Source organism: Heptranchias perlo, chromosome 2, assembly GCF_035084215.1.
Source record: "Heptranchias perlo isolate sHepPer1 chromosome 2, sHepPer1.hap1, whole genome shotgun sequence".
NCBI classification, from domain to species: domain Eukaryota; kingdom Metazoa; phylum Chordata; class Chondrichthyes; order Hexanchiformes; family Hexanchidae; genus Heptranchias; species Heptranchias perlo.
The window spans coordinates 66,415,310-66,487,398 of record NC_090326.1 but is presented as its reverse complement, the minus strand read 5'-3'; the positions used below and the strand labels follow the sequence as shown (position 1 = coordinate 66,487,398).

Genomic DNA, 72,089 nt, shown 5'->3' with positions numbered 1-72,089 from the left:
CAAGCCTGCCGAAACTTGGGTCCTGCCTGCGCAGGGGTCATTGGGCGCAGGGTAATAGCGCATCATCTACCCATGCCCAAAAACGGATCATATCCAATTTTTTTTCCCCCCTTGCTGTTAGTAATTTAAATTAGGAATTTATTTTTAAGTACTCCATAACAAACAGATGAGGAGACAAACAATAGGAAGTGGTGGTTTGTAGCAAAATAAACCACAGGTGATGTTGGGAAGTATGTAAACTGTAAATCTGGGAACAAAAAGTGGCTCACTTACTTTATGGTACTAGGAATTGGTTTATTTTGGCCTAATCCAGCAATCACAAGTCATTTATCTGAATTATACTGCAAGTTATATTGTGGGGAAAAAAGGATTGTATGTGAAACAGTAGCAATACTCATGACTCATAGTGACTTGCAAGGATGAAGGAAAGGATCCAAGTTTTCATCTGGGAATCTATTATTTGAGCATTTACTGATGTTTAATTTGGATTGATTATATAAATCAAGATTTTGCCACCCTTTTGCACATATTCTCAAACTGTGTAAAATCTGTCTTTATAAACCACTCATCATATCTTACTTTTTTTCTATTATTCTAATTACTTAATAGAGGAGCTGATACTTTAATAAGAAGAACTGCTTTGTTGGTCCCAATAAGGTTGCAATAATGAAGCTTCATTGAAGTGCTGCTTGTCTCTAAAATTAAATTTGTAGCAGCAGACAATGTTATCTATACAAGAATATCATATAAATGCACAAACATGTATGTACACACATACACATATGTAACCATACAAGTATACACAAGCAAAGCACACAAACACACATTCAAGCAAGGACACACACACATATCTACACACACAATGTGCATCCGAATACATATACAGGCACACACACACACAGACAAAAAACTCAAAATCCTAGTTAAAGATCATCCACAAACCAGCTAAAGGGACAATGCAGTACTCATTCCACCCCTTTAAAGAGGATTGTGGATCTCCAGGTCTTCTCATTTATCCTGGAGTGATCCAAGGCCAGGCAGCAATCACAGAATTTCCTTCTCTTGGAAAAATAACAACTGCAAATAAACCTCCAGGTCACCAAGGTATGTGGTATAATTGGTACAGTATGTTTAAAATATGTACCATTTCATCATTCTAACTAACGCAAGCAAGTTACAACCTCAAGGGAAGCACAATACAACATAATATCATCACTCATTTAGTTGATTCAAGTTTGGAATGCAATGAATTAAACTTATGATTAAAATATTCCCTTTTGTAGTGCTTTTTAAAATGTCATTATAATTTATTTCAGTGTAGTACTCACTTTCTGCTGTTCTTTTCAAAATATCTGTGGAACTATTTCACAAAGGATCTGACAGATGACAGTCCAGCATGTTGGTGTGTTAATGGGGCTGTTTTCATTGGACAGAAAAGATTACGGGGTGATTTGATAGTGGTGTTTAAAATTATGAAGGGATGGGACAGATTAGATAGAAATAGAGATGGAAATAGCGATTAATAGGTAGAGACTGTTTCCAGTGATTGATGGGTTCTAGAGCAAGGGGACAGAGATATAAGATTAATTATAAGAGATTTAGGATAGAAAGTGGAGCAACTCTTTACACAGGTGGTTGTGAGGCTGTGAATTCACTACCAGAGTTAATGATTGAAGCAGAGTAAATGTCGACATTTAAGTGGTTGAAGGAAAGGGGAATGGGAACAGAGTGGGCACAGTAGTTAGAACTACTGCTCATGTGGAAGGTAAACACCAACACCAACTGGTTGGGCTGAATGGCTTGTTACTGTGTTGTAAGTTCCATGTAATTTGATGTAACTTGATGTAATGCACGGAGACACTGTGGGGTAAGATGTGGGGGTCCACCATCCATTCCCCACACAGTGACTTTCTGACCTCAGTTGACATCATCCTACTGAGATGCTGAGTGAAAATGATACATGCCCCTGAGGTGGGGGAAAAATTGAAAGATCAAATTCTACCTTCTTGTGCTGAAGTAGCCTCAGCACGGAAAAAGAGATTGATACAAAAGGAAGCAAGAAAAATGACATTAAAATGGGAAAAAGAAATTGAAATTTTATAATTAGTGCAATATTTTTCCTGAAAAAAGTCTTTCAGTTAGCTGAGCTTTATTAAGTCGCCATGTGCAATGGTCTATTTTGAAGAATTCCTCAGAAGCTTGCATTGTCACTTAGAATAACTTGAACAATCAGTGTCCTGAAATGCATAACAAACCATCTCATAACATCTTTGAAGGAGATCAGGTCCTTAAGTCAAACACACAGAATCCCAGTCTGAGCACGTCTATCGGTTTCAGTCTGAACCCCACAGGCAGGGGTTGCAGCTGGCTGGAGTGAGTTACTGTGGCAAATTAAAACAGCAAACAAGCGTCTACATTGTACAGCCTCTGAGAGAAGGGTGGAGAGTGGGGTGGGGTGGGGAGGAAAGGAAAAAAAAACATATGTGATCAATTTTCATGGTCAGGTGATATTGGAGCAGGCCAGTGTACGATAGAAAACAAAACCTCATGGTTGTATGAAAATGATCACTCCTCAGCCCATAGACTGGTGCATACTTTCCTTTAAACTTGTATTATTTTCAGATGATCATGTCTGATCTCTGGTAATGGGAATGTGTTCAAGTGCTTGCTTTTTAATAAGTGTTACCCTTTACTTCAAACAATGACATGTGATAGGGTCAGAGGTGAAACTGCTTTTCTCCCCCCCCCCCCCCACCTCCGTTCAAGTGTAGCACACTGTAGAGTGTTCTGAAACCTATCCTGAACGTAGAATTACTGTGCCAGTTAATTTATAGCAATGCAAGTAGCAGCAGGACAGGAACTGCTGTAACTACAAAGCCTCGGATTGCCAGTTTTAGGGAACTGTGCATTATTCATTTAAAGAAAAGTTAACCCATTTCCCATCTGTTTTTGTAGATTGGTAAATATTGTCAGTTTTTTTTTTCAGAAAAAAAGGATTATAAAAGAGACTTAATCCTTTCTTCCTGCACTTTTTTGTAAAGATCATAGATCTAATTTCACCTTCAGTCATTTCCCTACCAGGGCAAATCAATTTGGGAATAACTGAATTGAAGTTGTGCATTAAACTAGTATCCGTAAAATATTGTAAGATGAAACGATAGGTTTACGATTAATAATGAACAGACTGTAAATGTTTATACAAACACACCTGCAGGTTATATGTTACACAATGCCAAAAGGTTAGATTGTGTTTCCATTTCTTTTTGATCTAAGCAAAGAATTTCCGATTGGGCAACTGCTGAGTGTTCTATGGTTCGGATGTAATAGAAATCGATTGATTCTGTGCATTTAGTAATCAAGCTACTAACCTGCTTGACATGGTAAAATATCTCCAATCTATCAGCAACAAAATGTTCAAAGAAAGTTGTAGCTATATAATATAAGCTGTCTAGTGGTTTATGGTAGATCACCATCCCCTTCAGTCTATGATGGAACGTTCCATTGGCACTACAGGGCATTCTTGAATATTTACTGCCTTTTAGCAATCTTGCTTGTGTTTAGTAAAATCAGAAGCCTTGGGGGTAATTTTAATCCCCAAGAATGGCTGGGCTGGGGGCAGGTGGGTAATAAAAATAGTTGAATTCTTCAATGGGACCGCATCCCGGTTCCCACTTCCGGGTTTAACCCAAGGGCGCGACCTGTCCCCACTTAATGCCAGCGGACCGATACTTAAAGGGGCAATATACCTCATTGCGATAGTTGAGGCACTTAATTTTTTGTGTCTTAGCAATGTAAAATGAATTTAACCGTACCTGTTCGGGTTTCCCATTGCTTCCGCTTCACGTCAGGTGAAAGCAGGCGGGAAGGGCCGGATCCATGAGGTGAGCGCCTTTATTGCACTGCTTGTAGCCCAGGAGGAGCAGGAGTACTTCATCCAGGCCTAACAAGCTCATCTGGCCGATCGGACCCTTGCAATCAGCCGACCCCCCCAACCCCCGATGGTGGACCCCGCCCATTGATGGACCCCCCCCCGATGGTGGACCCTGCCGATGGTGGACCCCCCAGATGGCGGATCCTGCCCGATAATGGACTGGTGGCCCTACCTGATGGTGGACCCTCCAATGGTGGACTCTTCCGGATGGTGGACCCCCCCGATAGTGGACCCCCCACGATCTTCTCCAAGGCCCACCCGATGTCATCCACCACCTCCCCCACCCTCGATTTCTTCCATGGCCCACGATCTCTCTCTCCCTCCCTCCTCTCTGATTTGCAGCTCCTTACCCGCCTGACAGGCAGCCAGTCTGTCAATCAAAGTTGCCTGGGCTGTACCTTGTTTGAGGGAAATTTCAGTGTACTATAATCAACAGGGGGGAGGTGGGGGGTGAAATTCAACTTTGGAGGGAGCACAAAACAGGCAGTAGTGGATTGGCCGCCTGTTACACACCCTGTCCGATTTTCCCTTCCATTGAAGTCAGTGGGCCCAAAATAATTTTTAGGCCTCGTGAAAAACTGGGTAGGATGGTTCTATGGTCTTCCAAAATCAGTTAGACAGTGGAGAGGGTTGGGGGGGGTGGTGGGGGTGCGGAAACTGGTGAGAGGTCCTTTTTTGACCACAGTTTTTGAATCTTGCCTAGAATTAGGGCCTGTGATCATGAAAGAAATGCTTCTTCGCTCTGTAATCCTGATAGTCTTGTGACTTATGTTGACCTTTGACTTCGAGTTCATCGATCTCATGGTCTTGTGGAACTATCTTTATTTTGTGCCTAATTTCATAACAACATAAGAAATAGGAGCAGGAGTAGGCCATACTGCCCCTCGAGCCTGCTCTGCCATTCAGTAAGATCATGGCTGATCTTCGACCTCAACTCCACTTTCCCTGCCGATCCCCGTATCCCTTGATTCCCTTAAGTCCAAAAATCTATCTATCTCAGCCTTGAATATACTCAATGACTGAACATCCACAGCCCTCTGGGGTAGAGAATTCCAAAGATTCACAACCCTCTGAGTGAAGAAATTTCTCCTCATCTTGGTCCTAAATGGCCGACCCCTTATCCTGAGACTATGACCCCTAGTTCTAGACTCTCCAGCCAGGGGAAACAGCCTCTTAGCATCTACCCTGTCAAGCTCCCTCCGAATTTTATATGTTTCAGTGAGATCACCTCTCATTCTTCCAAACCCCAGAGAATATGGGCCCATTCTACTCAATCTCCCCTCATTTCCTGATGTTAAAGCATATCCTCATATGTGGAGCATATCCTCATATTTTGAGCATGGTAAAGCGATGTATTATCATTTCCTTACTGGTTATTAAGGTGCTGAACCATTACCATTCCAGTAACTGTAGGCAGGCTACCTGCAATGTGTTATCAATGAGAAGCATTGCAATCCCCTATGTCTGGGTTTGTCCCATGATATTGTGAAACTATCCAACCTGCTGGTTGATGAGGTTTACCCAACAGACCTGAAAACTAGCTGTGCAGGTTTGTGTGCTACCTGAATACATACTTTTTTATTACTATCCTCTGGCTTCATTTTGGAGACTTTTTTCCACTGGGGAACTTTCAGGTTTATCTGTTGAATTTTGACCATCGACGTTTAGCTGTGGCAAGAAACCATGGGATAGAAATTGATCCTGGGCAGTAGTGCAAAATGAGCGATAGAGAATCCATTGGAAAACAAAATCGGGCGGAGTGTAAAACTGGCTGCCGACTCGCTAGCGTCTATTTTACATGATCACCCAATGGGCTCAGCAGATGAACCAGCAAAAAAAGAGGAACAACTGGTTCACTAATTCCCTTAATGGAAAAGAAAGCTGCCATCCTTACCCGGGTCTGGCCTACATGTGATTCTAGTCCCACACCAATGTTTGACTCTTAATTGCTCTCTGGAGTGGTCTAGCAAGCCACTCAGTTATATCAAACAGCTACCAGCGGTCCAAGAAGAAAGCCCACCACCACTTTCTCAGGGCAACTAGGGATGGGCAAGAAATGCTGGCCTTGCCAGCGATGCCCACATCCCAAAAATGTATGAATTTTAAAAAAACTAGCAAAAAGCTGTTAAATTTGGTTCATAGAACTCCATACAGTTATACAATAGCAATGCATTCATGATTTTTAGGAAATAGTACAAGGGTAACAGTAGTGTAATTAGTCTTCAAGAGCCTATTTGAAGCCAGTTAGTTGATTTTACTTCTGCGTAGTATGAACGCTATGCTGTAGAGATTCAGAAGCAAAGATTGTGTCCAAAAACCTCTGAAGGACAAACCAGTTAACCTAAACATGATCTTAACCTCAGTGCATACGTCCCAACTTTAAAAAAAAAACATCAGGAAGTTAAGTTAGTAGTTTCAGGAAGAATTGCAAATCCATCAGAAAGGTATTGCTGACTCTTATTTCAGAGCACGCAGCATTGTTTTGTGATAAAATAGTAAACACCCAACAGTAACACCACTATGTGAAATTGATACACCAGCACATGGGAATACATTGCAGTATTTATTGAACATTAAATGCAACGTGTAGCACACAATATATTTTCTATTCCATGTATAATCAAAACTAAACAATTTATCTGTAATACAATTAATGTCATTTATCTGATATTTTATGAAAATATGAAAGTTATACAGTGTGTGAGAATGACAGTTATACATAGTGTGAGAGCTAGTTGTGGCTCTCGCTGGTAGCTGGTGAATGTGGAGGGAATGGTGGCTTACCCTGATGTAGGCTACATTGCCTCTGCGAGGCTTTGTTGCAGCAGTGGCAAGTTGTCAGGAGTTGCCATACAGAGATGCCAAAGGAAGATTGGATCTCAGCACAAACTACTTGGACTAAGTTTTATTTATATTAAGTCATTTGCCACCTAAATTTGAACATTGGTAAGTGCAAACAGATGCATTTTTGTTTAAAACCATTTAATTTAATCTGTACACATTCTGACTTTGGAATATTTCTGTTTTATTTATAAGTGCATGTATGCTCGTAGTGGAACAGTATTTTGGCCAAACGAAACAGACTAGGGATAGCTCAGGAGAATTTTTCAGCACAACAGCAGCCAGGAGACTGAGACGAATCACCAAAGGCTCTCAGATAGCTCGAGAGTTTGGATGGTATCACTCAGAGGTATTCTTCCATCAAATGGAATGCCTGTGGTCTGAAAAAAGTGTTAAAATTCTTTAAAAATTAATTTTCTGGATGTGGGCGTCACTGGCAAGGCTGGCATTTAATGCCCATCTTTAGTTAAGAAGGTGATGATGGGCCTTCTTCTTAAACCACTGCAGTCCGTGCGTTGAATGTGCTGCTACAGTGCTGTTAGGTAGGGAGTTCCAAGATTTTGACCCAGCGACAATGAAGGAATGGCGATATATTTGGAAGTAAGAATAAGGAAAGGAAAAACACCTCAAATGGTTAGATTTTAAACGGAATAGGTAAGCAGTGGGACCTAGGTGTACAAACACACAACATTAAAGGTGACAGCACAAGTAGATAAGGCCTTAAAAAAGACTAACATAATCCTTGGTTTTATATCTAGCCGCACAGAACACAAAAGCAAGGAAGTAATGTTGAACTTTTACAAATCTTAGTTACATCATAGTTGGAGATTAAGGGTCGATTTCCCCCTGGCTACCTGGGCACGGCCAGGTGTACAGTTTATAGAAAGGATATAAAAATAAAGGAAAATGTGCAGTGTACACCCCCATTAGGATGTTACCACGGATGAAGGGTCACAGTTATGACAAGAGTTAGGGCTTGTTTCATCAGAGCTGTGAAGATTAATGGGGTAGAAATTGCTCAGAGCATTGAACCAACACTCTTCGCCGCTCCACAAATTTATACTAACCTGCAAACTTACCGCAGTCTTTTTGTCGACCACTTCCTCTAATAGGAAGCGGGGAAGAGTCCAGCGTCGGTTCAGGTGGAGCGAGGACCCTGGGAGAAGAGAGAAGAGCGATCTCTTCCCTCGACCAATCAGATCGCAGCATTTTTGACACGCTGCGTTCACCGAGCATTAAACCAGGAAGTGAAAGGTACAACATTTTAAATCAATGTAAAATCAGTTACAGACAGTGAAAAAAGAGAGGGTAAGAGGGAATTGCATTAAATAAAAGAGACAGAAGGGAAAAGTAAAAAACAAAATTTTTAAAAAAAAATTAATTTTTAAAACAAAAACTTTTAATGACCAAAACAATTAAAATAAGGAGTAATATGAAACTCCACATTTTTAAAAGTAAATTTTTAGTTGTTTGGCAGTCATTAAGGCTAACAGCTCTTTTAAAACTTAGTTTAGACTTGTATTTTTAAGCGTACCTGTTTGGTGACGTAATTAGTTACTTTCCAGCTGGGCAGATAAGCAAGTTTGCACTTTTTCAATGATTTCTCTGATTGCAGCGGGCCATGGCCCTTTAATTCGAAGCTGTCATATCGCCGACGAACCACTAAGAGCAAATTCTGGATTTCCGTGTTTCACTGTGCATGTGCAAACGCCGGAACTTGCTCCTTCAATTCGCTACTAACAGCGGAGAGCGCTATTGAGCTCGCCGTTATTTCGTGAGCGATTTCTGCCCCAATATTATGAAGGGTTATTTTAAGGTAGAGATAGGTGCCTGGAACTTCTGGAGGAGTTCTCCCAGTCTTCCACTGTAACTTCAGCAGAACCCCTGGAGAAACGAGTAAAAATTGCCGTGCAACACCATTTCTCCAGGGTTTCCGTCAATCTCCTGTCAAAGTTACAGTCGAAGATCGGGAATTTCACCCCCAGACTGTTTCCACTGGTTTGTGTCATAGTAATGAGAGGACACGTTTTTAAGATAATCATAAAAAGAATTAAAGGGAAGATAAAACTACATTAGGTGGCTGATGTGGAGAAAAACACTGGCACAGGCTTGATGGGTCAAATGTTATGATCCAGTTTCTGTTCTAGGTGGAAAGAAAAAGTAGATCTATACTTTGGAAATAGGAACCAAAATCGCTGGAAGTAGACAACAGGTCCATCGACAAGTGAAAAGAGAAAAAATGTCTGTCAGCTTGGCTCATTTGATAGCCACTGAGTCAGAAGATAGTGGGTTTATGAAATGTTAAACTAAGGTACCACTGCTTGTTCTGCTGGTTCATGTAGGTGTTGAGTAGCCCATGTCACTATTTGAAGCAGAACAGGGAGTTCACTTGGTGTCCTCGCCAACATTCTGCCTTCAACCACCATCAACAAAAGTCAATTAATTAGTCATTCATGTTGGTTTGTGTAGTATTGCTGTGTGTAAAATGTCTGCTACATTTGCCTACGCAGAAGTCACTGCAGTTCAATGTAATTGTACGAAAAGTGCTTTGAAATGTTTCTTTTCTTTTTTAAAGGTAAATATATTGTGTAGAACTGAACTAAAAAAAAAGACTGTCAAGCAGATTTCACTGCTACTTCGCCATGTGTTGAACAGAATAGGAGAGAATTTCCTGGGTCTGTGCCCATGGGCACTGGATCATCTGGGCACAGCGAATATCAAAAAATATGTTGGGTCAGAACGCATGCCACAATGAAATCTGCCTGATTTTCCTCCCTTAATTTAAATGGAAAGAAAGTTGGACAGGTTCCTTTACAGGTGTGCAATATGAGCTGTGCCCAGGGAATCCAGTGCCCCCGGGCACTGCACAGGATAATGGCCGCTAACAGTTTGTTTGACTTTTAATTGTACGAGAGATTTTTTTGCTGGGGCGAGCATTACACACCTTGTATATCTTGTCAGCAAATATATCCATTCTGTCCTTATTCAAATCAAATATTAGGAGCAGGTAAGTCATATGTTCAGCATTAGATAAACATCTCCGTCAGTTGGTGCTAAATGTACTGAAAACAGCTCCTTTCCTCATATATAACGGTTGCACTATTTTTACATCCCCACAAACGGGATGGAACACAAGTGTAAATTTATTGTTATATTTTGACTGTCAAATAAATGACCAGCAGTTAGATGTAATAAATATATCTACACATGACTCAGACCATGGTTATCTCACAACTTTGTTGACGGTGAGTGATGTGTTGAACCTGATTTTATCTTTAGCTGTGACATGTCACCTGATAATTTGATCAATACTGAGAAAAAATTTGGAGAAAATATTAGGGAGGAATTCCCTTTTAAACGGGCAAGTCAACTCTAAGCCATTCAGAACAGCTCACGAATGAAGTTTTGGTTTAAATATTTCCATTTCCCCGATTCAGCTGAATCGCAATGGTTGGCAAAATGGTTGAAGATAGCTGATTAGACCATTTCTGCAAGGTTTCTGCTGATCTTCTGCAGGATTTGCGATGGGAGATCAGGAGAACCATACATTCACCCCAAGGTTGATTCAGTTGGTTGATGGCACAGTAATGAGAGGGCACAAATTTTAGATAATCATAAAAGGAATTAAAGACCAGATTAGAAAAACATTCTTTGCACCGAAGGTGATTAGATGTGGAATTCTTGGTTACAAACCATTGTTGAAACAGACTATATAAATTCCTTATAAAGAAAATTAGATAGATGTTTTACAAAGAGGAATATTAAAGGGTATAAGGAGTGAGCAGGGGAGTGGGACTAGATGAGGTGGCCAATGTGGAGAAACAAACACTGGTACAGACTTGATGAGCCAAATGGCCTGTTTTTGGGATGTAACATTCAATGATTATATGATCCAGTTTTTGTTCTAGGCAGAAAGAAAAAGTAGATCTATACATTGGAAATAGAAACCTAAAATGCTTGAAGTAGACAACAAGTCCATCGACAAGTGAAAAGAGAAAAAATGTCTGTCAGCTTGGTTCATTTGATAGCCACTGAGTCAGAAGATAGTGGGTTTATGAAATGTTAAACTAAGGTACCACTGCTTGTTCTGCTGGTTCATGTAGGTGTTGAGTAGCCCATGTCACTATTTGAAGCAGAACAGGGAGTTCACTTGGTGTCCTCGCCAACATTCTGCCTTCAACCACCATCACCAAAAGTCAATTAATTAGTCATTCATGTTGGTTTGTGTAGTATTGCTGTGTGTAAAATGTCTGCTACATTTGCCTACGCAGAAGTCACTGCAGTTCAATGTGAATGTTTCCTTTCTTTTTCAAACATAAATAATTTGGGTAGAACTGACCTAAAAAAGACTAACATACAGATTTCATTGCTACTCGGGCATGTGTTGAATAGAATAGGGGAAAGTTTCCTGGGGCTGTGCCCAGGGCACTGGATCACCTGGGCACAGCGAATATTAGAAAATCGGGTGGGTCGGAACACACTCCTACAACGAAATCCGCCCGATTTTCCTCTATTAATTTAAATGGAAAGAAAGTTGGACAGATTCCTTTACAGGTGTGCGCTCCTGATATGTGCATTTCCTGACCCAGGAAAATTGTCCGTAATTGCTTGTTTGACTTTTAATGGTACTAGAGTTTTTTTTTGCTGGGGGGAGCATTATGCATTTTGTACATCTTGTCGGCAAATACTTCAATTCTGTCCCTATTCAATTCAAATATTAAGTGCAAATAAGTCATTTGGTCGCATTACATATACATTACCTTGAGGTGGTCCTAAATGTACTGAAAATAACTCATATAGAATGGTTGCACAATTTTTTACATCTCAACAATTGGGATAGAATACAAGTGTAGATTTGTTGTTATATTTTGACATGTAGAATAAATAACCAGCAGTTAGATGTGATAAATATATCTACACATGATTCAGACCATGGTTATCTCACAACTTTGTTGACGGTGAGTGATGTGTTGAACCTTATTTTATCTTTAGCCGTGACATGTCACCTGATAATTTGATCAATACTGAGAAAAAATTTGGAGAAAATATTAGGAAGGAATTCCCTTTTAAACAGGCAAGTCAACTCTAAGCCATTCAGAACAGCTCACGAATGAAGTTTTGGTTTAAATATTTCAATTTTCCCCTGATTTCAACCCCCAAAAATTATTACTGCCCCATCAAGGCAGTTGATCTTTTACATGTTTTCTTTTGGTGAGGAGAGCGCATGAATGTGGCCCAGGCTCTCCTTATGACTGGCAATGCCGTGCCGCCTTGTCCTCAGCCAGTGGGAGGTGTACTTAGTGCAAAAGGAACTCTGCAATAAGTGTCAGTTTGGAGAAGTGTGAAACACAGACCTACCGGATATTGCTGTTTTAGCAAATGGCATTGGATGGGCATTATTTATGAAATGCACTGGATTATCAGACAGCTTGAGAGGTAACATTTCTATCATTGCTTATACCAGCCTTTTAAGTACGTTTCAAACCTTGTGTGAATGCGCTTCCTCTGGCAGCATATAATGGAGGTCAAAGAGTGCTTTTGGCATTTCCCTGACCCATAGCGACCTCTGCTTTATACATCCTGTCAGCTGAAAATAACCAAACCGAGGAGTTTGCATTTTCATTTTGGGAGAAGCTCTCATGAATGAGCTAAAATATGTTGATGTCACAGAGGTTCAGTGAAAGGCAGCGAAAGAACTCGAGCATCGTTGTGGAAAATATCAAATAGGCAATAGACCCCTAGCTGGGTGAATGTAGAAAAAAACAACAGTAGGTTCACACTGAGGTCCTGTCAAGATACTGGAAGCATTCAGCCTCTTCCAGCAGCTAAGTGGTTGCTTTATCAATGATCCGATTTCACATTTATTTGAATTATTGTGATGATAATGTAAATACCCAGGAAAATGACTCATTGTATGCTTTAGAAGTAAATGAATATTTCTTCATGCTTTGAATGGTAATTGTTGGGCATTGACTATACCAAAGCAGCCTATAGGATACTAAATATCCTATTCAGAAATCTCATGGGATCCTTTCTTGTAACAAGTTCCAAAGGGCCTACTAAGTGTTATAACCCTAGAAATTACTGCTGCCTCTATTAGTGGATGCACTTGTATCATGTTCCCCTGTCCACTATTTTAACTGAGGTGTTAATCCATTGACTGAGGAATGTTAAAGAAATGCACTACACTTTCGTCTGCTAATATCACTAACAATAATTTCTAGGCTATAGGGTTCAACTACCTGTCAACTAACTGGCACGCCATGTTCACTGAAGAGCTCTCTCTGTCAGCGTGACCTTAAAGGGTAATCTTTTGACTGCTGGCAGGGAGCCTCACCCAACAGAAATGCATATTGGAAATTCGGAAGCATGCCACATGTGATTTTCTGATGTTTAATGGCCAGAAATCATGCACAGCATATGCACAAATTTCGGCTCGGCTCCCGGCAGCTGAGGCTCAATTTTGTGAACAGTCTAAATTAATTGGCTCTCCCTACAGCTCAGCTAACGAGGGCAACCAGTCATGTTTGTGATGTTCCCACTGTCGAACAGCCTGTTGACATTTACTGTCTAGGCCAGGAGTATCTACTAACTTTCTGTCAAAGGCCACAATCCTGAACAGTGATTTGCTCATGCATTTGGTACTCTCACAGAGAGATTAGTTTCATCTTTTGTAAACACTGTAGGCTGATTTTAACTTGGGACACGGTCAACGGCTTCAGGCTCAGGTGGATGGGGATTCTGCTGCACCGCACTTCACTGGCAGAGCAGCCCCAGTGGAATTTCCTGGCCGTTATCCTTTAATGTTATTCTTCCAGTATCTTGTCCAAGTAGCCGTGCTTCATGTGTAAGCCTAGACAATGAGAGCTACTCAACCCTGGGAAAACAGACTATTGGCAAAGTACGCTGTGCTTTCAGACAGTAGCATGTATTCTTCTGATTAGTGGCTCCGAATCACCTTCTAGGCTTATCCAAAGCGGCAGTCCCCATTAAAGTGCCTGTAGCTTCTCCAGAATACAGACAGGTTCCCCCGATCAGTGATGTCATCAGAGTGGCCTTGGAGGGAAGATCTATAATGGTGGGTTGGTCTCTGATGGGCAGGAAATTTGACTTTTTTAAAAAAAGGTAATGCATATTGTCATAATTGTATTTTTTTCACGTGGACATTAGTGGAGAGCTGCAGTTTAATCAAAAACTTCTCCCCTTAAACATTCCTTTCCTTTAAAATTATTAGGAATACATAGAACAGAGAAAGTTAAAGGGAGATTTGATAGAGAGTTCAAAATCATGAACGGTTTTGATAGATTAAATAAGGAGAAACTGTTTCCAGTGGCAGAAGGGCCAGTAACCAGAGGACACAGATTTAAGATAATTGACAGAAGAGCCAGAGGCGACACGAGGAAACATTTCTTTACGCAGCGAATTGTAATGATCTGGAATGCGCTGCCTGAAAGGATGGTGGAAGCAGATTCAATAGCCAATTTCAAAAGGGAATTGGATAAATGCTTGAAGGGAAAAAATTTACAGGGCTATAGGGAAAGAGCAGGGGAGTGGGACTAATTGGATAGCTCTTTCAAAGAGCCGACACAGGCACGATGGGCCGAATGGCCTCCTCCTGTGCTGTACCTACTATGATATTATGATACATTGTAAGTGAACCTACCAGACTTAGAGCCATCCATTGTTTGGGTGTCCTGCTCTACAAGAATCTTGAATATGGTGCCTCTGCCTTTCAGCAGTTGTAAAGATTTTTTTTTGAGTTTGCAGCTTGGTGATATTTCTCCATTGTTCATTCAGTCAAACAACCCGATTAAGATCATCAACATTTTTTTTTAACTTTCTTCTATGTGGGATATTATATTGACTTTTTTTGGCAATCAGTCTGTGCCCAGGCTTTTCAATGTGTGAATTGATAGTGAAGTGATAGGACTATTGCAGGAGATCTTGTAATCTCTGCTTAATGTTTTAAAAATTCTTTCAGTACCACTTCAGATACATGGAGGTGTGGCTTTCTAGTCATACCATTTGTGCTTTGCAACGAGTAGATCCAAAGCTAGTCTCATTAACAAAGGCCAAGTGGGTCATTTACAATTGTTAAGATGGTGGGTTAGCATCATTTTATCTAACCACCACTTAGTTTGAGAGTGTCCAAGCATTTTGTCTTTGTGGACCACATAGGTGCATACGATGGAGCCGCAGGGGCCACATGTAAAGTTCATTAATTTGCTATACATCTCAAGTTGCTGACACTAATAGATTTTGGTGTTCTGATTTAGTGGGCAATAGTGCTAAGAACACACCTTTCCAAACTTCAAGCCCACAAAATTCAAACAAGGCAACCGCTGGATAAGAAATATAAACGCTTATAGGACTGAGTTGCCTGGGCTTCAACAACAACAAACAATCAACAACAAAAAATATAGAACCTTTAATGCAGAAAAATGTCCTGAAGCGGTTCACAGAGGCATACTCAGATAAAAAAAGCATGCAGATGAGGAAGGTGAGGCGGGGTGGGGGGGGGGGGTGGGGGTTGGGGGGGAGGAGCCAAGGATATATCCTTGGGGAACTCCAGAGGTAACAGTGCAGTGGTGGGAAGAGAAGGCATTGCTGGATTGGATAGATAGTATTGGAACAAAGTGAGGGCAGTTCCTCTGAGCTGGACAATGGAGGAGAGGGATTGGAGCAGGATGGTGTGATCGACCATGGCAAAGACTGCAGAGAAGTCGAGGAGGATGAAAAAGCTTAGTGCACAATGGTCACAGCCACAAAGGATGTCATTTACAACTTTGCATTTTCAATGCTGCGGGAGGGACAGAAAGCTGATTGGAGAGATTCAAGGGCTTGTTTGGAAGGGCTCAGGATTGCAAGATGCCCATTGGGTACAGTTTGGACACCCCTGCCTTAAACTACTTCGGTAGTACTTAATTTTGTGAAAGTGGAGATGATACTAAGCTAATTATCACAAAACTAAATATTCAATATTTGCACATAATTATCTCCAAAAGTGCTTTACCAATCACACATAAGATGTGACACTCTTATTAAAAATGCTTATTTTTGGTGAAAAACACATTTTCCGCTGTATTAATAAAACTGGACCAGGTTACTGCTCTCAAATACATCAAGGAATACTTTTTAAATGAAAGAAAATGAAAGAAACAATTCCGTTCTATTACGCTGCCCGTAAATTTCATATTTCAGTTATGTGACACAGCATGTGTTTTAGACTTCTGCCCGCCTGCCCGAAGCCGTTGTCAGGAGGCCCAATCCATCCTTCGGGGTTGGGCCTCACTTAAATGCCACCGGCACTCTGGATCCTCATAAAAATTTTTAAAAATTTCTTCAGCTGTTTTTTGAGCAGCCTTAAGTGATCCCTTTAAGGTTCAACCGTTCACTCCTGGTTTAAATGGGCAGAACATGCATGGTGCATATTCCACCCATTTGTACCTGACAATTGCAATCGGTGTCCTACAATGGACAGGCAGACAGGCTATTTGTCCATTTACAGGCCCGCCTGAAAATTGCATCAGGCAGGTCTTGGGCGTCAATGGCACAGCCAAGGTACCCCCCAACCCCGATTTTCAATTGCTGGCTGCCCTTTTTTCAGCTCAGAAATGGGCGGCCAACTGTCGAAAATTGCACTCCCCCATCAATTTATTCTAAAAAGCTGCTGGCCAGACCTATGACTCAATTTTGCAATGGTGGCGGGTTGGCAGCGGGGGGTGAAGGTGCATGTGGCAAACCGGAATTTAAAAAATTTACTGTTTCCGACGTGATCGCAATGTAATTGATGGTGATTAAAGGGTTTCACGCCCGGCAACCCCTGATTGACAGGCTGGTTGCCGACAGGCGCTGCAGCACCGGGGGAGGGGGGGAGAGTGGAAGATCAGGGGGGGGAGGGGAAGATCGGGGGGGGGGGGAGAGTGGAAGATCGGGGGGGGCTGGAGAGTGGAAGATCGGGGGGGGGGAGAGTGGAAGATCGGGGGGGGGAGAGTGGAAGATCGGGGAGGGGAGAGGGGAAGATCGGGGGGGGGAGAGGGGAAGATCGGGGGGGGAAGAAGGGAAGATCGGGGGTGGGAGAGAGGAAGATCGGGTGGGGGGAGGGGAAGATTGAGGGGAAAGGGAAAGATCGGGGGTACATGGGGGGGAAGAGGGGGAGATCGGGGGGACATGGGGGGGAAGAGGGGGAGATTGGAAAGGGAGACATTGGGGCTGAGAGGGACATCGGAGAGGGAGACATTGGACATCGCAGCATGGTGGAAAGGTAGGTTGATTTTGTGTTTTAACTTTGTGCAATGGTTTTTTATTTAATTTATTTAGTTTATTTTTGCCTGATCCGGCCCTTCACGTGTGAATCAGAAGCCGTGGGAAAGCCGCCCAGGTAACTTAAAAATCGTTCTAACTATCTAATATGTGACAAGTAAAGTGCCTTAAGTACCTCAATGAGGTACATTTGGTTCTTCAACTATCATTCCGCCTGCAACTAAAGCCGGCAGGACTTCCGGATTCAGGATGCCTGCGTGCACACAGGTGCGTCTGTGGGAAACTCGGAAGTCGGTGGGTTGGAGCCGGCTTCTGAACCCCCTCTGCATTTTTGCAATTTTCGCAGCCGCCCAGCCCCAATGCATCCGCAATTTAAGTTTAAAATTGAGCCCACAGTTACTAAAACTATTGTATCCGCCCTAACAAATCAGGAGCATCTTCTACTTTTGGAAGGTGGGTCATAGCTCCTTGTGGAAAAACATCTGGAATGCTTTGGTAGTTCCTTCCTGACATCAAGGCTGGAATTGGAAACACACTTTTGCCTCCAGCATGTTCAAACTCCACTGCATGGTACTCTTTTATTTAAGACCCTAAAAGTACCTTTTTTTAAAGTTTCTGAAACACAAATCTGTTTTTCCCACAACGCAGTGGTTGTCAAACATATTTTGAAGGGAAAAAAAAAGCAGAGTATGAGAAAATATAGCAGAGGCACATGGAATATGCTGCTATTTATAAACTTGTCTGAGTGGAGTGGAAAATTCAAATCTTGTGCTGTTTTTGGATGTGATGCAGAAACGTCGCTGCCACTCTCGAAGGGATAATTAGCAACTGTATTTTTCAGGCAAGTAAAGAAGCAGGTAGTAAAATTAAATTGAATGTGCTTTACAATAAAGAATGAGTTTGAGCTGGAGCTGCTGCACTGTTACCTGTCAGTTATGTTTGTGTCTTGTACCTGACATTTATGCTGCTCTTAAATCAGGTCAACCAGTTATTAATTTTAAATCATCCAATGCTATAAACTGTTTTGATGGGCTTTTTGTAACATTGCAGTTAAAAGATACTTAAAAAAATTTCTTTTACTTTCTTCCTTTCATTTTTAGATTTTTTTCTCTTCTTCCTCTATGCAAGATTCCCCGACTGAGAGAGGGAGCAGCCCTTGGCCTTTGTCTCTCTGTAACTGGTAGGAAGTGTGTGAAAGGGATTGATTTTCCCTCTGATTTATTTTTTGTCCTTTCCCCCCTCCCTCATGGGGAAGCGCCTCACCTCCATGTGGCGCCTATTGTGATGCCTTGGCTATGACTGTCAGGATTTGACTCACGAACTCATGTACAACCCATTTGATACACCAACGTGCTCTGGCAACATTACATCTAGTTTTACATGTAGCGAGGTGACATGGCTTTTCCTTTTGATCGTGCATTCTGGGAAGAATTCTGTAATTGTAGCCAGCTTGTGCTCTGAGACTGTGTTTACACATAAAGATTTTCAGAGAATTTTGGCTCATAAATAAAATGGATGTTTATGATTTAATGAGGAAAACTCCTGTGGAAAGTTTCATAGTGAAGCTATAGTTTTGTAGTACAGCTGGAAAACACAAGCTGGTGACACTGATGTCATTCTTCCCAGAATGCAGTGCAGCCCGCAAGACCTTTTTAAAAAAATGTCTACATTGCAGCGCCTTACACTACCCTTGCTTTGAGAAAGTTTGTTTTTGCATTTGTTTGTTGCTAATCCTTTTTATCAAAAGTGTTGAATTGAGAAGCAGATAATACAGTTACTTAACTTGAACTTTGAGTGCAGAATTAAAGGACTTGGATATAGAATTTACAAGCGTCAAGTAGGATTTAAGAGTCGTCTCCAAACCCCCCCCCACCCCCCAAAGAGTATTGGATGTTTGGAATAGACGTCCATTAATGTGATTGACAGGTTTAAAAATCCAATGTCAAGTCTTTTCAGTTAGTCAGTGAACCAATCTCAATCAGACAGCTGCCTGTGTTTCAAAAAAAGGTGTCGTCCTAGCAAAGGTAAACTAGGCCAGATTGTGGCTACAGCAAGCAAACCTGAGAGAAGGTGAGTTGCAAAATTGTTATTTTTATGTTTGGAGGAGCGCAGAGAAATAGACATTTCACCGTATTATACTGTTTACTAGTTGTTTACCTATCTTATGCAAATAAACCCACTAGTTGGTTCTCAAAAAATTGGATGAATATCTGCTCAGGAATTAGATTGAAGGTTGTAAAGGATAGAGATCAAAAGCAAAATACTGCGGATGCTGGAAATCTGAAATAAAAACAGAAAATGCTGGAAATACTCAGCAAGTCAGGCAGCATCTGTGGAGAAAGAAACAGAGTTAATAGGCCCGATTTTAGCAGGCCTGCGGGTTTCGGGTGCGTGGCCTCCGCGCCCGGTGAAATTAGTGGGTTGCCCGCGCGATCGTAGCAGGCAATCCACTAATTGGATTCACTTACCTGCTCCTCCGGGGTCCGCGCTGCTGATCTGCGCGTCAGGCGGGCTGCGCATGCGCAGTACGATCTGTCAGCTGGAGGCTCTCTAGTTAAAGGGGCAGTCCTCCACTGACAGATGCTGCAACCAATGGAACAAATTACAGCATGGAGCAGCCCAGGGGGAAGGCTGCTCCCAGTTTAATGATGCCTCACCCCAGGTATCATCAGATGGGGTGAGGAGGAGGGGGAGGACAGAGATCTTCCACCCGGCGGGCGGGAGGAAGCGGCCTGCCTCTGCCACCAAGAAGACCTGGCTCGAGGTGGCAGAGGGGGTCACCTGCGCCACCAACATATCGCCCACCTGCATACAGTGAAGGAGGCGCTCCAATGACCGCAGTAGGTCAGCCACAGTGAGAACACGTAGTCTTTCCCCTACACTCCGTCTGCCACAACACTGCCCCCACCCCACATCTCCTTCGGCACCGCCAACACTACTCTGTCACATCACCCCTCATACCCACTCAAACCCCATCCTCATCTTACCTGCACCTACTCACCTCGCCAGTACTCACCCCGCCACTACCACTCAACCCAATCCTCATACAATCTCATGGCTCTATCCCATACTCACCCTCTCGTGCATCTCCCTCACGGCCAGCCTCACTCAACCTGCCACCACCTGTGCTGCAGCCACAGGGCATGCATCACATATGTGCAGTAGGCAGCTTAAGGCAAACGTGTCGTGAGCATGAAGGGGATGCACAAGGGTGTCTGAGGGTTTGCCATGGGTGTTACCTATATTGAATTTCAGAGCAACAAACATCACACATTATATTGGCACCACCACTGCCATGTCTCCGCGAATCCTGTCTGTTGTGTCCAATAATGCCCGCTCCTGGGTATCACTATGAGGACCCACCACTGATGCCACCCATTGTGTTACTGCAGAGTAGGTGCAGGTGTATTTGCAGGGCTCTTCCGCGCAGACGACTGAGAGACATCGGCGGTGTACCCGGCTGCACCCTGGAAGGATGCGGAGGAGAAGTTGTGGAGGGCAGTGGTGACTTTGGCAGCGACAGGTAAGCAGATGGTGCTGGGGCCAGCCAGGAGCAGCTCGGCATGAAAGAGCCTGCAGATCTCCACGACTACATGTCGAGTGAATCTGCGCCTCCGTGTGCACTGCTGCTCGTAGAGGTCCGGGGAGCTGCGCCTCGGTCTGTGGACCCTGTGGCGAGGGTAGTGCCCTCTGCGACGCATCTCTCTCTGCGGTTGCCCTCCCTCCTGCTGTGCAGGTGGGCGTGCAACAGCACCGTGTTGGGGGGCTCCACGTCTCTGCGGCGGACGGCTTGGACTGCGAGGCTGCTGGGGCTGGTCATGCTGTTCGTCCTCCGAGGGTGTCCACGCACCACCCATCTGGCAGGTGTTGGTCTGAGGGGTTGTGCAGGGTAGGTGGGTGTTTCCTCGGACTGGGGCTGCGGTTTCGCGTCGGTCTGTCCTCTGGCTTGGCGGGGGGTGGTGGGGGGCAGGGGTTGCCCTATGTGACGCGGTGGCCTCCTGCGTGGGTGAGGGCTCTCCCCCTCCCCCCACCCCCGTGGAGTGCACCTTGGCAGCTACCACAGGCTGCTGGCTGCAACACGCCTGGTTGGAGGGAGACTGTTTCCCCCAGTGTGTGAAACACTCTGCGTTGAAGGTAAAATCCCACACTTCCTGTTTTGACAGCTGATTCAGCTCATTTAATGACCTCAACAAGCAAGGTAAGTACTCTCAAGTGGAACCCCGCTGGCTTTAATTGCCTGCGGGATTCCCACCAGTGGGGGCCGCGCACGCAGCCCCGCACGTCATCGGGGAACCCGGAAGTGGTCGGGATCGTGGCGTGATCCGGTCACGTGACTGGATATCGGGATTTTTGGGGCCCCCCCTGCTGGAAACCCACAGGAAACCCGACGGTAAAATCGAGCCCAATGTTTCAGGTCGATGACCTTTCGTCAGAACAGGCGATAGAGATAATTGGCTGCTGTGTGGAATGTGATGTTTCTAAACTGCTCAGTCTATGCAAATGTCATACCACAGAAGGCAACTGGCTGGGATGAGTGACTGGATGGGTGATTTGGAGTTTTGCTTGATTTACCTTTGGAGGAGGGGTAAGCCTTGCAGAGCCTTTCCTCAGGTAATTACATGGGTTAGGGAGACTCCATGATCTAGAGAAGAAGGCTTAATGGACCAAATGTCTTCGTAAGTTCTAATGACTACGTTGTAAACAAAATTAGAAATGTTGGCCCCGATATTTATGGGGAGGCGGGGAGGCAGTGGGGTCACGTGTCAGCAGCCGGGAAACCTGGAAATACCGGGAAGGCGGAGGCCCTGCCAAATTTAACGGCAGGATCTCAATAGAATTTTTGTACTCTGTTTCCTGCCCGGCAGCCGGTCAGATTGAGAGGCTGCCCACTGCCGGGCAGGAAAACCTGCTGTAGAAGGCAACGCCGGGAGCCACTGGGGATGGTTCTTGGCAACTGGAGAAGTTCGGGGGTTGGTGGAGGGAACTCAGAACGTAGCAATGAGGAGGGAAGTAGGGAGGGAGACATCGCTGCGGGGGAGACACCGCTGGGGAAGTGGAGAGATCGCTGGGGGGTGGGGGGGTTTTGGCTGATCGCGGGCAGGGAGAGATGACGGGGGTGGGAGGGTTGGCCGATTGCAGTGAGGGAGAGATCGTGGGGGGGTCTGAAGATCTTGGGGGAGGGGTGGTGGTGGTGTCAGCCGATCGTGGGGATGGAGGAGATTGTGGTAGATTTGTGGTCTGGGTGAAGCATTCCTTCTCCTCCCGCCTCATAAGCAGTGCCGGAAAAGCACTTACCTGCTGGAATTGGCAGTTCCCGCCTCCCTTTAGCTTTCCCTGGGAAACCTGGCCAGCAGCTGTTAAATCTAAATGGCTGCCAAAATTTGAGGAATGTAGCTTCGTTAACATATTTAAATTACTGACCCGCCTCTTGAGAGCAGGTTACTCGCCCACCCCCCACAACCTGCTGCCATTAAACCGTAAATAGGCGCATTCGCAGTGGGTTGGGTTCAGGTTTCACATATTTAGCAATTTAATGCCCCCCCCCGACCCTCTCCTGCCTGTTGTGGGGGGGTTAAAATTCCCCCAATGGAACGCCCTTCGTGAAAAAAATTGGAAGAATCCTAAGCTAGATTTCTCCATAATACATTAACACCTGATTCAGGACATGGTGACGGAGGATATACTTTTTATACCATGACTAAACTATTAAAATACATTTTCTTTCTTTATAATAAAAAAGCACCTCCTCCTTTTAATCATTGAGAGGGAAAATGTACTTTGATTCTTTCGAATGTCAACTCTACGTTCCATGAGAGAGAGGTACCAGGTGTCCTAGAAGACCCAAACACCTTGAGATTTAGGTGAAAAATCAATTAAAATCATTCATATACTTTAAAGGTGGATGTTTGTTTTCTCAAGATGCCTATAATGATTTGACCACTTTACAACTAGATTTCAGCTGTAACAAGCTGAAAGCATGTTAAAAGATACAGTGAGGATTGTATAGTTCTGATTGCAGTGCTAACGTTAACAGGAAGGGCTTACTAGAGGGAATGAGCTACTGCATACTTACAATTTTTTTATTGATACAGGTAGAGAGGTTTATGATCCAGAACATGATACCGTGTGGATGTATAATAGTTTTCTATTAAAATTGCAAACTATTAACAGCAGCTTGCAGATGTAAAGAGACATAGATTTATGGTACTTTTGTGTACTGAAATCCTGTGAATGTAGTCAAGGTAAAAATTTAGTGTTATTGTATCTGTGGACTCAAAGATTGAAATGTTAGATGCAGTTAGCTGAAGAGTTATCACATTTGAGTAAATGGTTTTCACTAACTTGAGTTCACTGAGCAATAGGCTTCAAGGACTGACATCAGCAGGCAATGTAACGGAGACTATTGGCTGTTAATGCCAAAAAGTACAGTCTATAATTCTTCTAAGTTGTTGTGCCCATTGAGTGAAATTAGTAATCCAGTAAATCCGTCTGAAATCCTTTCCCTATCTCTGCCGTCTCTGGAGGCTGTCTTTGGATTCATACCCGACCAGAATCAAAATCCTGCACGTTTGTTTTCCAAAAGAGTTCATGTAATACTCGTATAGTTTCATTAGCCAGTACAGAACGTGAACACTACTGTATGTGCATGGTAATAGGAGAAGGCTTTGATGAAACAGGGCTGTACTGTGGAACAGCACAGCACTCAGATTAAGGGTTTTTCTGGGATTTTGGAGGTTGCCACTGTGAGGAGGGACTAAGTAGAGACTGAGACCTCTCATGTGAGAATAAGAAAGCTTTTATTTGATTAAAGTGACAAAAATATATGTCCCCATGCACATTCTTCTCTGTTACAGTTGCCAAATACTACTGCGGGAGAATTTAGTGTACGTTATAAAAGAAACTTGAAAAAAAGTGTTAAAACGTGGAACAACTGTTAGTTGTTATTCTGCTTCATGAATTATCCAATGTCTTAAGTTCCTAAAGATATGCTCAGCTGCAGCAGGATTGCAGGGTACTTTCACACTTCACCACACTAACAATCCAAAGGTGTGACTCAGGTGCTCCAATGAAAATAAGCCAAGCCCAGCCCAGAGTTCTCATATGAATTTATATTAAATTGTGTATCTGTTGGTAAGTGTCTATGCCAATCCCAAGTAAGGTTTACCAAAACCATCAGACTTCATAGCAAGTAAAGGTTTGTTCCTATGAAAGCACCACTTAATCTGTGACGTGGTTTGGAAGAAGTCCACAGCAGGGTACAATTTAATGGCTTATTTTCTCACTTTCTGTTAGCAGTGGAGACAAGCTATCAGATTCAATGTAAATCAAATGATTATAGCTGGAAGTGCATAGTATTTCCTAATATCATATCACATTATGTCACAGATTTTTTATTTCCTTGAAAATGTCTATGCCAAGGAGGATAAAACTATAATAAACTGATAGATTACAACAGCCTACGCATATAATTTTACTTTTTTTTATGAATCTTGTGAAAGGTGAGAGATGTTAGTGCTCAGGAGAGGAGTACTTTCTATCTTAAGCACCCAGCATCAACCACTGTCAGGTTAGATATAACACAGTTATATCAACTTCTAATGACCAGCACCTAAATGAGGAAATATAATGGACATTTAAAGGTAGGCTATTCATTTCTGCTGCCTCATGTTAAATGAATTAATATGTCATGTGACCGAATGTCACCTGATCGGATGTCATGTGACCGAACCTCCAGGAACAGGTCCAATCAGAGTTGGTAAGCCTAATTTCGTCTCACAGGTCTCCTGTCAGCTCCATGAGCTAGGAGGTGCAACATGGAAGATCTAAATGAAGAACAAAAAAAGTCCATAATTTGTTATAGCAGGGCAACGAATGGCGCCCACCATTATTTAGACTTGCCCCTGCCCATTTAATCTCCATGATATTTTGTGCCACAAGTTGCTGGAAGTACAAGATGGAAATGGCGCAGCGCCCTCTACAGGGCATCTGGGATTGGAGCGAACAGGGCAAACAACTGTATATCTCCTTAACCAATCAGATTGAAGGATTGTGAAATTAACAGCAGAAGGTCTGAGAAGGAAGTGTAAGTTGGAGTGGGTGAATTCAATGTCAAATCAGGTACAGAGAAAGAAAGATTGAATTAAGAGAGAGAAAAGAGAGACAGACAAAAAAAGTTAAAAAAGAAATTTAATTTTAAATTAAAAAGAATCTCCAATAACAATTAAAACCTGAAGGAATGAGACTCCACGCTTGTAATAGTTGATTTTCAGTGCCAGAGAGGTTGACTGGCAGTAATTAACACTTATCACGTCGTTAAAAGGGTACTTAGACTTGAAATGACTTAACTTTCTGTTGCGAGTTTAATTCGTATCTACCGGGCAGATACAGGAACTTCACGCCATTCACTGCATTTCAATGGTGAGTCAGACAGCGAGTTGCCGTTTATGCTAAGCTAATGGAGGAGCGGCGCATCTCGCACAGCAACTTTTGGATTCCACATTTAACTGCGCAACTGCCCTCACCTGAAATTGCTCCAGCATTTGCGCATAAATATCGGTGAGCGCCATTATCCTTCACCATTATTTTGACAGCAAATTCTGGGCCAAAGTTAGACAAACTTTTCTTATGTTCATATACATTGGAGTTAGTTAAAATATAATTAGATATCATGAAAAGAGAGTTAATGTATCAGAGGAATGAGCTTTTATGGGCTAAATTCAGTAGAAATTATGAAACTACAAAATATTTCTAAATTGGTGTATTTTCTTGTCGGATCTGTATAATGTGGAAGGAAAGAAGGAAGACTTGCATTTATATAGCGCCTTTCATGACCTCAGGACGTCCCAAAGCACATTACAGCAAATTAAGTACCTTTGATGTGCAGTCATTGTTGTAATGTAGGAAATGCAGCAGCGAATTTGTGCACAGAATGGTCCCACAAACAGCAATGAAATAAATGACCAGTTCATTTGTTTTAGCTGTTGGTTAAGGGATAAATGTTGGCCAGGATACCTGGAGAACTCCCCTGCTCGTCTTTGAATAGTGCCGTTGGATCTTTTATATCCAAATGAGGGGGCAGATATGATTTAACATCTCATCCAAAAGACGGCATCTCCGATAGTGCAGCACCCCCTCAGTATTGCATTGAAGTGTCAGCCTAGATGAAGTGAAGCATCCTGTAGCGCCTAAGGCATCTGGGATGGAAACTGTAGAGTAAGCTTAAGGACCTATTTTTTGTTCCTAAAGTTATAGCGTCAGTTATAAATCAGCAGACATCTGGGGCAAATTGCTGTTTATTTGGAGAATGAGAAGAACTGTAAGTCATTTTTCTCATGATGACTTTGCACCCAAGTGATGCAATGATACAGTGTGTTTGTAAGCAAATGAGGGTTCGCTAAACAAATTTTCTGAAGATGATTCCCTTTGATCTATTTACATCACTAATGCTTGATGTGAACAGTAACAGCAATTCCTACTGGCAGTGCTCTGGACCTATTCAATTCCGAGGCGCAATGCAGATTAGATATTGCTAAATTAATAATGCAAATCAACATTTAATTCTAGGATGGTTTAATGGGAGAGAGTTGGGAATGGATAGCAGGTAGTTTAAGGCTGTTCATATTTTCCCACCCACCTACTCAAGCAGGGTGAAATTCTACTCCAACAACCAAAAGAAATGGTACAAAGGCTATTTGGGATCCCTGTCCATTTAACAAAGGCTGAAAAGTTGTCCACTGAACTAATTGAACCAAAATGCAGCAGATTGATGACAAGGAAGTTAAATGTTTTAAATGTAAGCAAGTAGATCACAAGGCCAACAACTGCTGGTCTCTTAGAGATCCTACGGCACAGTCAGGGAGACCCAGTTGGCTCGTGAGGTAGGAGACTACTAGATGGGTGATGACCGCAGACATAGACAGGCTAGCCCTGATCACCTGTGGGAGCGGCGTGCTGGCATAAGTGCTGTGACGTGCCCGCAGGGAACCTCCAGTGCTTACCCTGCAGGAGTATGTGGGGTCAAGGGAAAGTTCCATCATTTGACTATCAGTGGTAGGTTTCCATGCCACTAGAGGTGCATCTCAGGCATTCCAGATGTGGAAGGCCAGAAATTCTGGTGGAGGCTGCCCATTTTCCAGGGGGGAGGGGAGGAGCCAGGAAGCATCTTAAAAATGTGGCCCATCAGCCCCCTTTATAAGAGCTGAAAAACTCAAGAAAATTTCTACCTCTTCAGGGTTCCAGGATAAGCCCCAGGAGGTGGACGGAGCAGCAGCTTTTGGGATTTGACTGTCCAGTGGAGCCTGGGTAGTACATGCTGAGAGAGGCTGAAAAAAGAGCAGTTAACCGACCCCATCTGGGAGTTTGGGAAAAGGCAGAGAGAAGCTCTCACCTCATTGCTCAGACAGATTTTAGAAAGGCAGGGAACATGTTCTCATGTTACTTGACATGGCCAGGAAACAGTTCCTCACTACACCTCGTTCAGGTTGAGGAAGTCTTCTGTATCTTACGTGCTCAAGGGAAGGATGTAGGGGTCACACAATACACACCTGGCTAGAAGCAGAGTCAACATTCATTGGGTAAGTTTGCTTCAGCCGGGGGTATGTAAACCAACAAGGATAACAAGTGGCAAAGCCAATGAACAGAATGGAGCAACAGTCATGGAACAGAGTTGGTGGTATGCAATGCTTTGATCAAAAGGCCAATGCAGGCAATCTAATGCTGATGGAACCCTGGCAGGAGCAAGGTGCCAGAGGCAACTAGTGCAAGAGTGGCATGTGTGTTGGATAGGCTTCCGTACAGCCTGTGGAATTCTAAGGTCTGGAAAGTCCAGCAGCCATAGTGCAGTGTGCACGATCCTCACAAGTGAGCTGTCGGACTCACATGCGAGGGACATTTTCAAAGGGGCGTTAGTAATATAGCAAAATGGATTTTTGTCCATGTTAAATTTTTTTAACTTGATTTCTTGTAATGCTAGATTCAGCATGAAAGGGGTTTCCTACCAAAAGTGCACAAAAGCTAACAGCCTGAAACAGTCTGACTGTCTATTAGATTTACCTCAAATTTTTGGAACCTGAGATGTTAATTATTTAATCATCCCAAGGGGGTGGGGGTGTTGTCATTTATATCCTAAAATCTCTTTGTACTCTTAAGAGATGATTCCGTTATTCTACAGGAGAATTATTGCAACAGCTAATTGGTTGAGGTGTTCAGCGGGAGTATAGTCAGGCACAGCGGGAGTATAGTCAGGCACAGCGGGAGTATAGTCAGGCACAGCGGGAGTATAGTCAGGCACAGCGGGAGTATAGTCAGGCAAACCTCTGGTGGTCCTCTGGAGGTCCTCTGGTGGTCCTCTGGAGGTCCTCTGGTGGTCCTCTGGAGGTCCTCTGGTGGTCCTTTGGAGGTCCTCTGGTGGTCCTCTGGTGGTCCTCTGGTGGTCCTCTGGAGGTCCTCTGGAGGTCCTCTGGTGGTCCTCTGGAGGTCCTCTGGTGGTCCTCTGGTGGTCCTCTGGTGGTCCTCTGGTGGTCCTCTGGCGGTCCTCTGGTGGTCCTATGTAATTGAAAGCTTGGTGGGCAGAGACTTCATCTCACAGACATAGAAAAGAAAGGAAAGAAAGACTTGAATTTATATAGTGCCTTTCACGACCTCAGGACATCCCAAAGCACTTTATAGCTAATGAAGTACTTTTGGAGTGCAGCCAATTTGCACAAACAACAATGTGATGATGACCAGATCAGTTTTAGTGATGTTGGTTCAGGGATAAATATTGGTCAGGACACCGGGGAGAACTCCCCTGCTCTTCTTCAAAATAGTGCCATGGGATCTTTTACATTCACCTGAGAGGGCAGACAGGGCCTTGGTTTAATGTCTCATCTGAAAGACGGCACCTCCAACAGTGCAGTACCTCTCTCACTACTTCATTGGAATGTCAGCCTAGTTTTTGAGCTCAAACCTCTGGAGTGGGACATGTACCTACATCCTTCTGGCTCAGAGGCAAGTGTACTACCACTAAGCCGCAGCTGACACTTAAGGTGGCTGTTCTGAGGGAGAGACATGCAGGTCAGAAGGCAGACAGTGCGATTGTAACATGCAGTCACCAGCTGTAATGCTACGTTGTTTGAAAGTTCTGTGCCAGGCTGATGAGTGAAACCAGGTTAGTCTGAGGTTATAGCAAGTAAATGTACGATTAGAGATTGTCAGTTAGAATTTCCATGGGGTTCTCCTGATCTCCCGTCAGTTGCAGCTGCTGAATTTCTGCCCTGCTGAGATCAGCTAATCCAGCGCAGATTAGGGATTAAACCTTGGACTTTCCTGCTCAGTGTTGCTTAGCTATTTACTGGATAAAGTGATGTATTGGAAGAGCTGAAATAGAGAGTCATTCTGATTTTATAGGAGAGGAGCAAACATGGGCGTAAGTAAGGAGGTACAATTGGCACATAGTTTAAAAGTGAAGCCTTATCTCTGCATATATTTTTTCATGTTTGGAAAATGTAATAATTTCATTCAAGATAAAATCATTTTTGTCTGTAATAGTTCATCCAACTATATTAGTTATCAAAAATAATTTATTTCTTACCGTTTGCTTCTCTGTCTGGGTTAAAAATAGTTTACATGGAAACTATGTGACACATTAAAATTGGAATAAATACCAGCAATGTCTTCAGACCACTATGACCCCTAGGGATAAGGCATAAGGGATTGTATAGTGCAGCAATTCCTTTAATAAATACACAAATTGAGGCAGACTTTAACCGTATTGGTGACTCAGGCAGCCAATTGAAGACTGTCAGAGGTCAATGCAGACAGATTAGCTCAACTCTGAGTGAGACAAGTCAAAATGACACAGAATGTTGCGTGTCTGTAGAATGGTGTTGAATGACATAAGTCAGTGATGTCCAAACATTTGGCATTGAGAGCTGATACGTAAGTCAAACCAATGAGTGTGTTGCCTATGATTACACAGTAATGCGAACCCCCATACACAAGAAAGTGAGACCTCCACATACAAAAAAGTAAGACCTCCTGCAAAAAAAGAAACCATGCAAGGCCCCCATCATCTATTCCTCCTCTTCCTACCCCCTCATTTCCTCACTCATTATCCTGCTGCTTTGCTCCTATTCCCGCCTCCCCCAAAGCCTGGTTCTTTTGTCCTCCTCTTCTCATGCATTCTCTATCTTCCTACCTCTTTTTTTCTGATCTCTTTCTCTCTTCTCTTTCCTTCTTCTCAACTGGTCCTCTCTCTCTTCTAGTCTGTCTCTCTTTCCTTCTTTCATTCCCTCCCTCCCCGCTGCTGGTGCTTTCTCTCCTCTCCTTATCTCTCCCTCTTGTAGGTCACATTGCATCTTTAGAAATATTCCATATTCCATAGAATATAATCCTTACTTCAAATATTGTTTCTCTGTGAAGACGGGCAGCAGGAGAGATCTGGCCGGGGGTAGAAATGATGCCTGGAGTATTTTAACTCCTGGGCCTCGTTTAAATATTGCTGGTCGACTTCCCCATCATTCGGGGCAGGAAGTTAGCAGGAAGCAGCAAAAAATAGGCCGCCCACTAGGTAAGTGGCGAGATTGACTGCCAGGGCTGTCCCGTGGTGGGGGGTCTCGCGATCATAGAGGGGAGGAGTCCATGGCAGGGGAGGCCTAAGCTTTCCTTGTGGGGCCCTGGAGGAGCACTCTTGCTACCCCTAACCCCACAAGGAAAGTACAAACTAAAATTTTAAAAAGTTACCTTTTTGGGCCTATTCTGGCCCTGATAAACTTCCCCGCTAGATTGGCCTGGCGGAAACCTCTCTGCCGCTTCTCGCTCAGGCTGCCCAGTTAAAATTGCAGTCAGATTCTGATGCTGTCATTGGGACCCAACATGCATATGTTAAAAAGTATTCTGATGCTTTAGGCAGTTGTCATTGCTGCCTGCACAGTTGAGCAGGTAAAAATCACGATTGGTCAGCTCCAGGGGGCTCCCAGGGGGGTAAGTAACATGGGTGATTTTAACTGCCCACCCACCTGGTTTCCAGAGGTGGGTAGGGTTAAATTTGTGCCTATTCTTTCTTACAGCCCAATTATTCCTCTGCCTTGATGCCCTGTTGACTCAGTGGACCAATCTGGGCATGAGTTTGGCATGTTTCTAGTAGTAAAACCTGACAGTACACAGATAAGACCTGGCTACAAATGTATATCCACAACAAGGACTCATTAATAGAAATGTAGACACTGTGAACACATCAATTGCTAAAGGAAAATGTCATCCCTAATTTTCCTAAGACCACTCCATAGGATAAAATTGAGTAAAAATACATGAAATGAAAAAAATCCTCTTTTCATTCATGTTTGAGACAAGTTAGTGGAACCCAGCACCAAGGTTTTTGTTCAAGTTAAACTGGAGTTAAGATATTGGTACAATACTAATGTCACAGTTCTTGTTTACTAGTTAAACACAAGCCTGTTTTGCTGAGGGTGGTCTTGTAGAGGTAGTGCATGTTTATGATTTTGTGCCCAAGTTCTCAACCTCAACAGTGTTGAGAGGTATACCAAAGGAAGTTATATTCTTCCTCATTGGGCAGGAAAGATAATCAAAGTGCAAATCACCCTAGGTTACCGTCATGCACTACTAATAGCAACCTTCAGGGAAAGATTTGCTGTACCTGGGACCTGCTTGCCTGCTGCAATCTCGGTCAGAGGTGAGCATGTAATGTAGCAAAAAAGGAGCACAGGAAAGAAGATACTATATGCAAAGAAAGGCATTATATTTAGACATAAAAAGAGCATCACTCTTCTTCTAATTCCACATTGTTGCGTGACATTAGCCCAATGTTAAAAGGTACTTTCATTTTATGTGGCATCTGGCATTTTTAAAGTCATGGAATCAGACCTCCAAGACTGACCAACAAGTTCCAAAAAGAAGCTTGAATATATTCCATGACAATCTTTTAGCTACATTAGTTCTTTGAAGAAATATCCACAAATTCAAAGTTTTAGTTATCATACAATTGCAGTTAATATTTGATGATTTTTGAGGATGCATTCATTTACAGGACTGTTGCTCTTTCTTAATCATTTTAAAAATAGTTTTGGTGTATTTTCTCTGATTGATTTTAACCTGTACTGCCTTTTGGAGTCTTAATGTCGAACTGCGACAACTACTATGTTTTGAGGAAACCAGCATTTCCACTTTAGGTTAGCTTCGTAAATTCTATCTGAGGGCGTGGGGTTTGGGCAAGGAGGAGATTTCACTCGGAGGCCAATTGCCAATCTGCTATGGGCTACATCAGGCCCGGGAAAAGAGAACACATTCCAACCAGAGAAGATGCAGCAAATGTAAAATGTTAATTAGATGGATGGTTCAACAAAATGATAAAAGCTGACTACATTGTTTGTTCTCAACCTTCTCTTGACATGCTGTGTCTACGCTGTCATACGCACAGCCTAAAACGCTTACTTTTGTAATGATTTACTTCAGGCAGTGGCAGACATTCTCCTGACATGGAATTATTTATCTTCATCCTGCAGACAGTTTGGAACGTGTTTTCTTTTTTGAAAAGTTAGGGTCAGGCTAAAGGAAAATATTAACACGGACTCAACTAGAGTTCTGGGATTTGGCATTTTTTTTTGCTGAAGCGTTCCCAGAAAAAACACAGCAAATGATGTCATAGCAGCTGCTGATTGCCTGACAGACAGTTTCCGTAGCACAACATGAGGCCCTTTGGTGTTCATGCCAGGCTGATTGACACATGAATGACACCAATGAGAAGCGATGTATGTACCCTCTGGGAATGCCAGCGTAATTGATAGACAGACGCAATGAGAAATAGTGTCTTTGAACCTGAAAAGAATTTGCTTTTTTTTTCCTGGAGCTCACGCCCCCACTCTCTGCGGCCTTTTTTTTAGCCTCTTTTAGGTGTTTTGTTCTGCAGGATTTATTGAGCTTAGTGGAACTGAATGACTTTTTTTTCCACAATCTGTCAGTCAAGTAGCACAACTCCAGGGCTTGTAAATGAAGTCCTTTCAGAGGCTGACAGAAGAGGAATGTGTCACTCATCCAACAGACCCTGTTGTGTTTCAATATGCCACAGGGGTGATAGGGGAGCGCATTTGGGCTTGCCTGGGGCACATTCCCAGTGGTGGCTAAGAGGCCCTGCTACATCCAGGTGGCAGTGCTGGAGCTGGCCGATCACAAAGATCTTAAAGGTGCAGGGGTCTGAGCCTGAGGCGGTCACACTGCGCTGTGAGATGGCTACAACACAGCCTTAGTCACTGTGCTACCATCCTCTCTGAATATTGACAACCTAGCTGTGAAACTCTTGTAAGTGTATCAAGAATACACACACAACTGGGGTAATTTTATTTAAAATATGCTTTGTTTTTATTTTCACTGTTCCTCCTCAGAGACAATACTATTTTTTACGTAGACATCCTATAGACAGAATATTGGTGAAAAGTACCAGAGAAGAGTCTCTCTGGATAAGAAGCAGCGCTGTGTGTATGATCACACTGCATGTTCAAACAGTGTGGGGCCAGCTTCCAAAAAACAGCCCCCACAGGGATGTTTGTGACTTCTAATTTTCTCATGCGTGCTGCTTGTGCAGTTGTCAAGTCACTAACTTACTTTTTAACTCATGATTGTGGATATTTGCAGGGATTGTGTGGAAAATAATTCTCCGTCTTTCATTTGTCTTGCAGGCATTTTGTTGCGAATCAATCACATCTCATCTAGCACTTGCTGTCTTGATAGTGTGTTTCCCTACAAATGGTGGAGATGTGTGAAGGTGACTTACTATGGTGCCAGCTTCTCCTGGAACAACTATGCGGGGTCTATATAGAATGAAAATTGACATGTCAGCGTGAGGGGCCAATTGGGACTTCTAGATTTTAAAAGCTTTAAAGTACTCAATGAACTAGATATATATGCACACGTGCGTAGTGAAATACATATGCTGGATAACGAGGTTCCATGAACATTTGGCTGAGATTACTCACTCTGGTACCACCAGATTGTGTGGAAATTTGATTTATTGAAGAGGAGTTCTGAGAGGAGCCTTTGAGGCACAAAATTAGAGTTCTTTGCCTTCTGATAACCCATATGACAGTGTAAATGTGAAACCACATCAGGAAATCATGGCCCATATAAAATCAAGGTACAAGAGAAAGCTGATAGGACAAACTCTGTGAACAAAGAAGTAACCCTGGCAGTTTTCAGAGGGGAGGGTTGCAAGTTTGATTCTTCTGTGTGATCTTATTTAACTTTATCAACAATAAACCAAAAATCAATGCTGTAGAATAGAAGCTGGAGTCATTAGTGTGCACAACAAATTTAATATAGAATTGTTAACAAATCCTAACTATAAATCATAAGTCTTCAATACAATTAGAATTACGAGGTATTTTTTTTGCTTTTTAATGGATATATGTAAAATGTTACTTATTTCAGATTCAATTGACCAATGTAAAAAGGTAAAATGAAACAACACTATCAACATGCCAAAGGAAAAAGAACAGCATATTTATAGATGTTTCATAAAAGGTGTTTATTGCAAAGCAATATCATGTTGCATAACTATCAGATTTATGAATTGGTTATAATGCTGTATGTATAACTTTTTTGAAATATTTTTTATGATGTGTTTTAATGATTTCTGCCTATGATATAACAGTTTTATTAGTTAGGATATAACAATTTTGTTAACGATCATGCACTAATTTCTGGTGCTTACTTATATTATCCATTTATGAATTCCAGCTTCCAAGGTTACAATTTTTGTTGACAGCACTGATTCATTTCATTCACTCAACAGTGTGTGGGTCTGATTTGAAAATTAAAATAATTCTTTTCCATAATGACAGTAGAATAGCTCTTTTGTGTTTTTAAGAATATTTATATATATAAATTCTTATTTATTTCAGGTTCAACTGCAAAGAGAAACATTCAACAATATAAACATGGGCTTCTTTCCAGACCAACATTTACAACATCAGCATGACAAAGTGTTGACATTTATTTCCTTTCTACCGGAACTGTATCATCTGGGGTGAGAGACGATTACGCTGCCACGGTTCACTTCCCCCACCTTGGTGATTCAGCAGAGACCAGCAACCTAGCACAAGGCGAACTGCAGACACAAACTGACATCTTATTGCCACTGGTAAATACAAGGGAAAAGAAAGCAGATTTTTCGTGCTGCTTTTAAAAGTAATTGGTCAATGTATTCAAATTTACACATTGTACCAAAGAAGGAGAAAGCACACTGCATTTTGTTCTTCAATGGTTTATGAATCAATTGTTAGCATTCAAGCAAAGCTATTTTGATTTTTGAGCCAAAAGGATCTAGGGACATAAATGCAGCTCGATGGTAAGTTCAATATTCCTGCAATGGGACTTTTTTTTGTATTCCCACAATGTTTATGACTTTTGGCCCATTTACAACAAGAGTCTGATTTTTTTTTTTGTAAATGTTTCATTTTTAACATCAACTCTTGGCTGATTTTATATCTGTTCTGCATTTTGTTTAAATATTTCAGCCCCAAAAATCCACAGGGTGGTGCATCTCATCATAATTGCTGAGATGAGCCCAGCCAAAGTTTGCAGAGTCAGGGGGAGGTGCCATCATTAATGGACTACCATCTGCGGGTGCCCACCATTGTAGTTGGTCCATTTGGAGGGTGGTGGCATGGCCTCTTCCCAGCCTCCCAAGAATTTAGTTGCCCCCCCCCAAAGACCCTTACATGAATAATTTTTCTTGGGGTTCTCGGCCACGCTCCTAGCCTGGACCAGCTGGTCTCCACACCTGGCCCTTGCTTAGCCGATATCTGTGCTGACCATAAGCTAGGTCCCACCAAAGTCCCCAGGGTGAGGGAACTCCCGACATAGGAAGTGCTAAGGCCTCCTTACAATGACGGCCATCCTGGATTCCTTGGCGCTAGGTCAGGACCCAGCATATCCGGAGCCCAGCCTAGTTTCTGACAATTCTGGCAAGCTCTCACCAAAGTTCCAATGGCAGTGTGCTGGAACAACTGTGGTTTTTCATTTTTTTTTAGCATTGATTCTCAGCTGATGTTATGCGCGTTGCATTAAAAGAAAATTGTGCTCATCAAGGAGACAGATGTTAGTGCTGGGAAATGGAATTGTTCCTATTTCAGACACCCAATGATAGCATCGAGCAGATCCCAGGTCAGGTCTAGCACGCAGATGCGGAATAGAGCTCCCTTTCAGAAGTGAAATGCCAGTGTTTAACCCAATATGCCAACTAATTCTCCCATGTTTCATTTCTTCGAGAAAGAGGGGGATAGAATTGGGTGTCAGGGCACATTAATAGTGGGCTTGTCGGAACTGGTGACTGATGTCTCCTCTGTGTGTTGGCTATTTTCTTTATTAAGTCCATCAGATCAAAGACTGCAGAGACACTTTATGAATAGCTGCTGTTTTAGATTTGCTAACCACATGGTGGCACTGCCTCACATTAAAGCAGGTCACCTGTTTTTGGCTGTTACAAATCAAATCCCATGACAGTGCAGGCTATGAATCCAATGATATTTGCTAAAACCCACCCTTTCCTCCAAATGAAAAGATCGTTCATGGACTGAGTAAACTGCGTTGCAGCGTTCAAGTATGTGATTTTTTTTGTATGGCCTCCTTTCTTCCTTTCCGTCATTGCCAGGATTGAGAACCCCAACACAGGCTGCCAATCGTTGCTGTTGCCATGGGAATAGCCGTGCCAGTGAGCCAAAACTTTTATTTATGACCGGAGAAATGGCAGAACGAGAGCTAATGAAAAATACCACAAAAGCACCAGCATGGAGCCCCTGATGTTTTAATTTGTCTTCAGTGAATCACACAGATGTTTATCTCTCAAATGAACACAAATAAACTGACTTCTCGCAATCTAAACTCGAGCGTGCAGGAAATCTCTACTTTACTCTATTGTTAATCTGCTCTGTTTATATCTATATCCTTTGAAACTTTCTTTTCTGTAAACACACTCAGGAAAGTTTCCTGTGGGTTTTTATTTGATTGGCAGACATTTAACCACAATGTTGTCAAGAGCAATGTGAATGCTTGTTTAAACAGAGACGGGGAGTAATTTTAACCTCCAGGAATGGGTGGGTTGGGGGAGGGTGGGTCATTAGAATAGCTGATTTTTGTAGAATGACCACAACCCAACTCCATGCGCCCACTTCCGGGTTTAACCCAGGTGCGTTTGGATGCGTGAGAGTAACCTACTCGCCGCAGTCGAGACCTTAATTAGTTCAGGCGGGTGGGTAATTATTGCAGCAATTAACATCCTTGTGAGACATTAAGTAGGTGTTTTTAAATTGAATGTTACTTAACTTTAAATTTAATATCTTCAGTGCGTGTTTGCTGGGGCTTGTGAATCTCGCCAGTAAACAAAAGCGAGAAGGGCTGGATGCATGAGGAAAGTGCTTTTATTGCACTGCTTGTGGGCCAAGAGGAGCAGAAGTGTTTCCTCCAGGCCCAATAAGCTTAGCTGCCGCGATCGGACCCCCGCGATTGGCCAACCTCCCTTGATGTCCGAGACACCCCCACAACCTCCAACTCTTCTCCTGGCCTCTGACTCTTCTCCTGACCTCTGACTCTTCTCCTGACCTCTGACTCTTCTCCCGCCCTCCAACTCTCCTGCTGATCCGATCACCTCCTGGTCCGTGATCTTCTCCATGGACACCTCACCCCACCGCCAATTTTCTCCACAGCCCCACAGACCCTGTGTATCTGAAATGCAGATAACATGGGGCCTTATTGAGCCTTGCACACAGTTGGTATGCCGACTCTGAATACACTCTATATGCTGACTGGCTGCATTGGGTGTGCTGAGCACCTCAGGCAGATCAAAGGCCTTGAGCCTCTGTGCCCAATAAGAAGGAGTTTCTGCTGTCGCATTATCAGCCCTACAGAGTCTGCCCTCTGCATAAGACAAAAAAACAAGGAGCCCAGCACACACTATTTATATACCATTAATGCACAATGGTAAAACAAGGAGTAGAAATCGAGGCATACTATAAGAACACGGATATTTGTAATTTGCACTTACAAATGAAATGATAATAGCATTTTGCCCAAAAAACTCTGCGGTCTATGTTCACACATAAACATTTTCCCACAGGCTACAATAATGGTGGATATTTGCTTCTCTGCACTAACTTTAACAGAGATGTGGACATGAATGAATGGATGAGGAGAGCTCCGAGTTAGAAATGAACCATTCTTTCGTTATTAATCAATGCCTACATTTTTAATCCAGTGTTTAAGTGTTAAAGGAAGTGAGGCAAAGGAAACCATGCCTTGTTTAGGACTGATCTGCTTCGAAACACAAAATGTTCCTTGGCTTTCGTAGTAAAGGAAGTTTAACTATTTACTCAGGGCCGACCGGTAAGTAATACTGAGGATAAGCAAGTTGTCAAAGCTTGAACAAATAGAACACAGGGGCAGACCTATGGAAGATGCTGGGGTGCAGCCACACCTCAATTGTTAACTTGATTTCCTCCATGCACCCCCCCCCCCCCCCCACGATCTCTTTCCGGAATCTGCCTCACCCCCCCACACCGATCTCCACCTCCGGCATCAGACACCGCCTCCTAACTCGCCCAGGCATCTGAACCCCCCCAATCTCCTGTCGGCATCAGACCCCCCTCTGATGTCCTCCACGGACTCCCCCTCCATGCCCTCCATGGCCCACGATCTCTCCCTCACTCTCTCCTCTCTGATCCCTGGCCTTCCCACCTGTCAGCCAGCCAGCCTGCCAATCTGGCTGACTGTCGCGTAGGAAACCTGGAAGCAAAAATAATTGCCTTCAATTGAGTTGCGATTGCAAATTCTGACGCACTCGCTTCACTTCCAGGTCACCCACGTAAAAATCTACCCCCCCACTATCTTCCCGGGTTCAAGTAAAAATTATGCCCATGATCTTTGTACAGAATATATTTTACGATGATTAATGATAAGTTGCAGGACTTTCTAAGCAACAAATTCCAGCTCTTCTACAGATTTGATTTCTTCAAATATGGAACTTGCAACGTACAGCCCAGATTTTTTCTTCTCTCAGCAGTTTGAATTGGTAGCTCATGCCAACTTCTACCAGTCCAGTTTCCTGACAGTTTTCCTGACTCCAAAATGCAGAGCTTAGTGGAAACCTCTGTGACACCACATTTGGACATCAGCAGAGAGTTAGAGATTGCTGGCGTCATTTTAATGGAATTCCCGAGTTCCTGGTAAAGTCCTGATTTGTGGAAAATTGTGCCCAAGTCCTAATTTTATTCCTTAGCTACAATGCACACGACTGCCACTAAAACATATTTCACACAAATATTACATGAGTATTGCACGCATAAAAGATGGACTGCTGCATGATATTAATGCAGCAGACATACATATTCCTCGGAAATTTAAAAAAAACAGAAAGGAAATGAAAGAAGGAAAACAGGATCCTGGCTGTGACATGAATGAACTTTGTGCTAAAATCTAATACTGAAATCCAGCCTCTGCGTATTAAATCCACATTGGCAGATTAGTGGAGCTGGCCGAGTCATATTAGAGGCTTTCAACAGGGCAGCCTTACACTAGCAATCCTTTTCATATGTCCTCATGGGCATATAAATATCATGTTTTTTTAACATAAGCTGAAGGCAGAATGGTGTCAGTGTGGTGTGGGGTACAAGTGGTATTTGGCAGATGGTATGGGAGGAATTGATTGGTGCAGTGGAGTAATTCAGCATTGACACTGTTGCTAGGCTACATTGACATGCTTCCAATATATACTGATATGAAATTCACCCCCAAGATAGGTTTAGTTTGCACTGGCACTGGTTTGGTAGAGATAAATTGGCCTGAATATGATTCACTGCGGAGATCAGATTTCAATCACATCCCGGTCTAATCTGAACACCAAACATAGTATAACCATGGCATTAGAATCATGGAATCATAGAAAGGTTAGAGCAAGGAAGGAGGACATTCGACCCATTGAGTCCATGCCGGCTCTATGTAAGAGCAATCCAGCTAGTCCCACTCCCCTGCCCTATCCCTGTAGCCCTGCAAATTTTTTCCTTTCAAGAATTTATCCAGTACCCTTTTGAAGGGCATGATTGAATCTGCCTCCACCACCCCCTCGGGCAGTCCATTCCAGATCCTAACCACTTGCTGTGTAAAAAAGTTTTCCTTCATATCATCTTAGGTTCTTTTGCCAATCACCTTCAATCTATGTCCTCTGGTTCTTGACCCTTCCACCAATGGGGACAGTTTCTCTCTATCTACTCTGTCTAGACCCTTCATGATTTTGAATGCCACTATCAAATCTCCTCGCAACCTTCTCTGTTCCAAGGAGAACAACCCCCAGCTTCTCCAGTCTATCCACGTAAACTGAAGTCCCTCATCCCTGGAATCATTCTAGTAAATCTCTTCTGCACCCTCTCTAAGGCCTTCACATCTTTCCTAAATTTCGGTGCCTAGAACTGGACACAATACTCCAGTCGTGGCCGAACCAGTGTTTTATAACGGTTCATCATGACTTCCTTCCTTTTGTACTCTATGCCTCTATTTATAAAGCCCAGGATCCCGTATGCTTTTTTAACTGCATTCTCAACTTGCCCTGCCACCTTCAACGATTTGTGTACACATGCCCCCCAGATCTTTCTGTTCCTGCACCCCTTTTAGAATTGTGCCCTCTAGTTTATATTGCCTCTCCTCGTACTTCCTACCGAAATGTATCACCTCGCATTTTTCTGTGTTAAATTTCATCTGCCACGTGTCCGCCCATGCCACCAGCCTGTCCATTTCCTCTTGAATTCTATCGCTATCCTCTTCACTGTTCACTACTCTCCTATTTCTTTTACTGCCTATTCCCACTTTCTGCTACAATTTGTTAAGTTCTAGCTCTCTTCAGTTGAGTCCAATCACTTCATAGCTGATAGAGTCACTTTTTAGTTTTCACCTATGTACACAATGTAACAATATGCACAAATATATCAATACCACCTAAATTATCAAGTGGAGTGAATTTAGGCAACAAATTTGAATTCTTTGTTAAGCTGTCCCATTTTTACATCACCAAGTTTATTAATTACAATGACTAATATTTATTTCTATTTTGAAAATGATACCTAATCTTGGCACATTGCCTAAACTCACAATATCTTGGGCCCCATTCCTTCCACAGTATATGTAAAGCATGGGGTTATAGTGCCTGATCCTGCTTTGAACAAGGCAACACAAATGTTTTGATCTCTGAGACCCCAAAGGATGTTAATGGATGATTCTGTGTATACTCAGACAAAAGGAACATATGATGCTTCACAGGTCTCTATTGTTCTTGGGATGAAGATCTATGAAAACTGGACAGATTACTCATAAGCTTTTGGAACATCAAAGAAGACAAGATATCACGAGGAGAAGCTGATGATCAAAATATTCTGTTCAGAGATGTGCTTCATCATCATTAGTGGTTCAAAAAATGTGGTCACCTATCTCATGGCAACTAATTTTGTCACCCAGTATAGTGCCTAGTTTTTCTGAACTGTTAACTAGTGTTGGGTAATTTATAGAGTTTAACGCCTAGTTATTGAGTATTCCATTTGTACCAACACATTGTTAACATTTTGGTGATTATCTGAAAGACCAGACACAAATGGAGCACCCACTCTCCGCCACCTTAGTGTGGTAGATTTTTGTCTTCAGTGCTCCTGGCGAGGAACGTCATGCACTGGGAGCACGTATTGTAAAATTGTGTGCATGCTGTCCAGAATTTTCTGTTCATTTAAATGACTGGATGGAAAATTGTAGGTGGTGAACCCACTATTACAATTTGCTCTCCCAGTGTATGAAACTGGAAGTGCTGAAGACAAAACCTTATCCTATGTAAATAAGGCCACTGTTCTGTCAAAACTATTCAAATGCATTTGCAACCTTTTCTAAACAGAGCGTAAGTATTTATCGGAACAGGTAAAGGCTGTTAGCACGACAATTTCTCTTTCAGAAATCAGTGCCATCTACCCATCTGCTCACCATTTCTTTCATATCTCTTCTTAAAAACACACTAATTGTCTCTTTAACAGTCTGCTTCAATGGCCGTCCCTGGTAACTTATTTGATAAGTCTATTACCCTCTGGCTGATTTTTTTTTCTGAGGTCCTACATCATCTGGGCTTTCTATTTTTAGAATGTGTTTCTTCACATTTGAGCTATTTTCTATGGTGAATAGCTTGCCTGGATCAATCTTGTGAATTCCCTTCATCCTTGAAACTTACAAAGGAAACAAAGAGAAGTTCCTTAATCTTACCTCATAATTTAAATTCCCGATACCTGTAAAATTCCTTGTTGATTCCCTCCCTTTCCTTTCATGATCGTTCCTTCCTCCTATAATCTTCAGGTTTTAAAATCCAAGCTTAGTAACTCCTAATCACTACTTCCTGATTTACCTCAATGTTTCTTTTCAACTTTAGTGATGTCTTGCAATACAGTCCTTGTCCCTTCACCCTAGTTTCTCAATTCAAAACGTATTGGGTTGGATTTTTTCTGTGAAAATAATGGTGAGGCTAACAGCGTTCACCTTTATTTATGCGCAAATCGGACAGCAACTTCTGGCGAGCGCACATACGCAGTTAAACGTGAAAATCTGTAAGTTGCCGTCCGAGATGTGCTGCCCCTCCTGGTGTGAAGTTCCTGTACTGACATCATAGATATGGACTAAACTCGCCACAAAAAGTTAAGGCTTGTCCATTCCAGCCTAAGTACCCTTTGAACAGTGTGGTAAATCTTAATTACTGCCAAACAATCTCACTGTTGATTAACTTTTACAAGTGTGGAGTCTCATTTCTTCAGGTTTTAATTATTGTTGAAGATTTTTAAAAATGTAAATAATATCTTTTTTTAACTTTTTCTTTCTGTCTCTTTTCTCTCTCTCTCTTAATCCAATCTTTCTTTCCCTCTCTTTATTTCACTTTCTGTACCTGATTTGACTTTAAATTCTCTATTCTAACTTACACTTCCTGGTTCAAACTCTGTGCAGCTCATTAACGATTCTTCAATCTGATTGGTTAAGGAGATACACAGCTGCTTGCCCTGTTCACACAGGTCCCAGATGCCCTGTAGAGGGCGTTGTGCTGTTGGGATGTCCTGCTGATAGCAGCTTGCTGTGCAAAACCCCATAGAAAGTCTATGGGCAAGTACAAGTCTAACGAATGACTGGTGCTTTTCATTTGCCGCTCACAGCAAAATCTGGCCCATTAAAAACCCCTCCTATGATTAGCTTACTAGATCCCAATCATTGCAGTAGTGTCCATTGCAAAGAATGGTTGATTCATTTTTTTTAGATCTGTTGTTACAGAATACTTCATCTTGAGTGTTTCTGTAGAAAACAACATTATTTTGAAGTGAGAGCTACTATATCCCTTCTTGCTTACCGCCATTTTTTGACTAGTGAACTGAAAGTGGCACTAAACAGGAAACTGGTGCAAAGTACAATGTTGACACAGTCTAGTCATTTTTCTGTTCAGATAGCAGCAAGCTTCTCAACACTATCTGAAATTTGAAGTCACTTAAATTAAAGTTTTTAGCTTTCAAATACATTATACGGATCTTCAGCTTTTAAGTGTTATCTATACAGCTGAATTTGTTCCCCTTTAATACTACAGCCTGTATGTTATTTCATTCATGTATTAATGAGAATTCCTGCTCTGGATCTATTCTGTCATCAGCGGAGTCCCCAGAAATGGCTTGAAACCTCTTCTTGGCATGTTTGACTGCATTTCGAAGTCAAAAGTATGAACTATGACAAACAGAAGTGATATTGCAGATGTTATTCATCAGACTACAGTACAGGGAAAATCTTGAACTAAAGCAAAATTCCTTCCATTCTGATAAATCCTAAAATTGTCAGGAAAATAGAGTCTTGTCTCGAATATTTTGCAAACAGTGATTGTATTTGAATAGCTGTTGCAATCTTTAATACTCCTACTGCAGCCAAAGAATATAAATGGAAAGACTAAAGCCTAGAAATTACTGTTGGTGACACAGGGTATTAGCGAATGACTCCTAAATCTATTTATATCATATATATATGTCAGTGGATGCGCTAACCCATTTAAATGAACGGGAAAATACCTGTGTAAAAATAGCAAACAGAAAAATGTCACATGAATGCTTTAGGCGTTCATTGGCTAATATTGGCAACAGTCATTTCTAGGCTTAAGTTAATAATTTGCACTGAAGTAATCCTCCTTACTCAGGTTATTTGGATCATACAAGTGGTTAGCTGAAATGTGTTATTAACTTAAACAATAATGAACAACTGTTTACACTGTACAAGAGAGCTAAGAATAGACTCCGCGATCTGATTAATGATCCTGCAGATATATTGCTGTTATTCAATCTCAAGTCTTCATGTTGTCTGAGACTCACTACTTGCATTTTTTCTGGTTATTTGTGGCTTTCAAAAATTGCTGTCTGGACTCAAACAATAACAGAGAGCCCTTTGCTGCTGACATGGTGAAGAGGCTGTTTAGTTTACACCCAATCATATGTCAGAATGTCTTGCGAGGATTTCCTCAATTGGGCCTGACTGTCCTCAATTGAGTTTGAATGAACAGCATTCAACCAATTGAATGGTAATAATGCATGACCAGTTATATTGCACTGGGAAATTGAAGATAGGCAGGTCAGCTGAAGGGTAAGACTCCAATTGCCTGCTGTAGTACAGGCAGCCATCCGTTAATGCTATTTATTACAATGCACTAGTTTGGTGGAAATATTATTTTCTTCACTGGTTTATCTCATCTACTTCCAACCACCACCATCATCATATGGGTGGGAGGAGCCTATCACTGAAGAGTGCTTTCAGATTGAGATGGGAGGCCTAAAACATGAGTTATATCTCACACAAATGGGAGCTGTGGAATGTGTACAATAAGTGTGTCTGACTCTCTCACCAGAAGTGCCCTGCCTGTATAATCTACATGGGGGTGAAGTGGAGTCCTCTTCTGCTGGGAACAGTTTTGTGTAATTACTGCCCGACAAAGGTGTTTTGTGAGGTCGAATCCTCAAATCATACGAAGGCATCGTCAATCAGTTGTGAAAGTGGGGCATTCAATCAATCAGAAAGTCGTATGCTGCAGAAGAAAGATTGAATTGTTTGCTTAGAATAGCCAAACTTATTGAGGATACCTTGTTGATGTCAAAATTATGTGATATCACGTTAGAGTCATGGGGCATGGGAGCTGCATAAATATCTTTGCATTTCATAGAAAAGTGAAAAAGCACCATCTGGAACTCAACTGTTAAAATTCTTAAGGTGTGATTGATGACGATAATGGACTTCAATGGTTCTGTCTTGGCAAATTCAGGATAGACAGAAAGATTGATGGCTTTGACCTACATATAGTGACTATCTAATGGAAGTCCTAACAGGAACATAATGCGAGATAAATGGACAGCAAATCCACCAATGGAACTATGTGCCTGCCTGACGTGACCAACTGTAAGATTTTCAGTCTCCACAAGATGTTTTACATTGGAATTCACCTGTTACCAATAAATGTATCTCATCAGGCTCCCACTTCAATAGAAACCTCAAGGGCCACTTGTCACATCAGGAATTAACAAAAGTACTATACTCTGATGTTACACAGACATAGCAGAAAGGTTAGTGTACAGTAAATAAAATAAAATTGGAGCGCAGATGTTGTAGAGTTTATTGTTGTGCTTTGAGTGATGCTATAGCCCAATTGAATCAAACTCAGTTCCACAATAATAGTGATATTGTACCTGCATTAGAACAGCAATAGCTGAGCTGCCAACTCACAGTAATTATAAACACATTTGTAGACATGATTGAAGATCCCTTGGTGATCTCATAACAAGAAAAAAAGAACTTGCATTTAAATACCACTGTTCACAGCCTCAGGACATCCCTAAGCACTTCACAGCCAATGAAGTATATTTCAGAAATGTAGTCATTGTTGTAATGTAGAGAAACGAGGTAGACAATTTGCGCACAGCAAGGTCCCACAAACAGCAATGAGACAAATGATGAGATTGTGATGTTGGTTGAAGGATAAATATTGGCCAGGAAAGCGAGGAGAACTCGCCTGCTCTTTTTCGAAAAGTGCCATGGTATACTTTATGTCCACCTGATAGGGCAGACAGGGCCTCATTTTAATGTTTTATCCAAAACTTGGCACCACCAACAGTGCAGCCCTCCCCCATTACTGCACTGAAGCATCAGCCTAGATTATGTGCTGAAGTCTTTGGAATGAGCCCTGAACCAATGATCTTCTGACTCAGATGCAAGAATGCTATCACCGAGTCAATGATAACCGGAAGGTTATCACTGAGCAATAGATTCAACATGAAAAAGGGGAGGTGAAGGTTGCACTGTATAAAGAAAGAAAAGCTGAGCAGTATAAAAATATAAGAAGTTCAGATAGAAAATCCTTTAAGATACAATTCAATGCATAACTGAGTTTTGTGGTTACAGACATTTTAATCAGGGATAGGTTTAATGAACTAGTGACAGATGACAGCAAAGGTTGTCCAAGCAACCCTCAATTCTGACAAGACAGTACAAAAAAGGCATATGGACCTCAGTAAGGCCAAATGCTGTCCAGTATACAGTTGGATTTGAAAAAATTGCTCATGGGAACATTTAATGAGGCAGTCCGTTAGTTTTCCTAAAATGTCCTGTTTATTTTTTTTAAAACACCAAGTACAAAATTTTCATATGAAAATATTGCAGTAGGCAACAAATACAATAGTCAGGATGTTATAAAAATATTATTGCCTTGTATGGTATTTTTGGGACTTCAGGCATATTGTGAGAGGACCTCAGTGCTCCTATGATCCACCCACACCTCATTGCCATGTATGGCGTTGTGAGGCTAATCAAATTGTTGAATTATTGCTCAACAGTATCCATGATTATGCTGTTATATACTTCAGGAGAATGGGTGTATAACTCACCCCCCCACCCCACCCCGACACACAAAGCCTAATCGAAACACGTTGCAGGCTCCTATGGGACATCTGTTAGCCAATTTTCCAGAAACTGCTTGTTTTAGCTTACAAGATATTTACACTGGGCGAAAACTCTTTGAGCACAGGGTTCGTTTAACTGAAAGGTCATGTCAATAGCCGGATCTGTGCAATCAGACACCACATACATTCACACACATTTAAAGATAATATAGGAAACAGCCTTTTGGTTTAAAAAATGTTCTTTTTTTAAAAAGGTAAATGCAGCTATTTTAATAACAGTTTTAGAACAAAAGAGGTATTTGATTCCTAAATGTGAACAAGAAGCATGACGCAATAGCGGACTCAATGCGAAGAGATGCTGTGTAATGGGGGTTGTACAGTGAACAATTCTCAGATTTAGTCTGCTACATGCCTAGCAACTGTACAAGTCGCCCATAACGTGTTCATAGTAGGTTTTACATTATTCTGCATACAAGGAGCAATTTTCTGACTTGGCGCATATTGGCAATTCAGGCACTTGTGTACCCGCTGCAAACAATTTTCCCGCCACTTAAAACAACAATCACACCTAAATTTCTAATTTGTGCTACCGGCAAGGTGAGGTTTCCTGCCGGCAGCTAAAGGTCGGAAAATGATCCCTATGGTGTACTGTTAACCTTTCACTGGGGAGGGATTCATCGCACAGGACTTATTTCGGAGATTATATCATAAAGTAATTATAAATCAGTAACCCACTCAAAGGGAGGGAAATTTTTGAAGATGTAAGTATTATAGCGACTGGGTTATTTTTTTAGTCATCAACAGCTGATTTTTAATTTTTAAATTTCTAGCGATTACTTCACAATCATCACCTTCTCATTGATGATGCCATTCTTATCAACTTGATGGAGCACCTTGGACATTGCAGTCCACCATGGAAACCAGTGTTGGAGGGGAAAGAAGGAGTGAAAACTGCACAGTGTGTTCTATTAAAAATAATTTATGGCTGGGAATGATTTCAAGGCAGTTCTCTCAATTCAAGGTTCAGATGCCGGTTATGAAGTTTAGTTTTTTTGTTTATGACACTTCTTACAACCTCTCGATGGCCTTGTAAATAATCCGAGTATCTGTTATTTTTTGCGTATTAACTATCGAATAAAAATAATTAAATTGTTAGGGCTTTACTATCTTCTCCTGTTTGTATATGATTCCTTCGTACACTATTTTAAAGCAGCCTAGTTATCCCTCTGCTTGTAGATTTTTCAGCTAAAGGCTTATTGCCAGGGTTGCTGGATGTGAAAGTCCAGGACATTTTTCACATTATATATACCTTTATATAGTGCATTCTAATACATTAAGTCACCATTCCTGATTGGACAGTTAGCATGATCTGATTTATAATACTGTAGCTTGGGTTTGATCTGGTTTGAACATTTTCTTTAACAGTCCTTCTCAGTGATTTCTGTCCTTGACATTCAGCAGAAGGAATATTACTGAACAACTTTATAACACAGACTTCCTGCTCACAGCCATTCCAACCATCAAAAGTGAACGATCATTTCTAAACTGATACAGTGGCGCTCAAATTGTAAGAAGCATTTATTTTGTTATCATTTGAACACGGTGCAAATGTCCCACTAGCTGGAAAATGCTGAGTGTAGGATGAATTAAGAAAATCCAATTCAGCTCGAGGATTAATTTACAGTAAAGTCCTTGTGATGAGAGTAGGCCAAATTAAAATAAAACATGTACCGCTCTGTACAGTATCGTCTGAAAGAAAGATAAAGAAACGAAAAATTAAAACAGTGCAGTTAAAATCATATTGTCTACTCATGTTAATACATCGGCATTATAGACGTTGAGACATACACTCAGTTAATATTAGGTGAGTCAGTATCCATTTTAGTATTTTCACAGTTACAGCCTTTAAAATATAATTGCCTAACAGTTATGTGGAACAGCATTTCAGTGCAAACAGACCCCCTCTGCTGAGGCCTCCAATCACGAAGATACTTTCAGCAAAGTAGTTTGATTGAGTGAACTCTGACATTGGAATAATCACAGAGTACAAAGTGTGCTCCTCCACTGCTTATGTGTGGTCCCAACAGACCCTGTCCTGTTGATGTCTGGCTCTGATAAGTTCAAAGTTCAACACAAGAGGCCTATCACTGTACTCAGTGAACTATGAAAAGGATAGACTGTAGCTGGGGATTGTGTGTGCTTTTAAGAGGGTGAATTGAAATGAGAAAGAAAACTTTACCTCGCTACACTAATAGATTTTGTTTAAAATATGCTCCAGATCTGTTTTATGGCTATTTATGTGAATAAAAATGAGGCAACAAAGGGCTAAGTATAAAAATTTGCTTTTAAAAGTTGATTTATGTGTAACCACTCAAAAATAGGAGCCAGGATGCCAGTAACACAACACTCAAAATACAACTTATTAAATAAACTGGTCACAGTGTTACAGAAAGGAGGGTTAGAGTGAGACCTTTCAATCAGTGTATTTTCATGCACGACCCATATACTCCATATGGCGTTAATTACATAAAATAATAAACTTTCTTAGAATCAGTATGTTCACAGACCAAAAGAGATGTCAATCTGCTAAACTATTTAGTGATGGAATTGAGTTCACTAATTATACTGGGAGCATATCAAAAAAAATGATTTTATAGAAATGTTAAGTGGAGGGAGAAAAAACAATTAAAAATCTTAAACAAAGTTTGGTTCCCAATGTATTAAGACAAATATATTTTCAAATTTAAAATCATAAATAGTATTTTATTTCCTCGTAAAAAAAGAACTTAACTCAATTTTTTTGATCTGCCTTCAATTGTGTTCCTAGAATGCCATGCAAATACAATCTTTCATTGGGTATTTAAAAATGAGGGGCTGTGAGGGTGCAATGGTATTTACAGGGGCAAACCATATTGAACTCCAGTTCAGGTTTGTGTTCAGGAAAGGAGCAGCAGAAGTTAGGTCAAACACAGAGACACCCACAAAACCTGTGGCTCCGGGGAATATGCAATGGTGACTCCAACCAGTATAAAGTGCAGTCTAAGTGTTCATAGCCTAGCAGAGAAATGCAAAATGTAGCTTGAGGAAAGTAGCTAGTCACTTTCCTCACCTCTGTAATACTGGGGAAGATTTGTTCTGGACCCCATCTATTTTGAAACCGTAAACACGTTCTTTTTGAATGCATTTGTGATGCTGTTTCACATAGCGACCAGAGCAATTGTTTCCCCCTCCCCCTCCCTGTGTAGGGCAGACGTCTACAGAGTGAGGTGACACTGATGCTTGTCTGCGTGTGTGATGGTTTTGCAGATATCCATGTGATTGCTCTGGGGAGAAGAAATTTCAAATTTTAACGACTGCTGTACATCCCGTAATGGTTTTTTTTATGTTGCTTAAATTAATCAAGCTACTCAGAGCTGTGCAATGCCCACTGTTCTCTCTTGGAGGCTGACTGGAAGTGCTGGCTGCTTGTAGTAAGGGGAAATCAGTCACCAGGCAGTGAATCTCCTCTGGTGCTGCTAGTCTCTCATTAAAACAAAGAGTCAGATTATGTGGCAAAACAAAGTGTTGCCAGAACCTGTGATAATAGTTATTTTTTCTTCTTTAATGTGTGTAATTAACTCCTTTACAACACTTGTGAGCCTGTGGACATTGTGCAATTCATTATTTAGGGCTTTTTTTGTTAGAACAATGTAGGTTATGGGGCATTATGATAGAAGTGCTTAAAATTATGAAAGGTTGGGACAGGTTCGATAGAAGCAGACTGTTTCCAGTAATTGGAAGGGTTTCTGGTGCAGTTATTCAATTTCGACAGTGTGTTGGTACCCAGGGTGCCTGCTCTCGTCAGGTCATTGAACTTTAGCCAGTGCTGATCTGCAGTTCTGGGGGCCAGGGCGGGGAAGGTGCGGTGGTGTGAAACAGAGATAGCACTCAGTGCCAGTGCCACCTTCCTCCACATGGCACATGATATTTCCCGCTGCTTCCTCCCATGGGCATCCAGCAATCTCCCTCTATCTCTCTCTCCTTTGCCACATCTCATCCAGGATGGTTTGTAGGCCTGCCTGATTAAATTTGTGTGCAGTTCTTTTCTGCCTCCTTACAATGCCCTGCTCTCTTCTTTGGGTGCCTCTCCCAGATCCTCCAGTGGAAGATATTCTTTAAAAGTGGCACAAAATCACACACGAGCCATCCAGTTCAGCCGCATGGCAGTCAACTTACTGAAGCCAGACACTTACCTGCCGCTCCCTTAGTCTGCTGCTGCAATCTTCAGGCAGACTTGCCTTTTTAAAGTTTGAACTCTAATTTCCAAGTGCCCTCAGCACATTACTCCTATTTCACACAGGATTTTTGCTCCTATACCACCAATGGATATTTAAATGAGCTGAGCCTACAAGTTATGGTGAAGTCAGCTCTGATCAGTGGGCACAAGTCTCAGCTCAAGGCAAAAAAGCCACCATAAATGGTGGAATATCAGGGCCAACGGGTTCTAATAAATGATCGTTCAACAACCACAACAACAAAAACAACAACAACTTGCATTTTTATAGTGCCTTTAATGTTGTAAAACTTCTCAAGGCGCTTATGTTCAAATACATTTCTACTCTCAATTAGTTTAAAAGTTATGAGTAGAAAGGGGCAGGTTGTATCTCACTATAACTCACCCCACTGGAGGTCTTCAAAATCCTAAGGCCAGCTCTGGCATGAAAGCAGCCAAATTCACCAAACAGAAACCACTCTCAGTAACTTCTAATATGGCTGTGAAAAGATGGCAACATTGACTTCCGAATGAACCCCAAATAAACGTGTCTCAACAAATGAGACGGTCACACTGCCAAGGTTGGTGAAATTCAGAATGTTTGGCAGAAGAGTGAAACAAATTTCCATTGTAACATAGAAAAGACCAATACAATTATAGGAGAATTTTGCCACAAAGAGCTTCAGCCCACATTGAATTGCTTACATTATTCCTGCAATCCATCACTTTGTAGCACTGAGGTTTGGATCAGCTAAATATTTAAAAAGAGAAAGTCATAGCTCGTAATGAGGTGTGATATGTGATCTATTAATGAATACCCAGCAGCCAATCGTGTTGTAGGAAATCACTGATGGCATTATATAATACACAGCCTCTGTGTCTACACAGGAAACTGTTTAGTTCATCCACATACATCATCAAACCTGACTCATGAAATAAAGTGGTACCTTGTTCATAATACTGCAAACTGGTGTCATTTATGACCTTGGGAGCTGGGCAGAACCTACTGGGTCTTTTTGTTTATCCATAAATTTTAATCCGCTGCATCTCCTAACCGGAAAAAAATGAGTTGAGATTTTTTGTGAATACTGTTTACAAAATTTAAAGGAGAATTTTGCCACAAAGAGCTTCAGCACACATTGAATTGCAGAGTAGGAAAAATGATTTTTTCAGAGTTGTTACTGTGTGAAAGCTCACGGTGACCAGTTGGGCCTTACTTTTCCCATTTGGGGACTAAAGAAAAGGACAGTTTCTCTTCAAAAGAAGCAACAAGTTGGCCACGGCATGCGGCTGCTGTAGACGGTGTCCCTAATGGCACTGCTCATACCTGGGTTCACAGACAGTGAAAGGCAACAGCTACAACCAACTGCTTAATCGTCATTTACAAGGAAGTTTCGGAAACAAAATAGGAAGCTAGAATTGTCTGAGCTTTAGCAAAGCAACAGATTGTCAGTTGCAGAAACACATCAGTCTGCCTTTTCTGCAGCAATGAGAGAACAACATTCCTATCTCTGGTATTAAACTTATATCAGTTTCAGGTTTCAGTTTTAAACTCAGTAAGGGGGAAAAACACGTATTCTTAAACATCGGGTGTTACAGAACTGTAACTGGAGAAACAGCCACAAAGTAACTTTTACTTTACAAGGAGAGCATTTTCTCTTATCAACAATCTATTGGTAACTTAAGAAGACAGATAGAGCGGACAAGCCACAGACTGAGCATGAGTTTGTATAAACGCTTGTCAGCAATTTTACGCACACTAATTCCTTTGAGGTTTCCTTCAGAAGTGAGATATTCCTTAAGAGTGACATCATTATTTATACTTTGCCTGAAGGAGCCTGCTCAGTTTAATTTAGACTTTTTTCTCCGTTAAGTTAAACATTCAATGTTTTCATGAAAACTTAGCCCCGATCCCCTCCCTTGATGGCTGTTTGTAAGTGCCCGCCACAGAGCAGCAGTCAACTGCAAAAGTGGTGTTATTTCAACAGACCAGGAGACCTGCACAGGCCTATAAATATTAGTACATCCTGCAGCTCAGCTGAGAGCTGCCAGCCGGCCTGTCACAGAAACAGAGTCAGGACTGGCCGACGCCAAGTTTCTGTCAAGGTCTGAACAAATTAGCTCAGAAGGCAGAAAATGAAAATGTATGTATGTTGTGTCAGGAGGGAGGGGGAAGTTGAAATATTTTAAGACTTCCCCCTTCCCCTCTAAAAGTCTTATAGAATAACATTCTTTTGGGATTAAGTAACACAGAATTAAAATGGCTGGGAATGCAAAAGAAAATCTATTAAAAAAATCAAAGTGCTGGCTGTAGGTCAGGAACAAAGTTATACTTGTTGAATATTGTTTTCACTTCTCGGTGCTAGTAGTGTAAGTTAAAATCATACACAGGCTCTTAAATACGGGTAGGTTGTCACAGCCACGGCAGTGTATGGTGCTGGCTTTAATTCATGCATGTGAAAAGGATATGAATTGTGCACAATAGGCATAAACAAATGAAATTTCCTTTTCATATCGGTGAATAAAAATTGGTGTGATATCATCATAGGTGCAGTTTTTTTTAAACTCAGGGGTGAATTTCCTCAGGTCTTCTCCAGCTAAACACGGTTTCCGCCAAACCTCTGCCAAAGTCACAGCGGCGGAGCCAGAGAAGCCCTAAAGAAATTCCTGTTTGTTTTTGTAATGTCTAGGGGGGTAATTTTCAACTCTGGCACCTGAGTGGTAACCTGTCAGAGCGGCTCGCTTGGCCATTGGAGAACAAGCACGATTTTCACCCCATTGAAAAAAATCGGGCGGGTTCTGCAACGGGTGGGCGATCCACTCGGCCAGGTTTCCACCAGGCGGCAGAGTTGAAAATCACGCCTATGGTGCTTTCTTTCAGATTACGTGGTGGGGATGAATATTTTCACTACGCTCTCTGTGTTGTTTTAGGTCTAAGTGAACGAAAGAAACATTCTCACCAGACTGGAGAGTTTTTGGTTCGGTAAAGTTCTTCATGTAGCTGGAAACAGTTTGCCCCAAAAACTCAGCTCAAGTGCTGACAGTGAAAGCTGTTATGTTTCAGGGGTGCTTCAGATACTTTTTCATGCCCAATGCATAGGCCCCCTTCCACAGGCAGCCCACTGTCCTCATGAACTGAAATGTAACCTTTACACGCAAATGAATCTAGGATAGTGAACCGCAGGGTGAGCAATGAATCCTTTTATCAATGAGGTACATACTGGAAATAATAAGGATTATCACTGCAAGCCCGATCTCTTTCACTGAGGGACATATAACAGTCTGACAAAGTACAAACTACAAATCAGGTTATTGAGAAGCAAAATTAAATAGAAGCAAGAACAAATAATGCAGATTACAGAACTTTACTTAACTCACAGCCCCTGGCAGTTCCATCAAATATCACAGTTTTATTTTGAACCAAAGGTGTGAGGTTTATATTTGAAGTTGGATGTTCATGGAGTGTTCCACTATTCCCAGCTTGTTAGCTGCCGAGCAAAACAGAGATTCCCTGAAGAAATCTTGAAGACCCCTCTTTGCTTTGAAGTCTGAACTGAGATAAATGTGAGGGGGTGCATTCTGCTAGGAAGAATAAGGAGGCCACATATTGCTTGGATAATAAGAGTCTAAATGTGTTAGAGAAACAAAGGGATCTCTGGGTACAAATATGCAAATCACTAAAAGTAGCGACGGATAAGACGATAAAAATGGCAAATCAAGCACTGGGGTTCATTTCTAGAGGGATAGAATTGAAAAAAAGAGAAGTTATGTTAAACTTGTATAGACCACACTTGGAGTGCTGTGCACAGTGCTGGTCTCCATATTATAAAAAGGATATAGAGGCAATGGAGAGGGTGCAAAAAAGATTCACAAGGATGATAGCAGAACTGAGAGGATGTACTTATCAGGAAAGGCTGAACAGGATGGGACTCTTGTCTCCAGAAAAAACAAGGGTGAGTGGCGACCTAATAGAGGTCTTTAACATAGAATCATAGAATTGTAGAAAGGTTACAGCATGGAAGGAGGCCATTCGGCCCATCGAATCCACACAGGCTCTATGCAAGAGCAATTCAGCTAGTCCCACTCCCCCGCCCTATCCCCGTAGCCCTGCAAATTTTTTCCTTTCAAGTACTTATCCAGTTCCCTTTTGAAGGCCATGGTTGAATCTGCCTCCACCACCCCCTCGGGCAGTGCATTCCAGATCCTAACCACTCGCTGTGTAAAAAAGATTTTCCTCATGTCACCTTTGGTTCTTTTGCAAATCACCTTAAATCTGTGTCCTCTGGTTCTTGACCCTTCTACCAATGGGAACAGTTTCTCTCTATCTACTCTGTCTACACCCTTCATGATTTTGAATACCTCTATCAAATCTCCTCAACCGTCTCTGTTCCAAGGAGAACAACCCCAGCTTCTCCAGTCTATCCACGTAATTAAAGTCCCTCATCCCTGGAATCATTCTAGTAAATATCTTTTGCACTCTCCCTAAGGCCTTCACATCTTTCCTAAAATGCAGTGCCCAGAACTGGACACAATACTCCAGTTGTGGCCGAATCAAGTTTTTATAAAGGTTCATCATGACTTCCATACTTTTGTACTCTATGCCTCAATTTATAAAGCCCAGAATCCCATATGCTTTTTAACTGCTTTCTCAACCTGCCTTGTCACCTTCAACGATTTGTGCACATATACCCCCAGATCTCTCTGTTCCTGTACCCCTTTTAGAGTTGTGCCCTCAAGTTTATATTAGCTCTCCTCATACCGAAATGTATCACTTTGCATTTTTCTGCATTAAATTTCATCTGCCACGTGTCCGCCCATGCCACCAGCCTGTCTATATCTTCTTGAAGTCTATGACTATCCTCCTCACTGTTTACTACCCTTCCAAGTTTTGTGTCATCTGCAAATTTTGAAATTGTGCCCTGTACACCCAAGTCCAAGTCATTAATATATATCAAGAAAAGCAGTGGTCCCAGCACTGACCCCTGGCGAACACCACTGTACACCTCCTACCAGTCCGAAAAACAACCGTTCACCACTACTCTGTGTTTCCTGTCCCTTAGCCAATTCTGTGTCCATGTTGCTGCTGCCCTTTTTATTCCATGGGCCGCAATCTTGATGATAAGCCTACCATGCAGCACTTTATCAAACGCCTTTTGAAAGTCCATATACACCACATCAACTGCATTGCCCTCATCTACCCTCTCTATTACCTCATCAAAAAACTCTATCAGGTTTGTTAAACCACGATTTATCTTTAACAAATTCGTGTTGGCTTTCCCTAATCAATCCGCACTCGCCCATGTGACTGTTAATTCTGTCCCGGATTATCGTTTCTAAAAGTTTCCCCGCCACTGAGATTAAACTGACTGGCCTATAGTTGCTGGGTTTATCCTTACACCTTATACACATAATGAAAGGGTTTGATAGGATGGACGTAGAGAAAATGTTTCCACTTGTGGGGGAGTCATAAATATAAGATCGTCACTAATAAATCCAATCAGGAATTCAGGACAAACTTCTTTACCTAAAGAGTGATAAGAATGTAGAACGCGCTACCACAAGGAGTAGTTGAGACAAATAGCATAGATGCATTTAAGGGGAAGCTAGATAAACACATGAAGGAGAAAGGAATAGAAGGGTATGCTCATAGGGGTAAAGTAGGGAGTGAGGAGGCTCATGTGGGGCATAAACGCCGGCATAGACCAGTTGGGCCAAATGGCCTGTTTCTGTGCTGTAGATTCAATGGGCGCTAAATTGGGCCCTGTAGCACCCGTTGTTTCAGCGCTACACGGCCTCTCCGACATCCAAGATGGCGTCTTGGGTGCGCACGCACGTTTCCAGCGTGACGTGCACTGGACGCCATCTTGGTATAGGAGTTAGCACAGGCGCTGATAACAAACGCTGGAATCATGTAAAGTAGAGAGAAAATGGCTTCAATCAGTGTGCAGCGCTGATTTAAAGTGATAGACACCATTTTGGGACTTAACGCTCAACTCAACGCACAGTCTTAACCCCGAACATCTTGGAGTGCCAGGAGGACCCCCCACCAGTGCTATTTAAAGGGACCATGCAGGATTTACAGGTTAGTGGTTGGATTATTGCTTTTGGCTGCTTATGCATTTGCAACTGTTTTTGGAGGTTTCCTAGACTTGAATACTAGGACGCGGGGACATAGCCTAACATTTAGAGCCAGGACATGCAGGAGTGAAGTTAGGAAATGCTTCTACACGCAAAGAGTGGGAGACGTTTGGAACACTCTTCTGCAGACGGCAGTTGATGCTAGCTCACTTGTGAATATTAAATCTGAGATTGATAGATTTCTGTGAACCAAGGGTATTAAGGGATACGGGGCTAAGGTGGGTATATGGAGATAGGTCACAGGTCCACCATGACCTCATTGAATAGTGGAACAGGCTCAAGGGGCTAAATGCCACTGCCACTTGCTGCCTCCTGATATGTGCCAACTTCTCCTGCAAGAAAGCGGGACATGTGTCTGAGTGGTGTGCCTGTCATGATTGAATAGCTGCCAGTGTGTGTGGCCTATGAGTTGTGGGTGGGTGGCATGAAACAGCGGTAATGTGTAAGGGTGAGAGGAAGCATCCGATTGGAAGAGTTGAGTACTGATGGAAAGAGTTTGTTGGTATGTGGGTGATGGGGGATGTAGTGCGTGGTGCAGTTGGTATGAGACGCCACTTGACAGTTAACCTCACTCACCTTGACCACTCATGTCTTCTTCCTGCACTGCATCTATGTTTCATGATGCTGTGCACCTGGCATTGACGTCGTCCCCCGCTGCCTCCCACTGCCTTTTGGATATATGTCTGGAGGGCCTCTTGCCCCCCCGCACCCCCACTGCGGATAGAGGATGTCCCTCCTTCTGTCCACCTCTTGCACCCAAGGTCTCTAGTGCATCAGCAGAGAACCTCGGTGCACGCACTCTCGCAGGCCTGGTACCAACTCAGATCGGCAGATTGGTGAGGTCTGGTGTGCAGATTGGAGGATGTGGAATTTAGTAGTTTGCAACCTTTATTCAATGTTTTAACATGCTTTAACATCAGTGTGTAAACATAGGGATGGGACCTGCATCTGTGTTTTACGTGTGCGATGTCTGATCTCCGTTCAGACTCCGTGCAGACAGTAGACTGTTATTTTCAGCAAATAACAGGTACCAGCTACCTTTAAGAGATTTCTAAGAAACATCCTCCCTTTAAGAGATTGAGCATCCCCTGGTGGTGGGAATTGTGAATTGCATTGATTCCACATGCAAGGTCTGGAAAGGGACTCTGATTGCAGGTAAGTCCTCGGATGGGTCGAAACTTGCGTCCTGCCTGCACAGGGGCCATTGGGCGTGGGGTAATAGCACATCATGCTACCTGCACCTAAAAACGGCTCCTATCCAATTTTTGTCTCATGGTAACTCAATGTAACAAATTAAGATCAAAAAGCCAACTTTCACAAAGTAAAGCTGTTGATCACAAATAGGTTTCAAAGACACAGAAACTGCCTGATGAGTTTACTTCTGCACCAACGACACTCCTCTGACACAAGTCAGTGAAGAAGGCCTGACACAAACATGATTTCTGGCCAGACCTGTGAATGCTGGGTCTTGATTTGTGCGGAAATTCTGCTTGACCCAAACCTGTGCCTTACAATAGAGGGTTGGAGCCCAGGGGAGGGAATTTCCACGGCAAGAATTTCCTGCCCTAGTCTCCCTACTGCCAAATGTCCTGAATGTCGGTATGAACCCAGTCTACGGGCTAGCTCAGTGACACAAATGGGATCCACCTGGGGGACCAGACCTGGGTCCTGGCATGGACCATGAAAATTCCAGCTCATGATTCATTTTGGACCCCTTATAAAGGGGACTGAATAGGCTGAAATGGAAAAAGTGCCATTGTTCTCACCCTCTCCCGTCCCATTCCCCAGCGGGTGCCCACGATGCACTCATAGTGACATGGGCACTCTCTGCTGGCATTCGAATTATGTGATCCCGTTCTGACCCTAGATACTCTGGTGGGATCAGGAGAGAACACCATTGGCACCCACTCTGCCGCACATCTACCTGCAGAGTAGGACCGGAACAACTACTGGTGCCCAGAGAGTGGTGGGCTGGCCTGCACCACTTTTTCAAAACACAGCCAAGGATCAGCCAATGGGACAGTTGCAAAGGCTGTGGACAGATGTCACCAGGATTCAGTTCCCACTTTAGGTCTTGTTCACATAATCTAATCTGATATTTCAGTGCAGTTTTTGCTGCATTAACATAGACACTAACTGAAAAATAGGAACTGATGCTACTTACAGTACAGACACAATGAGGAGCTAATATTGCAATCAAGATTGTACCAGCTCTTTTTTAAAAAATGGATCTACATCATCTATGTAACTAATTAGTCAGAATTACTTCAGGCTCCTTTAATCCGCAGTGTTCCCTTTTCAAGGGGTGCTGTTACATCTCAGGTAATTAACCAGAAGCACATATGCCTGCGTGTACACATACATTTCTGCATAATCAGCTCTCCGTCTCATATCCCGCATTTGTTACAAATATACCTTACCACTGGAGATACTGGGGGAAAGTTCCTTGTTTGCTATGTGTACTGAAATCTTAAATGGAAATATAAACTACAAATAATGAACAGAGAGAATCTTCCTCTAGCTGTCTCCGCAGTGCCCAATCACTGATAAATCCCAGAATTTTCTAGAGATTTTGGGGTATAACTTTGGTGATATCATGAATACTAATTTACAATGTAGCGGGAACATTACTAATCATCTGAGCCCAGAAATGTTACTAGCCAAACTATTAATACAATCTTTAAATATTGAAATTTCTTATTATTGTTATACATTGCATACTGTTCCATTTGTGAAGCTGGCCTATAGAAGTCATCTGTGTTATAGCTTCACTCATGGAGCAATCATGATATTCAATGGGATCTTCTATATAGTGATATTGATGCTCTGCTGCTGTGGTATTGGTGTGATAGATTTTGTATCTCACTTATAAACACCACGAACACTGTAACATGCCTGACCCAGTTATTGCCTCACTATAATTACTGGGCTCTAGGGACACAGTACGTTTCTGGACATGTCATTACAGGAAATACTCTGCTCTGATCAGTAAAGAAATCCAGCTGTTTTTCTAATTTTGTATGAAAAAAATCCATTTATGTATTTTAATGTTTGTTTTCAATTCAATATAATATCATTACATGAAAAGAATCCCACAAATTTAAACACAGAGATGACGAATAACCTCCTTATAACTTGTGAAATGGTGTCAATCTCTACTTCACATTTAATAATATTTTAAAATAAAAATTGGATATTTCCTGGGGCTTTTTATGAGTGGTCCCCAGCTGTCCCATTAAGGATCGATGGTTAGGCCGCTCAGGGCCTGGTACAACTAGGTGGAGATGCACGGCGCGAGCTCCGTCCATTTGTACCTGAATTTGGCATTCGGCGTCCCACAATCCCTTGGACCCTGAATCATATATTTATAAAGGATAACACCTGCTTCAGGTGGGAGCCCTGGACGACTAAAAGTCATATGGGCCAACATGACGTCTTGCACACTTCTGGTCCAGATCGGGTGCAACAGATCACAATGCGAAATTCGGAGGCCTGACGCTCATTTAACGAATGCAAAACAGGCAGCCATAAGTTGAATTTCTCCCCCAATGTGTGTACAGTGTCACGTTATTAAGGTTCTAGTTATGCTATGTGCTTATCCCCCAATTTTGACCTCTTCTCTTCTGACTTATTATGGGATAAAATTCCATTGTCATAGCAAACTTTTGGTATCTTGCTTAAGTGGCTGTTCTTGATGTTTGAGTGTAGAGACTGAATGGCAGCAGACTATTTGATTGAGCAGAAGGTGTTACAGTTCACTCTGATCCTGTGCTCACTTGATGTCCATACATCTGGAAGTAGCTGAAAATCTGTGGCCCTTGTAAGGGGCAAGCACTTCTCAGTTCTTTTTGAGGCGGTGGGGGGTTGGAGGGGAGGTGGGAGACCTGCACACCCCCTGGAACCAACAATCTGCACTGGAGTTTCCGGCATGTTGGTGTAGGTTGTCATCCAGATGTGTCACTAGTGGAACAGGTACCTCCTCTATTGACTCCACGAAGGCAGGGTGAGCAGCAGTGGTTCAGGGCAGACGCATCCCGACACTTATGCCGGGAACTGCCCCCCCCCTCACATGGATGTATAGCCTTATGCACTTTACAGTGGGGATCAATGAATATCAATCAAAATCCTAAATGATTTTCCCTGCTTAGCCTGTGGTTATTAAGCTCAATTGTAGAACCTTAGTACTACTATCCCAGCTGAGATCACCTGAATTATGCTTTATGTTAAAGTAGGGAACAGAGAGCTGATTTATATCAAGTGGTTCCACTGTCCTCATTAATATACCACGTGGAGCAGCAGACAGCCACTCTGCTTTGTGGTCCTGGGAAAAAATGAGTTAGAGTAACGTAATGAATCTTAATTTAATTACAGTGAGGATACAACTTATAAAGCAGTGGAAAAGATGCAGTTTAGATTCACTAGGATCTTACCAGAGATGAAGGGCTTACAGTCATGAAGAGAGACTTGCAAAGTTAGGGATTTTATTCTTTAGAACTGAGAAGATTAAGGGGTGATAATGGTCAGTGAGATGCACTGAGAGGCACAGATACTCATAAAAGGAATTAAAGCAGAGGTTACACAGAAGATGGTGTCACATTTCTGAAACTTTTGACCATTTTTTCAGATAAAGGATCTAAATATGAATTATTTTAAAATTTGATTTTTAGTTAACACTTGCTTTAAAGGAGTTAATTCACAGTACAGCAGGACCGTCAGGTGTATACAGCCCTGATTTTAATGCAGAGCGGGAATCAGCCAGGCAGGAGGTGAGGCGACGCCAAATTCCCCTGACCTCGGCAGTGTGAGGCCGGGAAGATTTTATCGCTCCCAGTCTGAGTTCTCTCAGCAAGCTGTCCGCCCGAAACGGGTGGAAAGCAGTAATTGGTGGCAGCATAATTGTAGGCAGCAGGAGACCGGCAGCCAAGACCAAAGGAACAGGCATCGGCACTTGGGTAAGTCACGGGGAGGGGGTTTTGGGATGGTCATGCATTCGGGAAGTGGGGGAGGCCGGGGCAGAGGAGGTCCAAATTTTCCTTGTGGGGTCCACAGTTAGGAAAAGTAAAAAAAGTACCTGTTTCGGCCTTTCCTGGTCCTCTTCCCGCCATCTTCACCTGGCGGGAAAGCCACAATGGTGCCACCGCTCAGACCACCAGTTATAATTGAAGTTGGGGCCTGATGACCCTCAGGGTCCTGATGATCGGACCCTCACCTGCATATTTGAAGAAGGACCCCGCTGGCTTCAGCCGGGCTTCCGAATCACCCGCTCAGAAGAGCAGGTTAAAATTCCAGCCAGCGGAAAAGGAGTGGGATGTCGGCGGGTAAGTCATCCGGCCGATTTTAACTACCTAGTTGCCCAGTTTCCGCTGGCGGGAACACGAACACCAAACGTTAGTCATACAGTGAAGTGCTGCTAGAAGATTAACAAAAGATAGGAGAGTGCAGTTAGAGAGGTTCTACCTTGGGCTGTCGGGCAGAATGCAGAGGAGTTGAGGAGTTGTTCTGTTTAAGTCAGGAGAGGGTCTAACTACCAATCCTTGACATTCAACGGCATTACCATCACTGAGCTCCCCACCATCAACATCTTGGGGGTCACCACTGACCAGAACTGGACCAGCGACATAAATGCTGTGCTAACTTGAGCAGGTCAGAAGCTGGGTATTCTGCAGCAACTAGGTCACTTTCTGACTTCCCAAAGGCTCTCCGCCATCCACAAGGCACAAGTCAGGAATGTGATGGAATATTTTCCACTTGCCTGGATGAGTACAGCTCCAACAACACTAAAGAAGCTCGACACCATCCAGGACAAAGCAGTCTGCTTTTTTAAAATTCATTTATGGGATGTGGGTGTTGCTGGCAAGGCCAGCATTTATTACCCATCCCTAACTGCCCTTGAGAAGGTGGTGGTGAGCTGCCTTCTTGAACTGCTGCAGACCATGTGGTGCTTTTTGTAGTGGGATTGTACAACTGAGTGCCTTGCTAGGTCATTTCAGAAGGCAGTTAAGAATCAACCACATTGCTGTGGGTCTGGATCTTGATCGGCATCTCATCCACCAGCTTAGACATCCACTCCCTCCATCACCAGTGCACCGTGGCTGCAGTGTGTACTATCTACAGGATGCACTGCAGAAGTCGCCAAGGCTTCTTTGTCAGCACCTTCCAAACTCGCGACCTCCACCACCTACAGGGGCCAGGACAGCAGGTGCATGGAAACAACATCACCTCCAACATCTCCAAGTTACCCTCCAGGCCACACACCATCTTGACTTAGACATATATTGCTGCTCCTTCATTGTCGCTGTGTCAAAATCCTGGAACTCCCTACCTAACAGCATTGTGGGAGCATCTTCACCACACGGACTGCAGCAGTTCAAGAAGAAGGCCCATCACCACCTTCTCAGGGCAAGTATGGATGGGAAATAAATTCCAGCCTTGCCAGCGACACCCACATCCCAAGAATGAATTTTTTAAAAAAGTAAGATGACCCACTGAAGTGGGAATAATGTAACTTGTTCTTTATTTTATATCATTAGGTGAATGTAAGTTGCACCGATGAAACTAAGTGACAGATCTTACATATTACTTCTATACTTTTCAGCTCACTGTGGAATAAAGCAACTTGTGACTTGGACTAAACTTTGCCTCAGCTTAGTGCCAGAGAGATTGAAGATATATATATGTGCGAAAGACAAGTATTCGGCCCAGGTCCAGATCACAAGGGGATGCTATTGTTATATTCCTGTACATCACCTGCGCACTAATAAACTCGTGGGTCATTTATTGCCATGGACAGCCTGGAATCTCCATGCTTATCACTTAAGTTGATTGACCCTGGATGAGAATTTTTACACCTATTTGAGTTCTCCTCCCTACACCACTCCCCCTGCTCCCGGAATTAGTTATTACATTTTGAGTTTATTTTATAACATTGCTCTTTATTTATTGGTTCTTTGTGTTTATTTTATGTATACTTTAATCTAAATATCTTTGCCAGAATTAACAACTGCTGACTAGCAAATCAGGATTGTACATTATATTCAAATACCGTGGCAGGATAAGTTGAGAAGGTTGTTAAAAAAGCATATGGGATCCTGGGCTTTAATAATAGAGGCATAGAGTACAAAAGCAAGGAAGATATGCTAAACCTTTATAAAACACTGGTTAGGCCTCAGCTGCAATATTGTGTTCAATTCTGGGCATCACACTTTAGGAAGGATGTCAAGGCCTTAGAAAGGGTGCAGAAGAGATTTACTAGAATGGTATTAGGGATGAGGGACTTCAATTATGTGGAGAGACTGGAGAAGCTGGGGTTGTTCTCCTTAGAGCGGAGAAGGTTAAGGGGAGATTTGATAGAGGTGTTCAAAATCATAAACAGTTTTAATAGCGTATATAAGGAGAAACTGTTTTCAGTGGCAGATGGACTCAGATTTAAGGTGACATGAGGAAGCATTTTTTTATGCAGTGTTTTATGATCTGGAATGCACTGCCTGAAAGGGTGGTGGAAGCAGATTCAATAGTAACTTTCAAAAGGGAATTGGACAAATACTTGAAGGGAAAAATTAACAGGCTATGGAGAAAGAGCTAGGGAGTGGGACTAATTGGATAGCTCTACCAAAGAGCCGGCACTGGCATGATGGGCCAAATGGCCTCCTTCTGTGTTGTATCATATTATGATACAATGATCTACCCGAATGTCAATAATGAACATCTCAGTGTTTTCTCCTGGGGTAAAGGACCAAGAGCCCACTGTAGTATGAAGTACAGCCAGATATTTTAATCAGCTCTCAGTTCCCTTCTCCAGTGCAGAACAGGCAGGAATGTACATTTTCATAAGTAAATAAAGGACATTTTAGGAATGCAGGCTGTCTCAGCCAATCGGATCATTTATTTTGTTTAATCTCTATGAATAAAACATTGGCTGTCTCTGAGTCAAAGCTGCACAAAATAATCAATTCTTCAATAACTTCAGTTAAGTTTGTAATACATTGGACGCATCCTTAAGGCTATTTTATTTCTTTACAGTTCTAAAGATCAGCAAATTGTGCTTTTTCAAGATTTAAAATGAGATTGTGACTCCAACTCTTTCCTGTTCTACCTTTTCACAGTAGAACAAATCAAACTTTTGCCCTCACGTGAGTTTTCTATTTGGTTGAAATTAATTTATGATTTTGATGGCATTGTGGTAAAAAAATGGCTGATTTTTAAAGAACACTCCGAGTTCAATAACTGGCTACACTCAGTCAGGTGAGTTTAAAGCAGATGCATCTGAGTGATTTTTCTCTTTTATTTGTTTAGTCAGCAGCCATTCAGGCTCTTTATACAACGTTTGCTAAACATGTGTGTTTTTCTTAAAGTTTCAGCTAGGTTCGCTTAAAAATCAGCATATGTTTAAAATGCTGAAATGTGGAATAGATTATTAGCTGAAATGATTACATGCTTCACACACTTTACTAATACAGTAAAATTTCATATAACTAAAGTGTTTGGGGACACAAAATTAAATCAGTTAACGGGAGCTGAGCTGAGTGTTATATAGCAAATACAAATGTATCAATTGCAAAAGAAAAGTCTATACACTTGACACACGTACACTTTTAAAATGCTGTTTTATTATCAAAGAACTATTATTACAGGTAACCACTTTTCAATTAGTCTTTGAGATCTTGAAGTAGTCCATAATTTTTTTTTTGGCTCTCATCTGTGTTTTATCCCCGCACAGCCTCCATGCGCAGTTGTCACACCAGAGGAATTTGCGGACAGCCTAAGTCGGCTTGATGTTCTAGTCACATCAAATATTTTTCAAAGCATTCAGCCATTTCAGCAACACTAGATAAGAAAGAAAGAACTTGCATTTATGTAGTAAATACAGCAGCCAATTTACACACAGCTAGAGCCTCGAACTACCTTGCTCATCTTCAAGTAGTAGCATGGGAATATTTCCATCTATTTGAGCAAGCAGACAGGGCATCATTTTAATGCCCCATCTGAAAGACCACACCAACAATACAGTACTCTATGGAAGTATCAGCCTAGATTACATACTCAAATTCTGGAGTGGGACTTGACCCTGCAACCTTCTGACTTAGAGGCAAGAGTGCTACCACTTAGCTAAGCTATCACATAAGGTACAGATGACAAGATGGTTATCAATTTCCTCATCGGCATGATGTGTAATGTCCACTTCACTCTGATTGCTCACAGCTTCCATGGACTTCTCTCCATTGCCAAGACATTTCAGGATCTGGAGCTTCTGTGAAATATTCAGTTAGAAAGAAAGACTTGGATTTATATAGTGCCTTTCACAACCTCAGGAAGTCCCAAAGCACTTTACAGTCAATGAAGTACTTTTGAAGTGTAGTCACTGTTGTAATGTAGGAAATGCGGCAGCCAATTTGCACACAGCAAGGTCTTACAAATAGCAATCTGATAATAACCAGATAATCAATATTTGTATTTAGCCATTATTACTAAGACACCTAGATTTGTCAAATCTGCATTCATTGTAACTGAATGCATTCATTGTCACTGAATTTCAATTAAAAAAGTAATTCATTTTATAAAGTACTTGAGAAGATTTGACATTAAAAGGTGTTATATAAATATTATTAAATTAAAATACTAACCATACCTAAAAATGCTGATTGTGAGTGTGAACTATGTTGCATTGCAGATTGTGGACTGGTTACATTGACAACATTGTGAACACATTTTTTCTCCTGTATTTTCAAATGCACTATAATTTCAATGAAATATGAAAAAATATGAAAATGGTAAAAAAACATGCGTGGTCTAAAATGACATTTGCGTTTGGGGGAGCTACAACATACTGTCCCTCTAATGGGTTTGTGTCTGATACCAATGCCTAGCATGTCATTATGGGAAGGCACTAAACAAAGGCACTTCTCTGAAAGGAGAGAGATGAAAAAACTCAAGAGATATTAGAATTCCTACTGACCAGTTTCATAGCACCAAAATTGGAGGTTTAGAAGCTGGTGTCTCCTCCCACCGTCTGTCTCCACTGTGCATTACTCACCAAAGAAAGGAAAAAGCAAAGAAAACACTAGAAAAGGAAGGATTTAACCCTAACAAAATCCGTTTGTAATTTTTGTAATATGAATATATACAAGGGGGTTCTACCACCTGTATTTTCTGAAAATTATAACCCTGGTAATTATAAATTTGTATAATAGATTATGCAGATTATTCTGTTGCCACTTCACATTCACAGTCCTATGGCATACGTGAGGTTACCTGGTTTTTAATAGGGACTCGGCAGGCACTGATGCTCCTGATGCAGAAGGAGCAACTTACATAGAATTATACAGAATTTACAGCACAGAAACTGGCCATTTGGCCCAACCAGGTTATGCCTATGTTTATGCTTCATACGAGCCTCCTCCCACCTTACTTCATCTAACCTTATCAGCTTATCTTTCTATTCTTTTTTCCCTCATGTACTTATCTAGCTTCCCCTTAAATGCATCTATGCTATTTGCCTCAACTATTCCATGTGGTAGTAAGTTCCACATTCTAACCACTCTCTGGGTAAATAAGTTTCTTTTGAACCTTTCCTACAGAGAAGGAGAAAATCAATTTACATGCATGTTATTATAACGCAAAATTGGCAGTTAAACATGCAGAAAAATTCTTTAATGTTAACCATAATATTTTGTACTGACCACAAAATATATAGCAGCCAACATCTGCCTCAAAAATATAATAAAATAAACTCAACATTGACAGTTGGTTTCTTTGATAATATAAGGTTACATCCTGCACTCAGGAGTGAAATACAGACATCCATCAAATCTTTTTTTGGGATTGGGTTTGAATGGCCACCAACGCTTGAGTCATTCATGCATGCATTAAACCAAAACCAGCTTGGTACCACAATCAAGTGTGTCATTCGCCCTTAACCATCCATTATTCTCTAAATATTTGCTTTTATCTGTCAATGACAGTATCATATTAACCACATTATTTGATTAATGACGCACAAATTTACGATGTGTACTGCAGATGTGTTTACATACGCTCAGCTGGATTACTGCGGCTTTCATTTACAGCAAATGGCTTAATGCTGCAGACTAGAAATTGTTTCCAGAACATGAAGGCTACGTTCCATGTAAAATATACATGCACATCCAGTTTCTTGCCATTGCAGTTGAAAAGAATGCAATAATAAGTTAAAAAAAACAATTTTTCTGCACGTCAAAGATTCGACAATACTGAGCTGGGAACAGTCAGAGAATTTTACAAAGCCGAGATGATGACGAGAGATGAATGTTTCAATACAACTTTGTTGTTATCTGCAGTGCTTAAACTGGACATTGGATTTTGTTCAGGAAATGTTATGCACTGTGCATGTGTTGATCTAAAGTTGTGCAGTACAAAGCCAATTAAGAAGGTCATGGAAGCTTTAAGAAATTCCTCATGCCTGCTTCCCACAAATATTCAGCTCTAATATCCCAATTGCTTGCTTTGATGATCGAGAAGCTATGAAGATAATAAAGGACTAATATTGCCTGAATTGTACAATTACAAAACTTACGGTATTAATTTACCTTTCTTAGCTTACATGTATAATGGTAGATATAATAAAGGGTTGCTTATAAAATTTATTAAGATGAATGAGATGTTAGTTAAGAATATTTGCTAATATTTGTGATATCAAATTTTCAGAACTCAGTGACCCTTTTTTTTAAAATCATTTTAGCTACATGACATTCAAATCATTAGATGACTTATAGCAAAGCATCAGGATTAGGACAAGCTTATAGCGCATAAACAAAAACAATTAACAGTTTTCATTATGTTACATGGAACTACTAATGTAAAGTACCTTAACATTTAATGGTGAGCTGGATTTTTCTCTAGCTTTAAAAATACATCACACTCCCTTTGCTTCAATGTGCCAAGTAGTGGCAGAATAGTGGATTAGAATTGGGTCACAGCTTCCTTAAGCAGCCACTCAATATCAATATAATTCAGCCATACTATCATCCGTCATATCCATGATTGATCACAATATTCTACCATTGTCCTTCATACCTGTATTTAATTAAATATTCCACTGCTGTCCCTCATACTTGTGATTGACCACAGCATTATACCACTGAACATAATATTACACCACTGTCCCTCATATCTGTGATTGAACACAATATTATTCTACTGAATATCTTACCTGTGATTGACCACAGTGTTAGATGCTGATCTTGAAATCCTTTGATTGACCATATGTTATGTCACTGTGACTCATACCAGTGATTGACCACAAGAAGGAGCTTGCTCTAGTGGCTTTAGATAGCAACACTGCATGTATTTTCATGAAGATTACTCGTGGTTGGGATTTATGATGAAATCGTAAAGATGTTTACTATTTAAAAAATAACAGGTTTAAGATTTTGCTAACAATACCAATCAGGAGAAGTCTTTATTAACACAATTACAATGTCGCTACATATTGCAACCGGAAGAATTCTTACTCTAGTGTTATATCATTATCCCTAGTGCTTGTGATTAACCACAATGATATAGCGCTGAATCTCGTACTATTGTGATCACTACCTGTGACTGACAATATTGTATCATTATCCCTCAGCCCTGTAATTAACCACAATGCGATATTGTGATCGTTCATGTCTGTGATTAGCCCCACAACATTATACTTGAGTTAGAATGTTGCATTTATTCACATGATTTGGAAATGATCATACTCTCCTGTGCTTTTAAATTTTCCATTTAACACCACTATACCCCCAAGCTTCTAAACAATATTATTGTAGCCATCTGCAAGTACAACTAAATGGGATCCTTTCGTACTGCCAGTAATCACAACATGCACATATGCCATAGATGTGCTCCAGTGAGCAGTCCAGTCAATTCTCTACAGTTTATTATAGGTAAAATAATAATGATGTGAACTTTAACTAAATGTTATTGAAGATTAAATAGACCCATTTTGTCCAACACTCAATGGCAGCTGCAAGGCACCATAGTTTCAAGTGAGTAAGATAGATTATATTAAATAATACAGAGGCTAAAATACAAAAATAAAATTAATACATTTCTTTAAGAATTAATTTTCATTAGTTACATGTTAAATTGAGAATGGGTGTGTAAGAGTAGGTGAACAGTTTGGATTTGACTTGTGAGTATCTGTTTGGCAAAAAGATGGCTTCTTATATATTGTTCTACTTATTTTAAGGAAACGTAATGTAGCACCAGTTAATTAAAAGAGCACTGCAGGGAGACAGAATGGAACAGTGGGTGAGAACAATATCCTTTCACCTTGGGAACTTGAGTTTGAATCTAGGCCAGACTGATGGGATAAAAGCCTTTTCTCTCTGACAGCTGTAAAGAGCCTGAATGAAATGAGTTTGGGCAGTCTCGATCCAGTTCCTAGTGGGCGAGAGTCCGCAGCACAAAATTGCCCATAAATCAGCACCAATTAGCACCAAATTGGCAGTCTCATTCAGAAAGGCTAAAGAGATGGCTGCTGTGGGAAATGGAAATGTCATTTTGATGCAGTAGTGGGTGCTTTTCTGAGAGTAGGGTTACAGCTCATTTTTGGGCCAGCGGCAAATCCAGCTTGTGACTTTGAAGTGCTTAATGCTGACAATGAGTGAAAAACCATGCAAGCTTTTCTGTTACTCAACAAAAATAAAACATGCCTCACCTTGATGTGCAAAGTAAAAATATTTTTGCTACATCTGGATTATTTCTGTAGAACCATGTTGAGAATGAATAAGACTGATGATTCACGAAGAGGCCAAGAGCATTATTGGAAAATGGCAGCAATAAAAGTTACATTTCTAAGCATCATGGATATTTTCTAGCTAAACCTGTACATGGAAGAGCCAATTACATGATCTATGCTTGACTGTCCCATGCACCTTTATGCAGCACAATTCCTATTGCTAATGTCCATTATACCAGTTTATGCCTCTGAACAATACATAATACAAGATCCCCTGCTATATACTGTATGCCCAGACTTTGGCTAGTTTTCACATTTCATACCTTAGACCAATTTCCCAGAAACATACAGGCAGCTCATCTGAATAGCACCAGATTTAAGTATCATCCCTTATTATTTGTGCAGCTGCGTTGCACTTTAACTGGTATTTGAAAGCCTCTTTCTAGTAGCATATTACCATAATGCAGTATTTAAAGTTTCTGTAGTTTTTTTTCTAATTCCAGCTGTGACACATTAGTTAACAACTCACCCATAGGATCTCAGCATAATGCTCCATTCCCAGTGGGACTAGACAGAAATATGTGCAAAAACAAACTTTGTTGTTCTATGTCAGTAGTAAATCCCATGACCTATTCACTTAGTGCTGACAGGAATTATTTTTTGTAGTGCACCTTTCAGCCTCGAACAGCCATCAACCATATGTTGGAGTGGTCCTTTGGGTAAGTTTATCATTAACAAGCCACAGCTGGAAGTACAAGAACCCCACAGACTAGAATGACATCGCACTAATTGACAGAGACATCTCACTACTATGTGGAATAATAGGTTATTGTACAAAATGTGTTTTGCTGACCAATGTCATAATAACCGAATAATAGCAAGGACACGGTGGGAACTTTGAACTTTCTGACAGCCCAGGACATTCAAATATTGCATCTGGTCAATTTAAATTCCCGTAGTAGCTTCCAAGCTAATTTTTTTCAAAAATGAAAGATAATTATGATT

General features: G+C 41.8%; 2 long non-coding RNA genes across 2 annotated transcripts; one reads left to right on the top strand and one right to left on the bottom strand.

Annotated features, from left to right (window-relative positions):
- Positions 1-32,739: 32,739 nt before the first annotated feature.
- Positions 32,740-36,907, top strand: LOC137333706 (uncharacterized). The gene is made up of 4 exons (XR_010965969.1): positions 32,740-32,781; positions 33,706-33,791; positions 34,927-35,372; positions 36,678-36,907. It is a non-coding gene; the product is annotated as an uncharacterized lncRNA (long non-coding RNA).
- A 29,064-nt stretch (positions 36,908-65,971) lies between these two features.
- LOC137333701 (uncharacterized) lies at positions 65,972-69,719 on the bottom strand. Its single transcript, XR_010965966.1, has 2 exons — positions 69,570-69,719; positions 65,972-66,208 (listed from the first exon to the last, which is right to left on the bottom strand). It is a non-coding gene; the product is annotated as an uncharacterized lncRNA (long non-coding RNA).
- Positions 69,720-72,089: the final 2,370 nt, after the last annotated feature.